This window comes from Medicago sativa, chromosome 7 (genome assembly GCF_051527215.1).
Source record: "Medicago sativa cultivar Bolivia chromosome 7, Bolivia_mono, whole genome shotgun sequence".
Lineage (NCBI taxonomy): Eukaryota > Viridiplantae > Streptophyta > Magnoliopsida > Fabales > Fabaceae > Medicago > Medicago sativa.
The window spans coordinates 25,771,538-25,843,626 of NC_140755.1; the positions used below are offsets into that span (position 1 = coordinate 25,771,538).

Consider the following 72,089-nt stretch of genomic DNA (forward strand, 5'->3'; position numbering starts at 1 on the left):
AACCATTTTAGATGATTATAGTAGACATGTTTGGGTTGTAATGATGAAAAACAAATCAGAGGCCTCAGAAAAGATCAGAAGTTTTGTCTATATGGTAGAAAATCAGTTTGAAAAGAAAGTAAAAACTGTCAGAAGTGATAATGGACCAGAGTTCCTTATGCAAGATTTTTATGCCAAAAAGGGTATACTTCATCAAAAGAGTTGTGTGTATACACCACAACAGAATGGGAGAGTAGAAAGAAGATATCAACACATATTGAACATTAGTAGAGCCTTAATGTTTCAGTCAAAGTTACCTAAAAAGTTCTGGTCATATGCAGTTTTACACTCTGTGTTCCTTTTGAATAGAATACCTACTAAACTTCTGAATAATAGATCTTCATATGAAGTCTTATATGGTCAAGTACCAGATTTAAGTCAACTTAAGGTATTTGGTTGCTTGAGCTATGCTTCCACATTACCTGTTAATAGACATAAGTTTGATCCTAGAGCAAGAAAGTGTGCCTTTCTAGGATACAAATCAGGAATGAAGGGTTATATTTTGGTTGATGTTCACAACTCTGAAGTCTTTGTGTCCAGAAATGTGAAGTCTTTTGATTTGGAGTTTCCATTTCACTCTCTTTCCTTGAATCCTGTTCCAAATACACATATATACATAGGAAGCAGACATGACTTGTCTGCTAAGTTACCTGATAGCACAGAAGTGAGTATTTCAGATACTACTTCTGAAGTTATTTCAGAAGAAGATACTCTTCCTGATGAAGATACTGATCATATTGATGGAGCTATAGAGTCTGCACCTCTTAGAAAATCACAGAGAGTTAGCAAGCCACCTACACACTTGCAAGATTATGTTTGTCAGTCTTCAGTTTATCCTATGACAAATTATGTCTCTTATTCTCAATTAACTCCTCAACATCAAGCCTATGCTCTCTCTATTTCACATGACATAGAACCCTCCAGCTTTCATCAGGCCAGTAAAGACTCCAGGTGGTTAACTGCCACGCAAACTGAACTGGAGGCTCTCAATGCCAATAACACATGGGAGTTTGTAGATTTGCCCTCAGGTGCTGTTGCAATTGGTAATAAATGGGTATACAAAATCAAGAGGCATGCAGATGGTAGCATTGAGAGATTTAAAGCTAGGCTTGTGGCTCAAGGTTAAACTCAACTTGAAGGCTTAGATTACTTTGAGACATTTTCTCCTGTTGCAAAGATGTCTACCATTAGAGTACTCTTGGCTCTAGCATCTATACATGGTTGGCATCTTCACCAATTTGATGTGAACAATGCTTTCCTTCATGGTGAATTGCATGAAACTGTATACATGAAGGTACCTCCAGGAGTCATTTCTCCCAAACCTGGACAAGTTTGCAAATTGCTCAAATCTCTTTATAGGCTTAAGCAAGCAAGTAGACAGTGGTTTGAGAAGCTCACCACATTTCTTTATGCACAGGGATTAACTCAAGCCACCTCTGATCACACATTGTTCATCAAATCCACTGCTTCATCATTTACTGCACTTCTTGTGTATGTAGATGATATCATCCTGGCTGGTACTTCTCTCACAATTTTTGATGAACTGAAATTGGCTTTAGATCAAACCTTTAGGATTAAGAATCTTGGCCAGCTTAAATTCTTCCTTGGGATTGAAGTGGCACGTTCTTCTAAAGGTATTTCATTGTGTCAGAGGAAATATTGCCTGGAACTTTTAGCAGATGCCAAGCTTACAAGCTGTAAACCTGCTAGTACACCCCTTGATCCCTCTTCACGTTTACACCTTGATGGAGGTTCAGCTTATCATGATGTTGCTGCCTACAGAAGGTTGGTGGGTAGATTGTTGTATCCCACAACCACCAGACCTGATATTGCTTATGCTACACAGCAGCTCAGCCAATTCATGGCTTCTCCCACACTCACTCACCATCAGGCTGCTTTGAGAGTGCTCAGATATCTCAAGAGGTCACCAGGTCGTGGTTTATTTTTTCCCCAATCATCTGACTTACAATTACTTGGCTTCAGTGATGCTGATTGGGGAGGGTGCATAGACACTAGAAAGTCCATTTCAGGGTATTGCTTCTTTATTGGAAAATCTTTGGTGTCATGGAAATCAAAGAAGCAAAACACCATTTCTTGTTCCTCTGCAGAAGCTGAATATAGGGCTTTAGCTTCAGCAACTCGTGAGCTACAATGGATGTGTTTCCTCTTGCATGACTTACAACAATCACCTTCACGCTTACCTGTTCTTTATTGTGATAATCAGAGTGCTTTGCACATTTCTGCAAATCCTGTGTTTCACGAGCGCACAAAGCACCTTGACATTGATTGTCATTTGGTACGTGAAAAACTGCAAGCAGGGGTCATGAGGTTGTTACCAGTTTCTTCACATAACCAGACAGCTGATTTTTTACTAAGGCTTCAAATCCACGCCAGTTTTATGACTGTGTTAGCAAGCTAGGGTTGATTGATATATACCAACCTCCAGCTTGTGGGGGAGTATTGGAGAAAGAGACTGAAGAGATACAAGATACAAGCTTACAACATGAGCCTGAAGAGATTACTTAGCGCGCAAGCTTCCTTTTAGCTTTGTAATTTCATTTCACATTTAGCTTGCATTTACATTTCATGTAGTTAGTTAGAAGTAATAGTGATGATGTGTCACTCTATGCTTCTATATAAACAATGATTGTAACTGTTTTCATTATCATGAAATAATAGAATCATTTTTTACTCACATTCTCTTTGCTTCTTCTTCAAGCTTCTTCAAGCTTCATCCATGGCGGATTCCATGGCTTCTTTGTTCTCAGAAATAATAGCCATCAGATTAAATGGAAGGGATGAAATTAAAACATAACTTAAGTTAGTGATGTGTCATTCTCATTTTGATTTAACTTTCTCTCTCTTTCCCACAATCAGTGCTCATTACACGTGCTTCTGCCTATCTCGGTAAATATAAAATGTATAAGTACTGATACACCTTAAAGTCTCACATTGTTTAGAAATAAGATCAAATGTAGTTTATATACAATAATCATACTCCTGAACCCAACGAGTACTTTTTACAAAGAACAAAACCATTAGGGTTCGTTCACCAATCCAAAACGAAAAATACATTGGAATACAGTGTGACGTGCTTGATGATGGATCGAAACAAAAATAATTTGAACCCCATAAATCAGGGTCCTGGCAACACTATTGTGCATGAGAAACCTCACAATTATGCTAATCATCTAGGAAGACACAACTCTCCAATTTCTTTTGTCTATGGATGCCTTAAATGATGTTTGTATCCTCTCTTCAAGTGACATCGAAATAATAATGTTCACATAATTATTTCCAATATACACAACTCTCCAATTTCTTTTGTCTATGGATGACTTAAATGATGTTTGTATCCTCTCTTCAAGTGCATCGAAATAATAATGTTCACATGATTATTTCCAATATGATAGATAATGGTGTAGTTAATGTTGATTGATGCCTTGCATTCCTTGAAGCGTTCGTGGGAATTATCTGAAGACTTTGTTTCAACATCAAATCGGTTTTGTGGGGTTGTGTTAGGTCTAACCACAATTGACACGAGATTTCTTGGAAACATTTTTCAAAAAAATAGACACACACATCGAATCCGAACTTAAGGGAATTCAAAAATATCTTAGCAAGAGTTGGCTCCCTTTCTCATGTTCAGCTTGAATATTGCCTTCAGACAGATTACAACTACATCCTCTGCCAAGCGGAGATTCATTGGTATAAAGAAATTACGTGAACAATATGGGTCAAATTTTGTGAAAAAAATAGTTTATTTTTTCATGCTCAAATCGTCATCCGGAGGAAGAGAAATCAAATTCACAAAATCAAATTGAAAATTAACAAGATCAAATGACGTTAAATGGCCAATGGACGTTAGATAGAAATATTAAAAGGATATCGGAAAAAAGGATACCCAAACACATCCAATAATATTAGATTTTGTACGATTTTTTAGTTTTTGAATCTGTTTGGAGTGTGTGGAGGTATTTAAAAGTAAAATAAATTTTCAATTGTATATTTTCAAAGCAATATTAAAATAGACGAGCTCTATTTTGGCATTGCTCCATTTAGTCCATAAATGGTCATGTATGCAAGATATGTGGCAACAAAAAAAAAATATACTCGTGACTCAATTATTAGGGACAATGCATTATGATATGCAGGTTTGGGTCGAGGTTTGAAGCCCGAACACCCCACTTATTAAACTTTGAGAGGTGAATTTCTAACCATGTATCCTCGTCCCTCACATTTTGTCTTCCTTTGCACACAACCACTCTTCTCTCTTCCTCTCATCCTTATCATCGTCAACCTCCACCCCATTTCCGCCCTCTTCTTCAATCACAGTGTCTCCCCTCTCCCTTTCATCGCCCTTTTCCCTCTTCCTTTCGTCGTTGTGTCCCTATCGTCGTAACAAACAAATACATTGTTGTTGAACTGTTCAACAATAGGGTGATGAGATGATAGCGTTGAATTACACTGATCACGAGAATGCTACACAAATTGGCAAAACAACGACCCAATTGTGCTGCAATGAGAGGAACAAAGATGAGTGGTTACGTCAAGCAAGGAAGAGGGAGTGTGATTTTTTTTTTTTTTTATAGAACAAATAGTTGTTTTTTTAAATTAAACTCCCAACCCTTGGACGTGTGTTTGCCAAATGTCTGACACCCACGACTCTAACTGGACTATATGAAGCATTCTAACTGGAGCATCCATGTGATAAATACAAAAACTGGACAAGCCAAATGAAAACAAACACGGATTTGTACCGTTGCTGGAACAAATGGACAATGGTACGGATGAAACAGTAGAAGTCAAAAGTTATAATAAAACTTTCATTATAACGAGGTGGGAGCGGGGAGTACTTCCTCGCTCCCTTCTTTTACAATGATTGTTATTCTTCAACCAAATGATTTTTTTTTTTTTTTCAACCTGCCAAAACTACTAAGATCAAGTTTACCTTATACAGCTTTCAATGCTAAAAACACAATGCCTCTTATTTGGTGCATGACTTATCAAACAAGATAATAACAACACAACTTACTCCCTCCGTTTCTTTTTATAAGCAAATTTTACTTTTTAGATTCATCCAATTAATGATGTATGTGGTCTATATTATGAACCACATGCATCATTAATTGAATTAGCCTAAAAGGTAAATTTTTCTTATAAAAAGAAACGGAGGGAGTATATAATAAGGAGACAAAAATAATGGGTTTAGAAACGGGGAATTAAAATAATAGGGTTTAAACCATTTCAAGGCAAACTGCAACAGAAAATAAAATAAAGTAAAATAAACAATTTCAAGTCTACTCACTTAAACAATAACAGGAATAAAAAAAAAAATAAAGTACCAAATATAGAATACTTTATCAAGTAGAATCTAATCACTTTCCTTTCTTGATCTTGTTCATGGAAGATTCAAAGATGCTCTCAAGCTCCTTCAAAAAGTCCACAAACACAAACATATCTTCCTGCTGGTTACCATCAATCAAACTTTTTCCCTTTATCATTGCAGAATTAATCTTTTCTTTGTCTACAGGGGTGAGCTTTGAAGTAACACTATTATCCTCCATTACTTTCCTCACTTTGTAAAGATAATCGTCCAAAGCATTTATTGCTTTGACTTTCTTCTTGAACTCCATGTCTTGAGCCTTAAAAATTTCAGCTTCTAAAATCATTTTCTCAATTTCTTCTCTTGAAAGTCTTCCATTTTCATTCGTTATTGTAATACCCTTCTTACTAGCATTTGTTTCTTCCTCTGCAGAGACATTTAATATACCATCAGAATCTATAGAAAAGCATTCTTTGATAGGAATGCTACTTCGAGGAGCAGGAGGAACAGAGAAATCAAACAAACCCAGCAAGTTGTTATCACTTGCTCTTGTTCTCTCACCCTCGTACACCTTAATCCTGACATAGGATTGGTTATCATATACTGTATAGTACGTATTTGTCTTTTTAACAGGAATGGACGTATTCCTAGGAATCACGATATTCATGAGATCTCCTTGTATTTCTACACCAAGTGACAATGGTGTAACATCTCGCAAAATCAAGTTTGGAACACTCTTAATGCCTTCACTAAGCAAAGCAGCCTGAATTGCTGCACCATAAGCAACAGCCTCATCAGGGTTGATGCTCTTGCATAATTCCTTCCCCTGGAAAAACTCCTGTAATAGCTGTTTCACTTTAGGAATCCTAGAAGAACCACCAACAAGGACAACATCATCTACCCTGCCCCTGTCCATCTTAGCATCGGCAAGACAACTATTAACAGTGTCCATACACTTTTCAAAGAGGTTCATATTCATTTGCTCAAACTTGGCCCGAGTTATTGACGAATAGAAGTCAATACCTTGATGTATAGAATCTAGGTCAATTGTGGCCTCAGTGTCATATGAAAGTGTCCTTTTCGCTCTCTCACAAGCAGTCCTCAACCTTCTAATGGCTTTTGGATTTCTACTAATATTCTCTTTATGTTTTCTCTTGAACTCTGACACAAAGTGATTCACCATTCTGTTATCAAAATCTTCACCTCCCAGGTGAGTGTCTCCAGCAGTGGCCTTGACTTCATAGTTGTTATTCTTAACTGTGAGAACAGACACATCAAAAGTTCCACCGCCAAGGTCAAAGATAAAAATATTTCTCTTATCAACACAATTAGCTTTCTTTTGAAGGCCATATGCAAGAGCTGCCGCAGTCGGCTCATTGATTATCCGCATTACATTGAGACCAGCAATTTCACCTGCATCTTTAGTGGCTCTTCGTTGTGAATCATTAAAATAAGCAGGTACAGTAATCACTGCATTCTTAACAGGTGACTCCAAAAATGCCTCTGCAATCTCCCGCATCTGTGTCAGAATAACAGATGATATTTCTTCAGCAACAAAGTGTTTTTCCTCACCCTTGTAGTTCACAACGATTGTCGGTTTGTCATTAGCACCGGCGGTGACCTTAAAGGGCCACAACCTGATATCCTTTTGAACAATGGTATCGCTATATTTCCTTCCAATTAACCTCTTTGCATCTAAAAAAATTAAAATGGTGATGTATCATTTGTTGTTCAGATATCAAAATAAAAATAACAATTATAATAATAAGTAAAAAAGCGAAATATGTTTTTGGTCTTTAAATATTTTGAATTTTGTTTTTGATATAGTAGGAGGATATGCTTCCCCATAATAGTAGCTGTACTCTTTTACTGAATTTTATCGAATTTCATTGAATATTGTTTTGTAGTTATGTACATGTACACTAATAACAGAGTATATAGATATTAAAAACCCTAACCAAAGCATTAATAAATTAATAGGTAATAAAAAATATTAAACAATGTTGGGAACAAAAAATAGAATAAATTACCATAGATAGTGTTGGTTGGGTTAGAAGCGGCTTGATTTTTGGCAGCATCACCAATCAATCTTTGAGAATTAGTGAAAGCAACACAAGAAGGTGTTGTTTTGTTTCCTTGATCGTTGTGTATAATCTCCACTCTATTGTTTTGTTCTTGCCACACACCAACACACGAGTAAGTCGTGCCAAGGTCAATTCCGATTGCAAATCCCTTATATTTTTCTTCCATTATTAGGCCAAGAGAATGAAACCGTGAATTCAACTTTGGAAGAGATACCAAACTTGTGAGACCTAGGTCAAACTTTATACTATTTTTATTATTTTTTCTATTTTTTAATACCGATATTTTATTTGTCCTAAATATCTTACTTTGATTTGATTCTTTTTTTGTTGTACAAAGCCGAAACAAAATAAGAAAAGGTAAAACAAAAAAAGAAACAAAAAGAGAGCTACTCTCTCAAATAAAAAGTTCTAGTAGAATCACTTTGGAGGAGATTCTTGAGGTTCGTCGAAGTAAACTCATGATGAAACTCAACATTAGCACGGATACCAAGTTTGCCTAAAATATTCGCACATTAATTCCCTTTTCTAAGGGTGTGATTAACCATAACGTTTCCCCTGCTTCAGTAACTCTTTTATGTCTTGGATTAAAACAGCATAAGCATGAAACCTCATGGAGGACTATTGAGGATGTGGATGAAATGTAAAGAATCAGTAAATACCATGTCTTTGGACATCAAGAGGTCGTGATAGATGGCATAGAGCTCAGCATATATATGATATCATAAGAGGCATAAATAATTTTTTTTCTATAGAACTTATACTAAGATCAAATAGATCTTATATATTTGAATTGTGGTTAAGAACTCCACAAACCTCTATGAACAATGAGCAAGTAAAATCACAATTTTGCAATCATTCAAGGATGATTTAATATTAAATTTTAGTTCTTCAGGAGCTATATTCCAAATCTTCATAAACAATTGTCAAGAAACTTCTTTATTTGAGCGATCCATCAGGGGGTCCTTAAAATAACAAATTAATTCTTCGAGAACCGCATTACATTCTCAACGTGCAACTCTTATATCCTTTTTTATAAATAATACAAAGATAAAATAGATCTTATTTTCAACCATAAATCAATCAACGCCAAGAAAAATCATGATTTTTGTCATCCTTCGAGGATGCTTGATGTTAAATATTTAGTTCTTCAAGAACTATATATATCTCAAACCTTCATAAACAATGATAAAAATTGATTGTTTGCAATCCTTCAGGGACAATTCTTTTGATCTTCATATATATTTAGTTCTTCAGAAATTATATTACACATGATCTTCATAATGATCAAGAATAGTTCTTTTGTGCAATCCTTCAGGGATACTTGATGTTAAATTATTCAAAAATTTATCAAAAATATCAAACATGCTAATGTGTTAACTGAATACAATTCAATAAAAAAATTATTAAAAATATAAATTCAGTAGATGTTAATAAAGATCTAGTTCTTCAAGAATTCACCACAAACCTCTATTGAGAATAACAAAGAAAAATCACAATATTTTTGTTTTGCAGTTTTTTACGGATGTTTGATATTAAATTATTAGTTCTTTTAGAACTATATCTCAAATCAATGAAAAAATATACATTCGTTCTCTGAGCAATCCTCCAGGGTTGCTTTAATTTTAAAAGGAAAATTAGTTCTTCAAGAACTATATCATAAAATATCTTCATTGTTTGAACTACCCTTGAGGATGATTCGTTGTTAAATTCTTCTGGAATTTACTCCCTCCATTCCTTTTCTTTTGATGTTTTAACTCTTGGCACAAATTTTAAGAAGTAATTAAAGTATATAAATATTTATGTGTTTTTGACTAAAATGTCCTTATTTATCATTAAATTCACATGTGATGTGATAAACCAAAGGTCACAACTACTTTAATAGTTTATGATGTTTTCCAACAAGGGTAAACTTGAGAAAACAATAATAAATTCACTAAAACATCAAAAGTTTTGAAATATAATTGAAACTCTAAAACATCAAAAGAAAAGGAATGGAGGGAGTAACAAAAAATAAAGGAAAATATATATGATAATTACTCCCTCCGTCCCTATATCTAACCACCCATTTGACTTTATTTTTGTCCCTAAATCTAAACCCCTTTTCAAATTACTAGATGCATTTATTATTATTTTCCTAAACATACCCCTAATTAATACTACTAACTTATCTTGAAATTTAAAAAGTCAAATCTAATACATATACAAACAAAGGACAATATGGTAATATTGACACACAAAACAGACATAATAATTACACTGACAGCTTTTCTTAAGAAATGTGAAAAAAGAAAAGGGAGGTTACATTAAGAGACGAAGGGAGTATAAGTTAAAGAAACATTTTGTACATACTTAATACAATTTGAAAAGACAAATTTTATCATTTTAAAATGCGAAAATAGTAATTAGCGCCTTGGCAATGTGTATAGGCGTGCAGTGCAGTTGTGTTGGAAGATGTAACTATTAGAGTATAGTGAGAAGATAATTTGGAGAGCAAGTTATCTAGATAGCTTGGAGAGCAAGCAAGTTAGTTAGGGAGTTAGTTACTCCAAACCACTATAAATAAGCTTCACCTATGTACTATTTCATATCTTTTATTCATTTGCATCTTTGTGATGACTCCTAGAGAGAACTATACAATCTATCTCTCCATTGCATTTGATCTAGAACCATGGAATCCTCTAATTCATAACATGGTATCAGAGCGCTATGGAGATAGCGATTTTGATCCAGTTTGTGATGAAGAAGAAGATTCCAATGGTGATGAAGAAGAAGATCTTGAAGCTTCCGCATCAGAAAATTCTTGTTCTTCCGCTTCGCAAGCTTCGATTGTTTTCGGCAGTTTCGGCGATTCAGTTTCTGCTCCTCCTCCTTCATCATGGATCGCACCAGTCCTTGATGGATTCACCGTCAAGATCGGTTCAGTTCCTTGTTTTCTCGTTGATTCAAGTTGCAGCGATCAGAACTCTGTTTTTGAAGCTTCGGAAGAAAACCAGAACACACCGATTCTTGATTCGAAGTTGCTCGTTTCTGCCAAATCAACTAATTCGAACAATCGCAAATCTGAGTTCATAGTTTCTGAAGCAGCGATCAAGAACTCGAAGCATCTCATCATCAATACGGTTTTCTCATGCTCTGGACCTGTTTACGACGCTTCTGTCTTCGTCGGAAAACAGGAACAAGTTGTAGTAGCAGTCAAGGATCAGTTTCAGTTCTTCAATCCACATGACGAATCCATTGTTGATTTTGATCCCGGTGGAAGCTCTTCGATTTCGCTGTTTTACGTTTACAAGGTCCTACGTTACACTTCTTTTCGGTTACGGTGGATGCCTTGGGATAGAGGAAGAAAACACCTTGCGTTCTTGACTTCACCAGCATCAACGAAACCGTCGCATAACAGTTTATCAGTGAACACTTGCAGGGTATCACTTTCAAAAGACGGTTTGGGAAAAGCTATTTTGGTTCAGTTACTTTTTCAGATTTAATTAAGATGCAAGTTTGGAAAGAAAGTGATGTTGAATTTGTGTTTGGATCGCCGCATCTGCACAAGCGTTTGGCAAGAATCAATTTCCAGAATCATTTTTTTTTAGCAGAAGCAACAGAAAAGCGCTTTTGGGATTTGTTGTTCATGGTTTAGCTGCTTGATTCAATGAGTTGTTTTCTGCATAATCACTTTTTGTGAAAGCTGGTTGCAAATTTTAGGAAGAAAGAAAAAGAAAGTGGCTTTGTGAAGAGAATCACGTTTTTTTGAAGAATCATAAAATCATCATGCTTGCTTTGGCAATCTCTTCTCTCAATTGACCAAGTGCTTCATCAGAACCTTATTGGGCCTCAATCTGGGCCTTCTCTGTTTTCATTTCATTTTTTTTTGTCATTTACTAGTTTTAACCCCCATTTTACTTAGTTTCTTCAGTTTGAATAATCATTGTACTTTCCTTGTATTTCATACTCAAAATTGGTGAATTTTCCCATTTTGAGTTTGAGGGGGACTATTAGAGTATAGTGAGAAGATAAATTGGAGAGCAAGTTATCTAGATAGCTTGGAGAGCAAGCAAGTTAGTTAGGGAGTTAGTTACTCCAAACCACTATAAATAAGCTTCACCTATGTACTATTTCATATCTTTTATTCATTTGCATCTTTGTGATGACTCCTAGAGAGAACTATACAATCTATCTCTCCATTGCATTTGATCTAGAACCATGGAATCCTCTAATTCATAACAGTAACGTTTAGCCGTTAACATAAAAATCCCGCTTATAAATGACACGCTGTGAACATAAAGAAGAAGAAAGGGTTTCATTCAAGCTTCAAAGTCAGGTTGAGTTTTAGTAATTAATATTTACTTTTTTGCTTGAACAATCATGGCGAGTAAATGCGATGGAAATGCTGTGGGAATAGACCTTGGAACAACCTATTCTTGTGTTGGTGTTTGGTTGGAGGAAAAGAACAGAGTTGAGATTATTCACAACGACGAAGGCAACAAAATCACACCTTCCTTTGTTGCTTTCACTGATGATCAAAGGTTGGTTGGTGGTGCTGCTAAGGATCAGGCTGCCATCAACCCACAAAACACTGTCTTTGGTATATTTCTAATCCTATTCTCCAATCTTTTGATATTTACTGTTGTTATAGCCAATGTTTTTAAATTGCTACCGGATTTAAGCCGTGTACCGACACGAAACCAAAATGATTACGTTTAATTGTTTGAGTTTTTTTTTTTTCTTTCAGATTACTACCGGATTCAACGAGTGTTTGAGGTTCATATTCGTTTATGTGCCAGGGCATCAAAGAATTGGACTGATGCAGTAGTAGTAAAAACAAAAAACCTTATGTCATAGCTTAGATCGGTGTCACATAGATTTATTTATTTATATTTATTATTATCGCTATGTTAGTAGGATAAATGAATGATGATAAATAACAGTTATTATTTTTTTCAGATGCCAAGAGGTTAATTGGTAGGAAGTTTAGCGATCCGGTTGTTCAAAATGATATAATGCTGTGGCCATTCAAGGTTATTTCTGGTGTTAATGACAAACCTATGATTACTGTTAAGTACAAGGGTCAGGAGAAGAACCTATGTGCTGAGGAAATATCATCTATCGTCCTCGCAAATATGAAGGAGATTGCAGAGGTTTATTTGAAATCACCTGTTGAAAATGCAGTTGTGACTGTGCCTGCTTATTTCAATGATTCTCAGCGAAAAGCTACCATAGATGCTGGTGCCATTGCTGGACTTAAATATGAGGATAATCAACGAACCCACTGCTGCAGCTATTGCATATGGTCTTGATAACAAAGGTAGGTGTGATGGTGAACGAAATATTTTTGTCTTTGATCTTGGTGGAGGGACTTTTGATGTCTCTCTCCTCACAATTAAAGGTGATGTCTTTGAAGTTAAAGCCACTGCTGGAAACACTCACCTTGGTGGAGAGGACTTTGATAACAGAATGTTGAACTACTTTGTTCAGGAATTTAAGAGGAAGAACAGTGTGGATATTACTAAGAATCCAAGAGCCTTGAGGCGGTTGAGAACCGCATGTGAAAAGGCAAAAAGGACACTTTCTTTCAAATTGGTCACTGCTATTGAGATTGATTATTTATGTGAGGGCATCGATTTCTCTTCATCAATCACTCGTGTCAAGTTTGAGGAAATCAATATGGACCTTTTTAACGAGTGTATGAAAACTGTTGATAGTTGTCTTACCGATTCAAAGATAGAGAAGAGTAGTGTAGATGATATTGTTCTTGTCGGTGGTTCATCTCGGATTCCCAAAGTGCAGGAATTACTGAGTGACTTCTTCAATGGGAAAGATTTATGCAAGAACATCAATCCTGATGAGGCTGTTGCTAGTGGGGCAGCAGTTCAGGCTGCTTTGTTGAGTAAAGACTTTAATAATGTTCCACACTTGGTTTCTTAAAGAAAGGAGATATTATGGCTGTAATAATTCCTAGGAATACTACTGTGCCTGTCAAAAGGGAACAGGGATGTTCTACCACTATAGATAACCAATCCTCAGTCCGAATTCAGGTTTATGAGGGTGAGAGAGCCAGAGCTAGTGAGCACAATCTGCTTGGCTTTTTTAATCTTTCGTGCGTTGCTGGTGCTCCTCGTGGCCATTCTTTGGAGGTTTGCTTCATCATCGACGAGAATGGTATCCTAACTGTTTCTGCGAAGGAAATATCCACGGGCAATACAAACGAAATAAAGATAACCAATGAAAGAGAAAGGTTATCGGCTGATGAAATTAAAAAACTGATTCAAGAAGCAGAGGAGTACCGTGTTGAAGATGAGAAATTCCTAAGGAAGGCTAAGGTATTGAATTCATTATATGATTGTGTTTACAAGTTAAGGAATGCTGTAAAGAATAAGGATATTAAACTAAAGTGCTCTTCAGAAAAAGTTAAAAAGATCAATCGTGCTATTACAATGGCTACAAATTTGCTTGATAAGAATAACCAGGAGAATGATGTAGATGTTCTTGTGGATCATCTGAAGGAGCTTGAGAGTTGAGAGTATGTTGGAAGACCTTGTGGTGAAAAGTGGCTAGTTTTCTTTATCAGAAGTTAGATTTTTATGTATTGTCTTGCTTTTTATGATGATTATCTATTATATCTATTAGTATTTTGAAGGTTGACTTGATAAAAATAGTATTTTGAAGGTTGGATAAAATTTGCAGTGGCTATGTTTGCTAACCTGTTAACATTACCATGACTTTTGAACATTCATGTGACCAATTCAGCTAATTTATTTTTATTCGATTTCTTTACAAGTTTCTTTCATTAGTTTGGAAAGCCAACTACTTGTGCTCTTGTTAACCTATTTGATTGAGAAAATCATCAGCATGTTAAAAGGTTTTATAAGGGTGAAAGTGTAGTAAAGCTAGACATTCCTCATGATTCGAGAATTGACATGCCTTGTAATGTTAATATGCTTAATTAGTGAAGAAAAAAGGTTAATTTTGTATTTTAATTATACAAAACTAATTCATAGAGTTGGTGTTTTGATTGTTTGCTACCCTTTGTTGCTGTGTTATAGCAAAAGGTTTGATTGATTACTTTATCAACATAAAATCAATATAAGAAAATATTTGTCGTTTGAGAGGTGATTGCAGCTTGAATTCAAAACATAACTCCAACACTATACAGCAGGCTGTCGGGGTTGTTGTGGGCTGTATTCTTGCATTCTTCTATTCTACAATCAAGGCAGGCTGACCACAGCAAGAAACATAGAAAGTTCTGCTTGTGGAGGCATGACTTTAATAGTCATCTGTTCATCGTTCTCCATGAAAAAATCGGAAAGTCCTGCATTGTAACTCTCTCCACCTTTTGAAACAAGTTTCTTCAAACATTGTCTGAAAGTGAAGTAACAAATCTTCATGTTATTTTATATATTTCTGAATTCAAATTCTCGCCAGAAGAATTATCTTCTTCATTTGATTCATATTTAAAAAAAGTTAGTTGCTTGGTGAGGGAAGATATTGTGGGAATTTTTAGTGATGGTTGCGCACAGAACATTTATTATATTATATTAAGATCAAATCGGGGTTGGGTATGACAATCTATGTCAGTGTTGTGAAATATCGGCCATGGCGTTTTTATGAGGCTTAAAATGGAGGAATTTGACTTTCACTGATAACATTGCTCTTTGTATCATTTTATATTTCCATAATATTCTGTCTGGTGTGTTCTTCCTGGGTCTTGCTGTAGGTACCATGTGACTGTCTCTTAAAAATTATAGCTGCTTCAAGCTGTCAAACCATAGTCTTTGTGATTTTTCTAAACCATAAAATAGCAATGGTATCAACTAATATATAGAGTAGAGAACTGAAATTACCAAAGACAGTGTTTTCAGGTTCTGTAGTAGTCTGATTTTCAGCAGCTTCACCAATCAACCTTTGATCATTAGTGAAAACAGCAAAACAAGGTGTGGTTTTGTTGCCTTGGTCGGTCATTGTGGATAAACTCCACTCTATCGTGTTCATTTAGCTAGACAACAACACACAAATATGTCCTTCGGATTTTCTTACCATGCAATCTTTCAAGGAAACAAAAGAAGCTGAGAAAAAAGTCACCTTAGAACTATAATTTAATGCGATGTGAATGAAATGATAAAATGATCTTGTATTGTATGCAGTCATAAGACTAAGTTTATGCACTAAGGTTGACTCAACCAATTCAAGAACCCATGCTAACTAATTCAACATATTACTGATACTAACGAATAACTAACTTGACTTATAGTGCACAAATCTTAATTATCTGATCCTATATACTCCAATATAATTTGTAGAATCTGATATTTTGACCTATATATGTGTTACAGATACTGAAACTCTAATATCACTTACCTAATATAAGTTTACATATGGACAAATACCTACGATTTAGTGAAGTTCACTAATTGAAACTATCACATACAGAAAATATTGAACTCATAAGCTGAAAAGTATCCTCAACTGTTGACAACCTTGAATAATGCTTTCAATGTTTGACAATGAAGCCAAGCTTCAATATTCCAATGCCATCAACCAACCGCTTTGAAGAAGAGCTCAAACTAAGAGAGGCAATCGTTGCTGGATCATGACGTAGTTGCAAGATAAAAGGTTTTGTTTCCAAAATATTTCTTCTGTGCTTTAGTTTTCTTGTGGTTTCTAGTTAAGTCACAGTCGATTTTGTTCTGTGCTCTACCTTTTGGCATTATTTGAGGCTGGATTCTTTGATCATGAATACAAATCTTCTTAAAGTTTTGTTCCTCTTTTCATTTATAGCAAATTAGCAATTGATTGTGTGAATCAGGAAATTCTCTTCAATTTTGCCTTAAACGATATAATACATACGTTAGATTAGCTTATAATAAAAAACTTTCGTTTTTAACTAAGGTAAGAAATTTGATCTGTATTTGCACAAGGGCTTCATTTATTTTATTTTTTATCCTAGAAACTTGTTAAGCACAAGTTTTATGTATAAATTGCTTAAAACCAATTGTATCCAAATAAGAATCGTATAGCTGGAATGCCATTGCTTCGGACCCCGGGCCTTGTATATATTATATGCATTGTCCTTACCAACTGATTTAGGCTCACGAGGACATAAAATTAAAATTTTGAAAGGTAAATACCATTAATACAAATTGTTAGTACTCTACAAATTCATTAACATTTCAGTGTATTTCATGCTTAATCTCAAATCTACAATTACCTTGCAACAAATAAGATTAAAAGAAGCAAGCCCATAATTTCAGATTTCATCAAAATACAAAACCAAAACAAAACAAACAGCTCCAACATTTATACATATGAGGAAGCTGAAATTCATAACCACAAATAGCTAAAAATTGTTCGGTAGGAATCATTCAGAATCACTTTTCTCATAGTAACCTATGTTGAACTTGTTCACAGCAGAATCAAATGTGTTCTTGAGCTCCCTCAAGAAGTCCACAAACACATATGTCTCCTTTGGCTGGTTGTCGTCAATCAATTTTTTCCCTTTTATCATTGCAGAATTGATTCTCACTTTGTCAACAGAAGTAAGCTTGGAAGTTACACTGTCATCCTTCATTACTTTCCTCATGTCGTAAAGATAATCATCTAAAGCATTCATTGCTCTGACTTTCTTCACATGCTTCATGTCTTCAGCCTTGAAGTACTCAGCTTCTTGCATCATTCTCTCAATTTCTTCACTTATCAGTCTTCCATTTTCATTGGTTATTGTAATATCTTTTTTATTACCGCTGCTTTCTTCCTCTGCAGACACGTTTAATATACCATCAGCATCTATAGAAAAGCATACCTGGATAGGAAGTCCACGAGGTGCACGGCGAACTTTGAGATCAAACAAACCAAGCAAGTTGTTCTCACTTGCAACCATTCTCTCACCCTCATAAACATCAATTTTGACAGCGGATTGGTCATCTTTAAGTGTGTGGAATGTTTTTTTCCTCTTCACTGGAAAAGAAGTGTTCTTAGGAATCACTACTTCCATGACATCATCAAGTATTGACGTGCCAAGAGACAATGGGGTAACATCTTGCAGCACCAAATTAGGAACATTCTTAATCCCATCACAAAGCAAAGCAGCTTGAACAGCTGCACCATAAGCAACAGCCTCATCTGGATTGATGCTACTGTAAAGATCCTTCCCCTTAAAAAAGTCCTGCAATAGCTGCTGCACTTTGGGAATCCTAGATGATCCACCAACAAGTACGACATCATCTACACTGCTCTTGTCCATCTTAGCATTAGCCAAACAATTCTTGACAATCTCCAAACACTTTTCAAAGAGATCCATGTTAAGTTGTTCAAACTTGGCCCGGGTGACTAACAAATGGAAGTCAACTCCCTCATATATAGCATCTATGTCGATTGTGGCCTCAGTATCATATGACAGTGTCCTTTTAGCCCTCTCACAAGCTGTTCTCAACCTCCTAAGAGCCCTTGCGTTCCCACTTACATCCACTTTATTCTTCCTCCTAAACTCCTTCACTAAATGGTGAACCATTCTGTTATCAAAGTCCTCTCCTCCTAGGTGGGTATCTCCGGAAGTGGCTTTTACATCAAAGCTATCACCTTTGAGTGTGAGAAGAGACACATCAAAAGTGCCACCACCAAGATCAAAGATGAACACATTTCGTTTTCCGATGTTACTTTCTCTCTTTTGAAGGCCATATGCAAGGCCAGCGGCAGTAGGTTCATTAATTATCCGCATTACATTGAGGCCAGCAATGGCACCAGCATCTTTGGTAGCTTTTCTCTGAGAATCATTAAAATAAGCTGGCACAGTAACAACTGCATTCTTAACAGGTGACTCCAAAAACTTTTCAGCAATCTCTCGCATCTTGGTGAGGACCATGGAAGAAATTTCCTCTGCACAAAGACGCTTTTCCTCACCCTTATACTTAACAATGATCTCAGGCTTGTCATCAGAACCGGCAACAACCTTAAATGGCCACAATTGCATGTCATTCTGAATTACAGAATCATTGAATTTCCTTCCAATCAACCTCTTTGCATCTGCAGCAGAAAAATTGTTACTGATCTAAACATTGTTTTGTTCTCATTAAACGGTAGACAAACTAAATATAATGACGACTACTACGAAATAGTAATAAATAAATCATGCAGGAAGTTAAAAAGATAAATTACCAAAGACAGTGTTGGTTGGGTTAGAAGCAGCCTGATTCTTAGCAGCATCACCAATCAATCTTTGGGAGTCAGTGAAAGCAACAAATGAAGGTGTGATTCTGTTGCCTTGATCATTGTGGATAACCTCTGCTCTGTTGTTTTGGCCCTGCCAAACTGCTACACATGAATACGTTGTGCCAAGGTCAATTCCAATCGAAGGACCCTTGAACTTTTTGGCCATTCTCTCTCAAGTGATTGAAGTCTTTTCTTGAAGAATTATAATAATAATCTGAGTTTATACTATGTAAATGAAAAAGATATAGAGGTGTTTTATATTTCGGGTTGGTTGGTTCTTATATATGTGGATTATGGACTTTGAAAATTAGTGAAGTAATAAAGCTGCATTGTACGTATACATAGATGCATGTATATTCCATAAAATGAATTTAGTTATACCTTAATCCCAAGACTTCTCAATATCCCTTGTAAAGTTACAAGAATATCTACAAGAGTATTAATTTGACAATTTCGAGACTCCTCATTACTCTAGGGACGTAGAAGGAAAAAAATCTCCGTTACATGCACTCAAAACGGTTTGGCTTCTTGGCAGGAGATTCGTTCAGTTCAATCCTCTTTATTTTTGAAGGAAAGTGCACTCCTATTTTGAAAATGGAAAGTCTACTCTGATTGTGAGCGTTCATTGTACATTATTTTATTTTTAAAAAAATAAAACGTTTTATAGAATTTGAAAATAAATTTTTAATGAGTGCTAGTAGTCATATATACAAAATAATAATAATAAACTATTCCCATAAAAAAAAAACTAATAAACTATTGGAAATAATGTTCTCTGATATTTGTTATCAACAAATACGGTGGTCCCCGTGAGTTTAACTCAGTTGATAAGGACAATGCATAATATATATGCAAGGTCCGTGGATCGAAACCCAAACACCACAAAAAAAAAAAAACAAATACAGTGGAAACTTGACATTGCGCTAATAACATAAGTAAAAAAAATTAAAAAAACTGAAATACTAAATTTAATTTGAGGAAACTCCAAGGGATTTGAGGAGAGGTAAAAAGACAAGTCTTAAATTTCAGAGGTCTCACATTCGAACCTTGTTAGTTCTTTTGAAGTGAGATAAATATAAATATATTTGTAATGTTCTTTGAGCTCAAAGATCTTCCCTACTTTAGATTGGGCACATTCTCTCACCCAAAATTTTATGTAGCCAAAAAAAATTAATCAATTTGACAGAAAATCAAAGATATGATGAATTGTATAATTTAAAAGGTCTATGAAACACTCTATGTCTCATAGTGCATGATTATATATTTTCTTCTAAGAAAATGTTTTAAAAATTAATTCTTTTAATTTTAAATAATTTTCAAAAAAATCTACTTTATCTGAAAAATTGTATATCATATGTATTTATGAATTGACACTCCCCCTTTAAAAAAAATACTCCCTCCGTTTCAAAATGAGTGTCGCTTTACCCAATTGCACATAGATTAAGGAATGGAATGAAATAATCATTAGACATAACACTTTTACTAAATTGCCCTTACTTTATAAGAAAAAGACTAACTTAAAGTTGTATTGAAAAGTGTGAGAGAAAAGTTGGAGAGGGTAAAGTTGGAAGAAAAAAATAAAGTTGCATTGGAAATGTAAAGTGACATTCATTTTGAAACAATTTTTTTTAGCTAAAGTGACACTCATTTTGAAACGGATGGAGCAATTCATACTTCGGTCCTGAAGTTAAAGAACATAGTATATTTTAGGTCAAATATTTTTTGTGATCCTTTAAGTTAGATGTTTATAAAAAGTTAGTTCTTTAAGTTTTCTGTTACACATTTTTTTAAGTTTTTTTTCTGTTACAAATTCGTCAATTAAATCATAAAATATTTACACTGCTGTCCATTTTTCAGCCAACTTCGTTAAAAAGTATGTATATACCATATAACATTTTACATGTCATGGTTTGCACTATGTTTTGTAACTTTTATCGTCACCAACCATTGCATTATAGTACGATGGGGGCCCATTTTTTGGGAGACATGCAAGATGGTTGGGGATCAATGAAGTAGGAAGCATGCAATTTTCAGTGTAAGCGTGGGTTAACTTATATTGGATAAATCGAATTTGAGTTAACTTACGTTCAGCACATTTTGATCAGTTTGTATGAGAGTGGGCAATTTTGTATGGGATAAGAGCAATTTTGTTCGGTTTAGGGATTTGCATCGATCAAATGGGATAAAGCCCAAACCAAATTACATTGATAAATAAGAAAGTTGTTGTTGACACTTGAAAGAAGGCTGGAAAACACCTGAAAAAGACGCAAATGCCCCCTCGATAGTTAACTGTCGTCAGTTAATACCATCGGTTGTTCATAGCCGATGCGTCCTACACATCATCAGACCTGCAGAACAAAAGCATCAGTTTCATGTTTTGTTCCCAAACTTCTCAAATTCCCTCCAATCCAATTTTTTACGAAAATCAAGTGAATCATCTCCATAAAACCACAAGTTAGTAATATTAATCATTTGTAATCATAATGTTAGTTTGTGTAGGTTTTTTTGGTTAATTTTGGTACTTTGCATGTGGTTAGGGTTGATGTAGGAATTGACATTTTGATGATTGTATGTGTAGTTTATGAATTTAAAATGAATGTAGTTGTTGTAATTGATGTTTAAATTAAGTTTCATATTTAGCACTAAATTTTTTTGTTAAAATACCTGAATGAGAATAGCATCGATTATTTAGTTAGTTTATGATGTTATAGATAATTGTAGTTGTTGGAAATGAAGTTTAGATTATGTTTAAGTTCAATGTGGTCTGAATGGTGTTTATATTATGTTGTGAATGTTGCTTAGATATGTCTGATCAGGATAAGGGGCAGCAGATTGACCCGTCTAAGTTGATATCTATTCGGGTTGCCATGACTTGTATCGTGAGGCGGGCAAGGGTAAACGCGCATATCCCAAAGAGGGGAAGATGTTGAGGGTCGAATCTAAATGATGGTGAAGGCAGTTCTCAAGCTACACAGCCTATATAGTCACAGGTATATGACATGAGCCACTACCTAAATTATCAGGATTGGGTACACGATGCCACAAATGGTGGTTATGACGACCAGCAGTTTTCGGATGGTGGCGATGTTCAGCAGGGCAAGGATGTTGTGTCTATATTAGAAGAGGATGACCTTTTAGCTCAGGAAACCCCACAACAATTACCTGATCAGCCTCCCTTTCCTTGAGGACCTCTCGATATATCTATGTCGTCGTCTTATGCTTCGCATGTTGCAATGCCGTTGTGGTATAATGCAAATAATGTTATATGCGATACTTCAAACCTCTCAATATATCTCTGTCGCCATCTTATGCTTCGCATGTTGCATTGCCGCTGTGGTATAATGCAAATAATGTTATATGCGATACTTAAAAAATATTATATCAACATATTGTATGTTATTTTTTTTCAATTATTGTTCGGTTAAATTTAAATTATGTGCGCCAATTTAAATTTAAATTGGCACACGTAATATAAATTTAAGTTGGCGCATAATATAAATTTAAATTGTCATGCGAGGAACACATGGAGATCCAGAAGTTTGAGGAGATCTTTTGGTATTTAGGCTGGATCATAGCGGTATTGAGAAGGTGTACCGTCACTTGCCTGAGTGAGTTAAACGGCAGTACAGATACGTGCACTACATCCTTAGTCCTCCGAAAGATGTTCTTTCTATGTGGGCTTCTCATATTCCTCATGCTTTCATCGACTTTCGTCCTCGCAACATTAAGGATGATAGTTGGGGTCAGCCGACTGGAGATATGTCATGGTGTTTTATCTTGGTTTTCGGGTGTCAAGCATTGATTAAGCTTGGACCTTTTTAACCTTTGATATCTCCATTTTTTCTTGGGAAGGGCAAAATGAGGAAAAAACCCTTGAGAAACGAGGTTCGGGAGTTGTTTTCGTTATAGGAAGGTGTTAGGCACCCATAGCAAGTTGTTCTTTGGATCGAACTCGTCACTTGACCGGAAACACAGACACATAGGCAGATACAAGCTGTTCTTTGGATCGAACTTGCTACTTGATCGAAAACACAAACAGATAGGTAGGTACAAGCTGTTCTTTGGATCGAACTTGCTACTTGATCAAAAACACAAACAGATAGGTAAGTACAAGTTGTTCTTTGGATCGAACTTGCTGCTTGACCGGAAACATAGGCATATAGCAAGATACGTTGGGAGTTTGATTTAACAAGATGCAAATTGAGAGTAGATTGACATTGACTTGATTTGAAGATAGCCATGACCATTATCGTTGGCCCAAAAAGACTTTCATAGAGATTTTAACATAAACCTCAATCTTGCAGGTAGAAATCTGGCCAAGTAACGTTGGCTCATAGAAATTTTTCAGGGGTTTTTACATAGACATTGAATTGATTTGGCAATTGAGATTGGAAATGCAACATGTATGTATGGTATAACAATTTTACAAATGCATGAGCACATAGAATGCATGATTGTGCATGTATGGATGCTTGGAGATGCATGATTGTTTGCAATTTGGCAGGATAGTTCCACAGAGACAGACAAAACATTGGAAGATTGGGCACGTAGTGGCTCGTGCTATAACATATACACTTGGAAATCCTCTTTGGAGAGATCGACGTTTGAGAAACGTATCGAAACCATGGCTGAGGGCAACATATCGCATCATATATGCAAATCTTACAGAAAAGGGAACCTTGGGAGATTCTTTGATACAGGTCGCCATTGCTAGGCGCGTCAGTGCTGGGTAAACATTGGATGTTCGCATCTGTGGTCAATGCTTTTCATATCATCTTCCATTTTTCATTTTTCATTCTTTCATCCTGTTTTTCATTTTTTCACTTCTCAATCCCATTTTTGCCTGAACCGCCCTTTCGGGTTTTTGATTCACCGGGAACACATTCTCTTGATTGCCCCATTTTTGCCTGAATTACTTTCACAGGTTGTCAATCCAGCGGGGTGCTCATTTTTGCCTAAGCCGCCCTTTCGGGTTTTCGACTTAGCGAGCTTTTTATTTTCATTTTTCGTTCTCATTCTGTTTTTTCATTCTTGCCATTGACCACAGATCATCCTGGGGAACAACCTGCTGGTAACATGCATTGAAATGGACATTGACACCCATTTGTTCATGCATGTTTCACTTGAATGTACCCTGTTGCTCAGGTTTGTTTTCAAAATAAACAGGAAAAAGATTTTTCAATTTTCAAAAATGTTCGTTTCAGACATTGACATTATCAAATAGAAAGAAAATATGTTGTACATAGCATTGGAAATAGAAGGAAAGTAGAATTTCAAACAAAAGCACAGGTTCAAATTGATGTGGAAGAGTGAAAGTCAGCCAACGGCATAACTCCACGGATTTACAAAGCTTGGAAAATGGTAACTTTATTGGTTGGTGGTACATTGAACACGATGACCCCTACATTTCATGGAAATTTTGAATTCACCGGTACAGAAGCCTCTGATGAAGACAATCGTTGACAGTTGCAAATGCCCCAGGGGGTGATGGTGACTTGCCAGATATAGTTACTTGTCTCTTCATTTTCAATCTCATTTTTGCATGAACAGCCCTTTCGGGTTTTTGGTTCATCGAGACGCCCATTTTTGCCTGAGTTGCGTACAATCTCAGTGAGCTTATTTCATTTTCATTGTTTTTTGGTCCCTAACTTTTGCCTGGATCGCCCTTTCGGGTTTTCGATCCAATGGGAAGCGCATTTTTGCCTAGGCCGCCCTTTCGGGTTTTCGACCTACCACGCTGTTCTTTTCATTTTTTAGACAAAGTATTTCTTGACTATATCGGCATTTACAGGATTCAGAAGTTCAACACCATCCATGTGTGTAAGGATCAAAGCACCACCAGAGAAAGCCTTCTTGACAACATAAGGACCTTCATAGTTAGGTGTCCACTTGCCCCTTGGGTCGGGTTGCTGGCTTATCCTTCTTTTCAATACAAGTTCGCCTTCCTTGAACTCACGAGGTCGGACTTTCTTGTCAAAGGCACTCTTCATTCGTACTTGATACAACTGTCCATGAGCCATAGCATCCATGCGTTTTTCTTCAATCAAATTCAACTGATCATACCGACTTTGACACCATTCAGCCTCAGTTAATTTTGCTTCCATGATCACACGAAGAGATGGAATCTCCACTTCCAGAGGGAGAACTGCTTCCATACCATATACCAGAGAGAAAGGAGTTGCCCCAGTTGAACTACGCACCGTGGTACGGTAACCATGTAGGGCAAACGACAGCATCTCATGCCAGCCTTTGTAGGTAGTGACCATTTTCTGAACAATCTTCTTGATGTTATTATTAGCGGCCTCAACTGCGCCATTCATCTGAGGTCTATAAGGAGAAGAGTTGTGATGTTCAATCTTGAATTCTTCACATAAATCTTGCATCATGTTATTGTTCAGATTGGAACCATTGCAGTGATGATCTTGCTGGGAACACCGTATCGGCAGATGATGTTATTCTTGATAAACTTGACTACCACTTGCTTGGTCACATTTGCATAGGAAGCAGCTTCAACCCACTTGGTGAAGTAGTCAATTGCCACCAGAATAAAACGATGTCCATTAGAAGCTTTTGGCTCGATTCTTCCGATCATGTCAATGCCCCACATAGAGAAAGGCCATGGAGAAGAAATAACATTGAGAGCATGTGGATGCACATGAATTTTGTCAGCATAGATTTGACATTTGTGGCATCTCTTGGCATGTTTGTAGCAGTCGTGCTCCATAGTCATCTAGTAATAGCCGGCTCTTAACAGTTTTCTTGACATAGTGTGGCCTGTAGCATGGGTTCCGAAGGTACCGTCATGTACGTCGTGCATCAATTTCTCAGCTTCTTGTTTATCAACGCATCTCAACAGGACCATGTCATAGTTCCTCTTATATAGGATTTCTCCGTCCAGAAGGAATCTACTAGCCAATCTTCTCAGGGTCCTTTTATCTTTGTTGGAAGCCCCAGGTGGATATTCGTGATTCTGCAAGAACCGTTTGATGTCGTAGTACCAAGGCTTTCTATCATTCACATCTTCATCAGCCTGACTAGGCACTTCTTTAATAGTAAACACATGAGCAGGTCTATCAAGACGTTGCACCTTGATTGTGGGCACATCATTCCAGTGATTCACACGAAACATGGAAGATACCGTAGCAAGGGCATCAGCCATCTGGTTCTCATCCCGAGGGATATGGTGTAGCTACCCCTTTGTAAAGTATGTCAACAGACGTCTTGCATAGTCACGGTAAGGAATCAGCTTCTCATGATGGGATCTGGCCCTTCACCAATCAGTGGTTCCTCACAGTCCTTTGCTTTCAGATACATAATTTCTTCATCAGGGAATTCAAACTTGATCGGCTGGTACTCATCCAAAGGTTGACAAGCAAGGTGTTCAGCGAGGATGCTTCCTTTGATCGCCTTTTGAGCTTTATACACAATATCATATTCAGACAACAACATCTGCCAACGCGCAATCTTTCCAGTAACAGCAGGCTTTTCGAAGATGTACTTAACTGGATCCATTCGGGATATCAACCAAGTTGTTGATTCAACATATAATGACGTAGGAGTTTGGCAGCCCAAACTAGGGCGCAGCACGTCTTTTCAAGCATTGTATATCGAGTCTCACAGTCGGTAAATTTCTTGCTCAGATAGTAGATAGCATGTTCTTTCTTTCCAGTCTCGTCTTGTTGACCGAGAACGCATCCCATGGATTCATCCAATACTGACAAGTACATAATCAAGAGCTTTCCTTCCGCTGGCGGGAGGAGGATAGGAGGTTCTAACAGGTATTCTTTAATGCTATCAAAAGCTTCCTGGCATTCATCATTCCATACAACAGGCTGATTCTTTCTGAGCAATTTGAAAATTGGTCCACAGGTAGCAGTCATGTGAGATATGAATCTAGATATGTAATTCAGGCGTCCGAGGAAGCCTCTGACCTGCTTTTCAGTTTGAGGGGCCGGCATCTCTCTGATGGCTCGGACTTTGTTAGGATCAACTTCGATGCCTCTTTGGCTGACAATGAAGCCTAACAGCTTTCCAGATCTTACACCGAATGTACATTTGTTGGGATTCAACCGCACCTTATACTTTCTCAACCTTTCAAACATCTTTTTCAAATATACAACATGCTGCTCTTCGTCACTTGATTTCACAATCATATCATCTACATATACTTCAATCTCTTTGTGAATCATGTCATGAAACAAAGTGGTCATACCCCTTTGATAGGTAGCACCGGCATTTATCAAGCCGAACGACATTACTTTATAACAGAATGTTCCCCATGAAGTGATGAAGGACGTCTTTTCTCTATCTTCAGGCGACATCCGTATCTGGTTATAGCCGGAGAAACCATCCATAAAGGAGAACACTTTGGATTAAGCAGTACTGTCAACGAGCACATCAATATGAGGCAACGAGAAGTTATCTTTCAGACTGGCTTTATTCAAATCTCCGTAGTCAACACACATCCGAACTTTCCCGTCTTTCTTTGGCACCGGTACGATATTGGCAATCTACTCAGGATATTCAGCTGTCATGAGGAAACCCGCATCAATTTGCTTTGCACCTCAGCCTTGATCTTAAGGGCCATGTCTGGACGAGACCTTCTCAATTTCTTCTTGACAGGAAAGCATTCGGGTCTTATCGGTATCCGATGCTCCACAATCTTGGGATCTAGACCCGACATGTCTTCATAGGACCATGCGAAGACATCTGGATAATCACGGAGAAGCTGAGTAATCTTCTTTTTTACTTCTGGCTCAAGTGCAGCACCGATTTTGATCTCTCGCTTACTCTCTTCAGTGCCCAGATTGACGAGCTCAATTTCTTCCTGGTGAGGTTGAATGGTTCTTCTTTCTTGCTCAAGCAGTCGAGTGATCTCATATGGTATCTCTTCATCACCTTCCTCATCTTCAGCTTCATATACAGGGAATTCAAAATTTGGAAGAAGCGTAGAACCACTGTGCTCAACGGGTTTATTATGGTTCAATCTGCATAATATGATTGGGATGATTTTAGAAAAAGGTTTTTCATGCAGATTTTTGAAATTAATAAGAAAATAAAAGATGTTTTGGTTCTTTCTGGCATTACCATTATTTCCAAGAAAAAGGCACTAAAAAGTAAAAAAATCAAAGATTCGCGGAAGAAACGACAATTTTTATTGCTAACGGCAATGCCGAAACAAGCATGCCCTTACAAAGACATCACTTTCGCCTTGGGCAGAGCGAAAGGATTGTTATTTTGAAAACAAAGAAAAGCATGAGCAACAAGACACATTACATGGAGGCATGCATGACTAAAGGAATGTCAATGGCCTCCCAATTTCTCACAGTGCCTCCTGGTACAACAAACGCAGGCACATAACTACTCTCAGCAGCGTCTTTGGCAATAACGTTGATGAATCCAGCACTATAGAAGGTTCCTGTTGAAACGCCTGAGGTTGGGGAGAAGCCAAGGCCCTCTTTGCGCTTGTTCTCCAGAATCTGTATCACTTTGCCCCAGCCAGCAGCTTGCCCTTCTTGAACAGCTTTCTGGGCATCTTTCAATGAGGCCATAGTAGCACTAGCTCTCCGAGGCTCCGTGCCTTCAATAGTCAAGCCCTGAAATGACGTCCCTTCAGCTGACCCTGCTTCAACACAAGAGAAAGATGACACTTGGCTAAACAGATACGCTTCTTCACCATGTACAGCGACAAGCCTACCATTCCTCACAAACTTGAGCTTTTGATGCAGAGTGGAAGTCACTGCCCCAGCATCGTGAATCCACGGTCTTCCGAGGAGGCAACTGTAAGATGCGTTGATGTCCATGATTTGGAAAGTGACCTGGAACGTCTCCGGACCAGTGGTAATTGGCAAATCTACCTCTCCAAGAACATTCTTACGAGATCCGTCAAAAGCCTTAACCAAATAACTGCTTTCCCTCAAAGAAATCCAGTGATGGCTCAACTGTCTCAGTGTAGATTTGGGCATTACGTTTAAGGATGATCCAGTGTCCACCAACACATTGGATATCATGTCAGACTTACAAGGCACTGAGATATGCAACGCCAAGTTGTGGTATTTCCCTGCTTCGGGGAGTTTATCGTCACCAAACCACAAGTTATTACAAGCCGTAATGTTACCCACTATTCCATCGAACTGATCCACGGAGACCTCATGATCAACATAGGCCTGTTCCAGCACTTTCATCAACACTTTCCTGTGGGCTTCTGAGCTCAGGAGCAAAGACAAGATGGATATTTTTGACGGAGTTTGCAGCAGCTGGTCTACGATCTTATAATCGCTCATTTTAATAAGCCTCAAAATCTCATCCAGATTGGATTCTTCAATAGACTGGCCCGATGGGCTGTCACCTTTGTCTACAGGAGGAGCAACTGGTGGAAATACTGCGGCAGCAGGTGTAACACCCTTCTTTTGGAACAAGGGCGGACGGACCCTTCCACTCCTCAGAGTTGTAGTTTCTTCAGCAATGTTACTAACGGCAGCTGGGGATACCAGAGGCACTTCTATTCCATTCTCAATCATAGTTGCATCATATTTGTAAGAGATGGCTTTGGTAGAGGCATAAGGGACCAGACCAGATAGTCTGATCACCAAGGGTTCGACATTCCTTGTCTGAGGTACACTCTTGGCAGGGAAATCATGAAACACTGGCACAATCATGCAAACGTCGCTGGCAACCAAGTGCTTGTTGTCCATTAGGCTCTGTATGTCACCTTGCACTGTACAACAACCCATAGGATTCTGGAGACACTCTGGACAGGAAGCATGATCATGATTAAACAAGGAAGCTTGGCAGAGCTTGACATGTAGCGGCACCAAAGGAGTAGCAACATTACAGACATCTAAAGCGGGAGCTTCTCGAGGAACCCGAGATGTTTCAATTTTATCAAAAGCACAGACTCCTTCGAAAGCCTCAATCATGTTAACAGCTGCATGGTTTGGAAGTGGATTGTCAAGAACGTGCGTAACACTATTTTCAAAAGTCAACTGTCCTCTGTCTATTAGATCCTTTACAACATACTTCAAAGCATAGCACCCTTCAACATCGTGGCCTTGAGCGCCCTGATGGAATTCACATTGGAGATCCTGTCGGAACCTGGGAGGCAATGGCGTGGGTGGAGGCTTGCCTGGTCTGGTGGCGCAATGTCCTTTAGCAAGTAGGGTTGGGAGCAGATCGGCATACCGCATTGGTATCGGTTGGGCCGAGGGCCCTATTGTTGCGGCTGTTGCTGTTGAGCAGGAGGCTGTTGTTGTACTTGCTGAGCAATGGCATTGACGGGCGCTGGTGGTCGACCCGGTGGCAGAGGATATTGCTGGTAGAATGGTGGGAAGAAAGGATGTTGAGAGTACTGCATGTATTGGTAGGGTAGAGATAACTGAGTAGCATTAATAGGAGCGACAGCAGCTGTAGACTGGTTACCGGACACCATCCCTACCTCGGATTCCTTCTTCTTATGGTGGCCGTTACCATACTTCTTTGGCACACTAGCTGAGGATTCACCTTTTTCGAGAATAACGATGCCTTCTCTGACAGCATCCTCTAGACGAGTCCCCATGGTAACCATATCGGAGAAGTTATTTGGTGCAGAGACTATCATCCTTTCAACATATTCCTTCTTCAAAGTTTTCAGGAATGTCTGTGTCAGTTCTTCCTCATCGAGCGAAGGAGAAATACGGGCAGCTGCTCCTCTCCATCTCTGAGCATATTCACAGAAAGTTTCGTCTGTCTTCTGAGACAAAGACTTAAGAGAATCCCTATTCGGCTTTAAGCGGGTTTAAAACCCATAATGATTTTCAAAAGCAGCAGCGAGTTCCTCAAAAGTATGGATATTATCTTTGCTCCAGCTAGTGTACCAGTCTGCCGCATCTTCCGTCAGACTGTCTTGGAAGCAGTTGATCATCAGTGCATCATTATCTGCATAGTTGGCCATCTTCCGGACGTACCGAATGACGTGGCTATGTGGACAAGAAAACCCATTGTATTTGTCGAAATCTGGTACTTTGAACTTCGTAGGAACCTCAAACTGGGATACCAGGCATAGATCACGGGCCTTAGAAGAAACACTGTTCCCACGGTTAGCTTTGACCTCACGGAGCTCTCCAGCTAGCTCTCGTAACTGTTCTCTCATAGCCTCCACTACAGGGTTCTGTCCACGCGGAGTGTCAACATCGATCACCTGACGCACAGTGTGCACAACAGGATCGGTAACAACAGTAGTCACTTGAGGCACAGAGGTATCCGCAGAAGCAAAAGTTGTTGCATGAATCTATCCTTGATTGGCAATACCAGAAATACCGGCTGCAGTGTTGGGAGCATAGAAAGCTGAGAGTCCATAAGGGCGCCCATTGGGCATAACAAAACGAGCATCAGAAGCTGCCATGGACAATGGGATGGATGGAATCATTTCAGTAGTAGCCGGAACGGACGTGGCTGGTTGTTCTTGTGCAGCCAGCAAGGTAGACATAGTGTCATGAGCCTTGGCCAAGTCTTCTTTCATAGCAGCCAATTCGGCACGGAGCTGAGCATTCTCTTCTTCGAAATTAGCCATGTGTCTCCTTCTATATAATCTGGTTTGATGAACTATGGTCGGTTGGTAAACCTTACAAGCACGAGCCACCTTTCAGACTGTGGCCGAAGAACCAGGAGGTAATGAGCACGAGGGAAGCTTTGTGTTTTTTTTTTCTTTTTGGTGACCAATGTATGATGCATATGATGCATGATATGTACAGATGCATATGCAAAAAAAGACTCTTTTTGTGCTATCGAAGGGTTTTTTAGACAAATTAGGACTTTTGTAAACATTACTACACAACAATTAACATAAACGGGTAAAACAACAACCAACATATAGTTTTACAGGATGATTCCCTTTGAAATGCCAAGCCAAGGGATAGACTTTGAAATGTAAACAACATAAACAACAACTGGAAACATCGACAAGAAAACAGGAATCCTCAAGCATAGGAAGTAGAAGGATCATCCTCAGGCTCAGATTCGGACTCGTAGCTGCAATATCGGGTATAGAAGTCACGGGCACCCCTAGCCCTCTTGGAATCCCTCATAAGCAACTAATCCTTTTCTTCAATTTCTTTTCTAGCCTTGGCCAACTCCCTCTTCAACATCGAAACCTCATGAGTCTTTTGCTCATCTTTTCCATCCAAAGTCATGATCAAATTCTCAGCATCATAGTATCTGGCCTTCCACTGATGCTTCTCTCGGCTCTCCATATCTAGATGTTCCTGATACATCTCTTGAGTAGGCAGAGGTAGAGGCAAAGGCATGGATGGAATAGATGTGGACACATATCTCATGGCGGGATAAGGCATGCCAATCTTCTCAGCCTGGTTTATTACCCATTGGGTATAGGCCTCATGAGCAATACCGGATCTCACACCCATATGCTTCACATCTTTCTTCCGCATCTTGGACCAAGCCTCTATGAAATCTCCTCTTATTCTTGTAGGAGCATTGGAGTAATGGAAGAAATAAGGAGATGTAGATAGATGGGCTTCTCTTTCATTGGGAAACCAAATTGTCGCAAGGCGAGCTCCGGGTTATAGTTGATTCCACCCCGGGTACCAAGAAGATGTACATTAAGAAACTTTCCACCACCGATGATAATTTCTTTGACCTTAGCGGCGGGAGTGAGCCAAACCACTTCGCTAGGAGTGAGAGCCATAATCCGCTGTGAAATAGTCCAATTCTCTGGATTAGCATGGAAAGACTTCGGAAGGTGCGAAATAAACCACCTGTATAGAAGAGGCACACATCAAAGAATGTAACCGCGACCCTTGACAGATCGGTCGTGAATAGCGTGGTATGTGTCAGCCAGCAAAGTAGGAACCAGATTCTTAGAGCGGAAGATCATAATAGCATTCATATCCACGAAATTGTCAAGATTTGGAAAAAGGATAAGCCCATAGATGAGTAGTGCAAGAAGAGCCTCAAGAGTGTCCTGACAAGTAGTTTTGAGATTGGCTTTCTCAAGTAGATATTTTGAAGTGAACCCTCGGATGTGAGCCTTAGTGACAAGATTCTTGGAAACATCGGAAGTCTTAAGATAGAGATCACGGGCGATAACCAAAGGAATAGGAGGATGCTCAAGTCCCGTGAAAGGTGTCCCTTCGGCTATAGATAAACCTGTCAAGGAAGAATAAGCCTCGAGAGTAGGTACCAACTGAAAGTCAGGAAAAGTGAAGCACCGATAATCCCGATCATAGAATTGCACTAGAGTATGCACAAGCTTCACCTCCACATTAGTCCGGAGAAGAGTAAGTAAGTCCCCATAACGGCGTCGGAAACTGGTCGGATCCTCGATCTTGAGTGCCAAATCTCTCAAGCTAGCCAAATCAACCTTCATGAACTTGTAGGACTTAGTCTTCCCCATTCCTACAATGTTTACAAATTCAATTTGTCTAAGCCCTTCGATAAATTCGTGGACAAAAGTTTATGCATGTATGCATGTATGCATGATCACATTGAAGTACGGAGAGAACATGGTGGGTTGAGATTTAAAATCAAGGAGTCATGGGTGGACACGGTGTCCGGTGATACTAGGGTTTTGGGTAATAGTAACTGGGTTCTACAAAAGGTTCCCAAGTTGCAACCTCTCCCACGTATATCATGGTGCCACGAGACAAACACTCGCTCCATGATTATTCGCAAGAAGGTCTAACTTGAGTGTAGTATCGCGTGACGACTAAAATTTGAGGCGACGCTCGGTTTAGCCACCGCACTACATCTTAGAAAAGGTCATGGATGGGTTCGGTTATCTATGGTCCATAGCGTCATAGAACAATTGGAAGCAAAGTGCCTAAACGCGACAAACACGCGCCGACAACATCACTCCCAAAATGCCTCAGCTATGTGGGATTGATCGCATAACCCAATACACGAGGCAACCCTCGGATTGAATTGTCGATTATATCCCTCCTAATCCTAAGTTCACTCAGCCCGGGTGTAGGACTTTAATATTCTCACCCCCACACATTTGCAAAAAAAAATTAAACAAGTAAGCAAGTATAGCAAAAATAAGTAAAGAGCAAGCGTAAGAAATAAAGACTAGGCGTAACTTTCAAATCTCCCCAGTGAAGTCGCCAGCTGTTTTATCTTGGTTTTCGGGTGTCAAGCATTGATTAAGCTTGGACCTTTTTAACCTTTGATATCTCCATTTTTTCTTGGGAAGGGCAAAATGAGGAAAAAAACCCTTGAGAAACGAGGTTCGGGAGTTGTTTTCGTTATAGGAAGGTGTTAGGCACCCATAACGACTATAGTATCCTATAGGAACCGTCTTTTCTTTCTACACCTAACACTTTACTTTTATATGCGATTCATTGAAAACGTTATTTACACTTAAAGGTTTGCTAGGTTAAGAATTGGAGGGAGAAGAATGTGTTTGGATTTTTGTTTTATTTGATTTGGAGGAGTATTGGCTCCTTGCCTACGTACCCTTTTAAGGGATCAAAACCAATCGTAGTTCATTTCCAAAAAAGGGTTTTTGTTTTCATTGGTTGAATTTTAATTTTGAAAATGGATTTTTGAAGAAAGGGGAGGAGAGGCCTCGAGGGCATAAGGCTTTGGAAAATGTGAGGTATAATTAGTTATTTTGCGAAAAAAGGTCTAAGTATGATTAAAATTCATTGAAGTTTTCGTTTAAGAAAATAAAGAGAAAAGGGAGGAGTTTGGACTCCTTTTTTTTTGAGAAAAGATTTTCAAGTGAGATTGTTCATATTTTTTTGAAAGTGAATTTTCGCCTAAGTTTCCAATTCCTAAGCATACATCTAAAACATACATCCCCTAAGCATACATCTAAAGCATACACGTGATGTGTGTGCATGTGTCGGTGAGTGTCGGTGCATATAGGTATTGTCCATTGTCCTTTTACATCATTGGCCTAGATACACACTACTATCCTTACAAGGACTTAATCTTGCACCAAAAAAATGAACCGTAAAGAAATAAGGTGCGAGAAATTAAGGTATAGAAAAGGGTGGGGTATGAGATGTTTATGTGACACATGAAACATGGAAAAAGGGTAAGTAGCACATGATATAATAACAAGAGATAAAGCAAGTAAGATCACTATAACAAAAGTAAGAAAATCATCATAAAACCAAGCAAGAACAAAGTGAAAGATATACCTAAAGATCATACCACAAAATGCCAAGTTCACATGACTTATAATCCTCATAATCCAATACATTTTCAAAGGCATACATTCAGGTTTTTCAAAGAGGATAGAAGAAATGTGTCATAATAAGCATTTTTAGGAAGACATTGGACACATCTTTCATTTATTATTCACAAACAAAACTTGTAAAACAAGTAATTAATCACAACATATTCACATACAGTAAGACACACCAAAACAGTAGTAATCTCATCACAAATTCACACGTTACAAGTCACAAACATATATCAAGGATTGGACTCAAGATTATGCAAATTTTCACAAAATTTTAACATGAAACTTCACAAATAGGCAAGGAAAATATCACATCATTTTTTATCAATTTTTCTAGTACAAAATTACCACAAAAAGGTCACAAAATTAACAAGAAACACTCATGAATTTTTGTAGAATTTTTAAAAGATTTTTAAGCATGGCAGGGGGTGTAAACAGCAGGAAACAGGGTGCAAATAGCAAAAAAACAGAGACAACAACGAAATCCAGTACAAGATCAAGCCCATGCCCAAATATAATGGATCCGGATCACAGGGAACGCTCTCAGCCATTGGATTGATCCGGATCCTCTTTGACCTAGATCTGATGGTTTAGGATGGAGAAGAGATGAACCAGAGGTGAACCGGACCGGTTCAGGCGTCTATATAAGCATATAGACGCCGGTCCAATTCATTTCCTCTTCTTTCTTCTCTCTCTACACTAAACCTAGTGAGAGAAGCTCTCACTTCTCTCTAAAATTGACCGTCGGAGATGGATCGGAGAAGATGACCAGAGAAAGTTCCGGTAAGGCGGTTCGCCGGTGGCGCCACCGTACCGGAATCTTTCCGAACTCTTTTTCAAAATCTTTTTACATGATTCTTCTCGTTTCTTTCTCCTCTTTGCGGTTTTGAAGTTACTTTTGTGAAATTGTGACTAAAATGGAGTAGATCGGTGTTTGAAACTTACGGTTTTCAAGAAATTTTTTAGGTTTTGAATCTTTCCGAAAACGTTTTCCATAAATCACCGATCTATTTCGATCTAACTTCGTTGATGCTTTAAAAAGGAAACTGAGAAGGTTTACGCGTTTACCTGTGATCTGTTTCGGAGATTCGAAGGAGAAGACGAAAGAAAACCTCTTGAATCTTCTTTGATCTTCTGGTGAACACCTTGTTGTTGTTGCAAACCGAAAATAAATTGGTGAACGCGTTCCTCTTCTTCTCCAGTTCGATTCAAATTCAATCCCTCTTCTTCTCTGTCGTACCAAATCCTTCGTGATCGCGTTGGATTCGTCACAGTTTGTGATGGATTTACGCTGGAATTGCAAAGGTACCGATTCAATGATGAAGATTCTTCATAGAATCTTTGAGAATTTTTATAAATCTGAACCGGTTTGATGAAATAGTTATTGAATTGAGTTTGTTTGTGATGGAATTGATGCGAATTTGTGATGAATTGGCGTTGAATTGAGTTCTGGAAAGTTAGGGTTTATGGTTTGGGGATGAAGTTCTTCATGAACTTCATCATGTTCTTGATGAATTCTAGAGATTTGTTGAATTTTGATCCTTGAGATCAGAGAGAGAAAGTTGGGAAGTATTTGTTGTGATGTGGCGTGGAATGGATTCTCTCTCTCGCATTGTGCATTAACTGTTCCCCTTTTATAGGCTGACACTTGGCTCTGCGAGCCAATCAGGACTTGACACCTGGCTTCGGCCTGAGCTTGGACTTAAGAAGGACTTTCCTGCAAAAATATGAACTACAAGGACCATCTTGCAAATAACGAAAATTTTAAAGGACTGGAGTGTAATTAAGCAGCAAAGGACCAAAAACAAATTTTAAAACTTAAGGACTGAATATATAAAAATAAAGATGAAACTAAACTGAATTAAAATTGGTAACATGAAAAAAAGTAAAGTGAAACAAAATTTTTAAAATCAATTAAAAGGACTAAAAAATGAACCAATTACAAAAAATGAGGTACTTTAAAGTAACCTCTCTGCCAAAATTTTGGGTGAAATGACCAAAATGCCCCTAGGGACTAAATTGACTCAAAATGACTCAAGTGCAATTTTTAAAAAGGTTTTTTAACATGGAATTAAAGCAAGAATTCATAAAAACAAATTGAAAAGACTCAGAGACAATTTACAGGGACTAAAATGAGTTTGAATGCAGGAAATGACTAAAATACCCTTTTTCAAATTTTTTTGCGAATAATATTGAAAAAGAAGTGCAGTTAATCAGAGACAATTGGGAATGCAAGAAAACCTTTTGGATGGTCTGAAATGCAGGAAAACACAGACAAAATCATATTTGAAAATATTTTCAAACACAGACAGTAGAGACATGCAAATACAGCAGAGTAGAATATCAGAGTAAACAGTAGCAGATTGGCAATCTTTCAAAGGTCAGAGACACATATCAGGGATAAAAGACATTTTGAACACGTATTTTTAGGTCCAAAATTAGGGTATGACACATGGCGGTTCGAGGATGGATATATGCTATGGTACGGACAGGTGTCTCACCCTCAGATTTTACCACCTATTCCGGGATTTCCTCCGAGGCCAGCAAATGAAGAGTAGATCATTGCACACCAGCAGCAGTAGCACTTGGAGAGAGACTCGCCTGATACCTATGATATGGTTAGTGGCGTTGTTTGCCAGGCTGATGAGTACTTGGGTTAGGAGGGATGAGCAATGACCAGTTGTATACGGCCTTACGCCGTGTTAGGGAGCAGTTGGCACCTGTATTGACCAGGAGGCTTCAGACTTCAGAGGCCGAGGAGGCAGCAACAGCAGCAGGAGCAGGATTTTAGGACTAACTTTTAGGAGTTTTTAGTACTGATGTTGTTTTTAGTTTTCGTGACATTTCTTGGTTTATTGTTAATTTCATTACATTGTTTACTTTCGTTGGGATATGTTATTTTCTTTGAATGGTTAAAATGTTGGTTAAATTAAGTTTGTGAATTTGCGCCAATTTGATTTGTGATTTGAAACATTGTGTGTTTAGACGTAATTATGTGTAGAAAAACATTTAAGAGGAATACTAGCAACACTCACTTTTGAACACTCTCTTTAGCACTTACTCTTTTATTGGATGGAATCCATGTATGTCCCACCACTTTGTGTAGACTCTATTTCCAAAGTGTAGACTTACAATGATTTAAACCAATAAGAGAGTGAGTATTAGAGAGCGTGTTCAAAAAAGAGTGTTGCTAACACTACTCAACATTTAAACGTGTTGTGTTATGTGTTTTAAACACATAACAGGTTCAGAAAATAAAGCTTCTGTCAATGCAGAGGCATCAGGGCGCATTGGCAGTTAACTGTCGAGGAATTATAAGATTCGGCGACAACTAAGTGCCGAGGGAAAAGAAGCCGAGGGCAGTTAATTGCCGAAGGGTATTTTGGTCTTTTATTAGTGTTTTTTTTAGCCTTCTTTAAGGTGTGAACAACAATTTTCGATTTACAAATGGTTGGCCTGGGCCCGTTTGATTGAGTACACTGAAGAGGTAAGAAACAAAAAAAAGCAAATGTATAAAGATATTTGAGAACTTTGTCAAATATAAAAATTCTAAAATTAAGACACTGTAATTGTTGAAGTTTCACATCAAATTAAAAAAGTCCATGTGCAAACTAACATTATATAATAGGAAGAATGCCATGCATGTTATATATTCCCACAACTTAACTAACCGCACTGCATTGTACCATACAATCAAAATTTTAAATTTAATTGTATTGATTAAAGATGATGCTTATGTTGAGCATTTCAATCCACAAATATAAATCAACACGAAGATTTATTACTTCATTTCCTCTCATTGTATAAAGGCAAAGGATAAATTTACTACTTGTTGGTACTTATTTCAAAAGGTGAAGAGAAGTTATTACAATGCTTCTTTTGTTGCTGTAGTCAACCTGCATTGACTATACAGATCACAGGCCACAACACCAACAGCCAGTTGTATAGATTTGGATCTGTGTTTTGGAACCAAACTGCCAACAATGGCAACAATAACAAACAATTTTCTGATAGTGATTTTCTGTTTACATAGGGCCAAATCAATGAGATAAAGTCCTTGCATTGTTAATGTAAAGACTAAAATACACAGTTAAAAGTAACTTACGGGTGGCAATGGATTAGTTCGGCAAAGAGTTGCAAGTGCAACCAAACCGGAAATCCTTTCCATCCTTTTAAAAGGATGTGTCCATGTTCCAGTAGAGAACGCTCTTTGGAGACCATTTGTACAATTTAATGAAATTGATGGTGCAGCGATAAATGAATAGTTTGTCTCGTTGGATGTTAATATAAAACTGTGAATAGTTTATCTCATTAGATGTTAGTATAAAATTGCTTTAAACTGCTCAACCAATGCACCTAAAATGTTAACTACAGCACAAGAGTCCGGAATGGAAGTTAAAACTTAGTTGCTTTGTAAAAATAATTAAGGACACTTGTACAATAATCAAATAGAAACTAAATTAACTGAGACGGTAAAAATAGTGCAAATTTTAGAGAACATGGTCCCTACAAATTCTATCAATCCTTCAAAATAGAAACAGATATAATATATAATCATCAAAAAATGTTTGTTTCCATTCATAACCTATAAAAGAAAGGAAAAACTTAAAAAACTAACTTCGGAAAAAGGAAACTAGCCAGTCTTCAATACAAGGTCTTCCAACATAATTTTGAGCTCCTTCAGATGATCTTCGAGAACATCTACTTCACTCTGCTGGTTATTCCTATCAAGCAAATTTGTAGCCACAGTAATTGCATCGTTGATCTTTTTAACTTTTTCAGATGATAGCTTTAACACAAAATCCTTATTCTTTAGAGCATTCCTCAACTTGTAAATGCAGCGATCTAATTCATTCATTACCTTAGACTTCCTTAGAAATTTTTCATCTTCAGCATGGTACTCTCTAGCTTCTTGAATCATTTTTTTAATTTCTTCTCTGGATAACCTTTCTTTGTCGTTGGTAATCATGATCTCATTCATGTTTCCAGTGGATCTTTCCATAGCAGAAACATTAAGTATACCATTTTCGTCGATAGCAAAACATACATCCAAAGGATGGCCACGAAGAGTACCTGGAAGGCAAGAAAGAATAAAAGAACCTAGCAGATTGTTGTCCGCGACTCTTGCTCTCTCACCCTCGTAGACATTAATAGAGACACTGCAATGGTTATCTCTAGCAGTAACATATGCTTTTGTCTTCTTCACAGGTACAGAAGTATTCCTAGGAATTACAACATTCATGGTGTCTCCATTCACTGAAATACCAAGTGACAAAGGGGTTACATCACGCAGAACCAAGTTCGGAACATTCTTAATGCCTTCACTCAACACAGCCGCCTGGACAGCTGCCCCATAAGCAACAGCCTCATCAGGATTGATGCTCTTGCACAAATCCTTCCCATTGAAAAAATTACGCAATAGTTCCTGCACTTTGGGAATCCTAGAAGAGCCACCGACAAGAACAATATCATCTACACTACTCTTGTCCATCTTTGAGTCAGTAAGACAACTCTCAACAGTCTGTATGCACTCGTTAAAAAGGTCCATATTGATTTCCTCAAACTTAACACGAGTAATGGATGAAGAAAAGTCAATGCCCTGAAATAAATTATCTATGTCCACACATGTGAGAAACTTGAAGGAAAGTGTCCTTTTAGCCTTTTCACACGCAGTTCTCAACTGTCTCAAGGCCCTTGGATTCCCAGTAATATCCACATTGTTTTTCCTCTTAATTTCGTCTGCAAAATAGTGTAGCAGTCTATTATCAAAGTCCTCTCCTCCGACGTGAGTGTTTCCAGCAGTGGCTATAACTTCAAAGACATCACCTTTAATTGTGAGGAGAGACACATCAAAAGTCCCACCACCAAGATCAAAGACTAAAATGTTCCTGTTGGTATAATTAGCTCTCTTGTCAATCCCATAGGCAATAGCAGCAGCGGTGGGTTCATTGATTATTCTCATAACATTAAGACCAGCAATGGCACCAGCATCCATGGTGGCTTTTCGTTGTGCATCATTGAAATAAGCAGGCACAGTGACAACTGCATTTTTAACCGGTGATTCCAAATATGCCTCTGCAATCGCCCTCATATTTGTGAGGACAATAGATGAAACTTCCTCGGCACAAAGGAGTTTCTCCTGACCCTTAAACTTAACGCTGATCATGGGTTTGTCATTAACACCCGAAATAACCTTGAATGGCCACGACAGTATATCTTTTTGAACAATGGGGTCACTAAATTTCCTACCAATAAGCCTTTTGGCATCTGGGAAAAAATATAATATATTAGAAGTAAAAAATTCCAATGATTCATCTGTCCTGCTACCATAATCGTAAGCATTAAAATAAATAAATGTCTGCAGCCGTGAAGCCGTAGTCTAACTTACGGCATTCTGGTTTTAAATGCCACTAGTTAATTAGTTAAGGCCGCCATGGTTTTAAATCGCGGTTGCGGTCATTGTGGCTGCTGCGACACACATTGCTGTTGTTGTGGCCCGAAATAATTTTAAATTTTCACAAACTATACAAACTAACACCTCCATAGTAATACACTATTTATCCACGATAGTAGAGTCCCATTCACTCTCTAAATACTGATTGGGAGGTGCTAAAATTACACACTTGAGAGACTGTTAAAGGAATGTTTTTTCATTATAACTATAGCAATTTGAAATTTAGGTTCCGAAATTTTAATTTTTGGTGAGAAAATTTGAACAAACATGGCCGATATCGTCTAACACAGTTACCCTGCGGTCTTATAAGTGATTGACGATCACAACACAATTGCGGTCCGATGCAGTTATTGCTAATTGAAAACCACGGCAACAACCGCATTTGACTGCGATTTTCAAGGATATAAAGAATCACAATGCAACCAGCAAATAAAACCATTGTTGTCGAAATCCCGACTTAAATTCTAACATCCAGGATTTTACAACTTTATTCGCCTTCAACGACTCAAAATCCATTGCAGAATCCCAAAACAGGCAAATCTTATTAAAATCGCACAAAATCGTGAAATCCATACAAAATCGGGATTTTGTCCATTTTTTTAATCATTTACATATAAGTATTTTGTGGACTTTAAACTGATTCATTATTTTGTGGACTTTAAACTGATTCATTTATGACTATAGACAATATATATTATGTATTTATTGCGATTCTACGATTTTCGATTTTGCTCTTCCCTTTGGACCTGAAGCAAAATCCCGATTTTGACAACCTTGACTAGAACCACTAGCTTAGTCATAATTTAAAATCATGGAGAATAAAAATAGAAATTTACCAAAAATGGTGTTTTGTGGGTTGATGGAAGCTTGATCCTTAGCAGCACCACCGACCAACCTTTGACCATCAGTAAAAGCAACAAAAGAAGGTGTGGTTCTGTTGCCTTCATCGTTATGGATGATCTCAACTCGATTTTGTTGCTCTGACCAAACAGCGACACATGAGTAGGTTGTTCCAAGGTCTATTCCAATAGCATGTCCATCGTATTTTCTCGCCATGTTCGTTCAAGTAAACAAATAAAACTTGAAAGAAAAACAAAAGTTGTCGTTCTCTCTCAAATATGTTTAGGTAAAGCCTTTTAGGGTTTCTTATAGTTTTCTACTCGCACACTCCGGAGGAAACCCTTTCAACAATAGGAAAAAAAAAAAAAACACAAGTATTTTTATTTTTATTGTACTTGAACCCGTTATCTTAATGTTTAATACAAGTAGTTTTATGTTAATAGTAAATAATGTTAAAATTGACTCAAAATTTGATGGACGAAGAAGATTGTTGTTAAAAATATAAAAGATATGTTTCAAATATATTTTGCGCTTCCAGAAGATTGTTGCTAAAAATATACTAGTATATTTACCCGGCGTCATGAAATAAAATTATACAATTGTCATATTAGTAAAATAAAAATCTTCTCGTCATGAAATAAAATATAAATGTATTGTCTAATTAATGATTTTTGTTTGATTAGTAATTTCTTGTCAAAGTGAAAATGTGTGGTATAATATTTTTATCTTAAAAAAATAGAAGGAATAAGTCTAAGATGTGTCAATTCAGTGGTAAAAGTTTGACTTTGTAAATTCAAGAGATGTTGTCCAAATCTCACATGAAACGGTTGTAAAATCACACTTATTAATAAAAAAAATTAGGAATAAATTCTACATAATTTCAATTATTTTTTAATAATGCATTTTTTTGTATAAAGAAATTGTTTTACACATTTATATTTTCAAATATTTGCAAATATCTTTATATCCACTGATACTCATTTAGCAGGTATTCATGTAAATGTGAAAATAACATAAACATCATTTTAATCAAATAAAGAGAGATAATGTAACGCCCAATTTGAAAGTGTCTAGAATATTCAAATGTGCACTAAAACTGATATTGGATACATTAATTATACAATACAGAAACGACATCAAGTCGAGAGTTTAGATACAACGACATTCAAAGTCTTATGTTGCATTACTACACACATAGTTTGCCGAACGAAGTCTAACTACAAGGTTCATAATACACATCTCATAATATAACATATGCATCAACTAGTCCAACACCGAGTTGGTTCCACGCAAACACGATCAATCCAAAGCTTTTTCTTTACATTTTCCATGAGAGACTTGAGAACCTGAACAAATAAGGAGAGGGATGAGACATAATGTCTCAGTGAATTCTACCTATCCCTAGGCTAGTGACAACCTTGGGGAAAATCTATGGTTATCACGTGTCTACTTTACAACCTGACGGTTGATTATACGTGTGTGGTCATGCTTCCTTGAACGGTCGTGCATATTAGGTCCGTCATAGGTTTTTTCCATATCTTGTTACAGGTCTTTCTATCACTACACGTGTCATGGAGGTTAAGGGGAAACTAAAACCGCTATGCCAAGATACGCTCTACGCATTCGAGGCCTAATCACAGCATAATCATGACACGATTTTAAACCGGACGAATAGGGGAAACCTAATATCGTCATCGGCATAACTACCTTTATTTATTCTACTACATAAACTAGAACGTATCTAACGTCGTCTCATAACCAATTATAATTAAGTTAGGTGTTACCGTTGAACAATAACAATATCTGAGTTAATTTTACGGAGAGCCCCGGGGTGGAGTAAACCCGAGCACAATCCCTTCTAACCGTTGGAAAACCTATCTAAGGTATAACCATCGGAACTGCTGCAGTGACGTGCGGGCCCTTTACAGCTAATCCCGTTTCACCTAATGGAAACCCCTTGAGACCAACCTAGTGTTGATCACGAGGGACACAACATCCACATCTTGTTTAAACTTTCTAGTGAATATGATATCTAATCCTTCACAACTTAGCATAAATAAATTCATGCTTAACTATCTATTTCTTGACAAGCTTAAGTTATGTCGAGGCTCTATGTTCATTCCCTTACTTGATGTATACACTACTAGAAAAATCATGAACACCGACGGATTTTAGAGATGGATTTTGTTCTGTCTCTATTAGAGACGGAATTAGAGATGGAATATAATTGGCTGAGACGGAAGTTGAGATTTTACCTTTAGAGACAGAATTTAGAGACGGTTCTTTCCGTCAGTAACATTTTCCGTCTCTAAATCCGTCTCTGACAAATATAATTTATTATTTTATAATTTAAACTCAGGTAAAAATGCCCAGAGACTGAATTAATCCGTCTCTAAAAAAATTATAATTTAAAATAAATTAGTCTCGTAGGCTCCCAAAATGAAGCGTTCACTACACCAAATTAAACAATCGTTCAGGCATAAACATTTGACAATCTCTCTAGAAAAATAGCCTCTGCCTTCTCTTTAGAAAAAATCGTTTTCCTCTCCCTCCGTCCAAACAAGCCGTACGAGGCTAGCAAGATGTAGACGTTTTTGGGTGGTGCACGCGCCTGTTGCGGCTGCACCACCTTCATCCACCTCCTAAGAGGGTCACGCCGCCGCGTCGATTCCGGTGCTGTGGTGGTTTCTTCTTCTACTCTTGGTTCTTTTCCTTGATTGTTTCAATGTTTCCGATCCGGTCCCGTTTTAATTTGTCCCGATCTGTTCCAGATCTGACTGTTACGCCGTACACGGCTGTCTGCTACGCCGTTCACAGCGGTCTGCTATGCCGGAGACCTCTCTCTGTTTCTGTTCACGTTTTTTGGTGGTGGTGGGGTGGTTGTGGTGGTGGTGTTACTGTTCACGGGTTATGATGGGGTGGTGGTGCGGTTCACGGTTGTGGTGTTGTTTATGGATTTTGAGGTGGTCACTGAGTTTGGGTGTTGATGGGGTGGTGGTTCAGTTGGAGTTTTGTGTGGTGGTGGTGATGAAATGGTGGATTGCAGGTGGTGAGAGAGGGTACCGTCAGCGGGAACAACGAAGATGGTGGTTGCAAGGTGGTTGACGAAGAAACAGGAACTTGAATCATCAAAGAAGAAGAGATCTGAAATAAGGGAACTCAGTTGAGCCAAAAGAGTATGCTAAAGAATACGATGGGGTTATTAAAAATTTAATAAGTTATTTTAATTTAATTAAACCATTTATTTGTTTACTTATTTACTCATTTTACTTAATCTGTGTTAAACAAAAGGAGTTGATTAAGTCTGTGTTAAACAAAAGGAGTTGATTAGGTTGAAGTGTGAAGCTAAACTTAGGGTGGATTTTATGTTGACCCTGAAGCTATAACTTGCTACCCGATCGTAAATCTAGTACTTCTCTCATATGTCATGCTTTACTATATAAGTTAAATACTTGCTTCACTTTCAAGAAAACATTTAAAAGCCTATGCCTTGGAGTCTTGTTATGAGGGGTTTATTTTTGTAAAAAGGCTGTATATGAAAAACGGCTCGAAGGATGACAAAAACGGCTCGAAGGATGACAAAAAGGGCCTGATGGCGAATTTTTTTAAAGGGAGGTAGGATGTAATATCCCGCCCGTCAGCATCGATATATTACCCGTGATCGTGCCAGAGGAAATAATTCATGGAAAGTAGGTTAATGGTTAATATTTTATGAGATGTCAGCTTTTTATGAGTTAAGTATCAGAGTCGGATTTAACGCGCTTGAAGCAAGGGCAATTTGGTAACTTCACGGAAAAGGATATTTATGTGGTTTAGGCACCAAAATATCTTATTTTCCCTTATCCTTTCTCTCTCTTATGTTGGAAGACTTTCTCCTCCTTCCCTCTTCTCTCTATCGATCTCTCCCTCTCCTTCCTCCTCACCAACTCATCAAACCTTCTTCCTCAAAGATTATGCTCAAGAGTTTGGGAACTTGGTTTAAGCTTGTTTTTTTTTCAATTCTTCTCCTCTCTAGAATGGATTCAAAGTTAGGGTTTGATGGGTGTTGAATGAAGGTCATGTTGGGAAGCTTGAGCTTGTACAAGTTATGGTCTCAACAAGATTAAGGAAGCTTTATGAAGTTGGATTGATAAGCTAAGGCTGAAGTTGGATTGGAGGCTTAGAGAGATTCTAGAATTTAAAGGTGAGTGTTTCATTAATTTTGAATTTGATGCTGATTATGGAATTAATTGTGAGTGATAAGCTATTTATGCTGAATTTTATGGAATTTGGATGAAAAATTCGTATGGACTATTTTTGGTATATTTGTGATGGTTCTGGCTGTGTAACCAGGAACTGAGTAACTACTGGATTTTAAGATTCAACATTAAATTTCCTTCAATTCGGACACAAACTTTGTATGATTCGGATTTGAAACGAGTTCGAAAAACATGTTTAAAGATTGATATTTTTTGCTGGATTCTGGCTACGGATTTTTGGAACAGGGCTTCACTAAAGTGGTAAGAACTTTCTCCCTGTAACTCTGAATTGAGTGGTTGTTATTGCTATGGATAGCTAACGAAATTCCCTACAGTTTAGACACAAGAATTATTAAATTCTATTAATTATAGTAGGATAAAAGCTACCTGTAAGTTTGAGGAAAGTTTCAGTCTTGTTTCTGTACCAATGCCCACTCTTTTGTTAAACTGTACTAATTGGATGGTTAAACCTCAAAACAAAAATTATATTTGGAATCAAGACACCCTAATCTTTCCAACGAGTGGTGGTTTTCTCAAAACCGATATCGTTTGGTATTTTAATTAAATTGTTTAAGTTAAGGCATTGATGCTGGATATTGCAGGGTGGACCCTACGGGTTTAGCATAAGTGAGCCATATTGAATGGACAAGGACTGAAGCGGAGGTTTGAATATAAGGCTTCTAAGAGTAAGAGAAGAGGGTTGAAGGGAAAGCAATGGTAGGAGCTTTGAGTTGTGGCAAAAGATATTGAAAGAATCCAGAATTCTTATGGTGAGTTCCATAGATAGAATACCCACCTATGGGATCATGTGATTTAACTTGTAATGTAAGAATGAATTCTAGGGTTTTATCTAGTGTTATGTTGCCCTTTCCATTGTTATGGTTTCTATACTTGTGTATGCGTGCTACAAGACTGTTTTTCAGGTTTTCTATGATAACTAGAGATGCCATATGCCTTGGGACACTTAGTGATGATGATTTTTGGCTTAAAACATCAATTATGCAGGTGCTGTTCTGCACCAACTCGCCACGGCGAGTATGGAGCTCGCCAAAGCGAGCAAGAAGGCAGGAAGGGGTGTTTGCTCACCCCCAAGCTCGCCACTGCGAGTGCAAGGCGAGTGAATGAGGGCTGCTGCCCTGTTCGCTCGTCTCGCCTTTTGTCGTGCTCTTGTTCGGCTTTCACTTACGTAAACTTTTATAAATGTAAACCCTTCATAACTAATCCCCAAGGCATAGGTTTTTCAAGTAAAACTCTTGTAAGGTGAAGCAAGCATTTAACAAGGTAGTAAAGCATAACATACGAGAGAATCATGTCATGAATCGGGTAGCAAGTTATTCATTAAGCAAGGGAAAACTAGAGCCTCGACATAGTTGTTGAGAACTAGCATGTTAGCAAGAATCCCTAGAATGATAAGACGCATAACATGTTGTCTTCGCGCATGATTAAGAATGAACAAGTAAGACTTTACCATTAATCGGATCGATCAAGGTTCCGAGGTAAACATATAAGCATGAATACGTTAATCCTATACGAACGGCAAGACTATGATTAATATATTGTAGGTGGCATGTCTCTTGCTATCCACGCCAGGGGGATACAAGGGGTTCTCATTGTGAGAACGATTCAAGCCGTAAGGGACCCGCATGTCACCGAGTAAGCAAGACGTAGGTGCACTACTACAAAAATGAGCTTATATAGCGCTTTTTTTTTGCTTTAGATAGCGCTTTTGAAGCGCTACTGTAAATGGCGCTGGTAAAAGTTATATAGCGCTTTTTTTATGTATAAAGCGCTAGCTAAAGCATGGTTTATATAGCGCTTTATGTCAAAAAGCGCTAGCAAAGGGTCTCCTTAGATAGCGCTTTCAAAAAAAACGCCATCTAAGACAGGTTTAAAGACATCGTTTTTGTTTTAAAAGCGCTATGTAACATTATGTTTAGATAACGCTTTATAAAGGAAAAAAAGCGCTAAGAGAAGCATTTATTTATTTATTTTTGTCAATTTTTTTTTCCTTTACAGATAGTGTTTTTTTTTATCAATTTAAAGTAAAATATATATAAAGTCAGAAATTTAAAGGGAAATATATATAATTTTGGCACATTATAATTGGGACTATTATTTATCAAATAAAACTTAACCATATCATAAAAAATGTATGTATATAAAGCATAAAAGTCAGAAATGTATAGCCTATAATATGGTAACATAGATATCTCTAGGAGTTACAACTAATTAGTTAAAATAAACATCAAAATCTTCTATGGTATCATGAAGTCTTCATCTATCTTCTTGATCTTCTCAACATTTTTATCAAAAACAAGCAGACAAATCATGATTCATTTCCAAATTTCGTTCACTCTCCTACACTTGAATCCTCCACCTGAATATATACCAGAAAACACCATTAAGCAATAATACTATATTATATTAAAGATAAATTCAAAGTACTACTGATCATGCGTACAAATTAAAGCACATATTTAAATCACACATCTTCAAATAGCACATCTTTATATAACACATCTTTAAATCACACATCTTCAAATAGCACATCTTTATATAACACATCTTTAAATAATACATCTTCAATTATTTTATTATTTACACATTGTCAAATAATTTATCTTTGCTCATCATTTAATATCTCATAATTTCAATTTATCATTAAAAATATATTGACACACTCACCATCACTCGACACTAAACTCATCTCAAACGCATTTAAAAATGGTAGAAATAATTTCAAATATAGCTATTTTATACATAAATCACTTTGAAAACTGAATATATTATTATAAACTAACATTATAATAATTTTCCATTGATCGTTATATATACACACAACTATTTCAAAAGAACACAATCATAAATATACACTATGCCTAAACTTTGACACAAGATAGCTACATGTTGCATATAATTATCAAAAGGAACAATCATGAAATTGCAAGGAAAGTGGTGAAACTGTAGCAACTCACGAAACTAATAAAACAAGAGCTAATGAATTAGAAACAAAGGCACTGAACCAATAATTATACAAGGCTAACAAGTAGAAAATTAGTTCCTATCCAAAGTAAGGTGTACGCAGAACATGATCCATTAATGTAAAGGCATCGTTAAATTCGAGAAAACTAGAAAGCATCGATAAACAATTATCAATTAAATCAAAAATATAATTCCAATTAGCATTGATAAATAATTACAATTAGCATCGATAAACAATTATCAATTAGCAATTTAGCATCGGTAATTAATAATGGTCATCGCGGATCTATATATCATGCCACAAAATAGAATTCCAATTCCAAACAAAGCAAAAGAAAGAAAATAAGGAGATGCCCATGAATTCAGAGTTAATAATATACTAAAACCACAACAATAAACTACAGTACTAATTTAACATGAATTATCATAAAAAAAAATGGAAAACATAAACCCTTCACTACCCACACCTTATGGTGAATAGAGACTCCCCCCATACCTCTAGTTTGCAAAAGTGATGAATTCCTACGGTGAAATCTCTCTCTAGATTCTTCGCGCTATTCCTCGTTGTCTCTTCTCTCCATAACCCTAGTTTTTCTTTTGCCGCTTTGTTTCTCTTCCTCGGTAACTCTTCTTCTCAAATTCTCTTCTCTATTTATAAACTTTAATTGAGTTTGTTATCAATCTTTTTAAATTACTATATGTCCTCTAAGTTTGTTACTAATCTTTTCAAATTACTATCTGCACCTCTCGAAATAGTTACTATTATTTCTGAAATTACACCGTCTTGCTATTCACACTCCCCTCTACTTAACTCATTAAAGCACTACTCATCTCATTAACTACATCTCTTTTCTACCCAAATTTACTAATCCCCCGTTAGAACTCTAATTTCTTATTCTCTCTAAAAAACTCTATTTTCTTTCTAAATATTGACTACTACACTTCTATTCAATTATTAAGAGTGTATGAGGTATTTTAATTTTTTTTTCGAGGATATGCTTTATTTATGGAAAAGTAGGATTTAGTGGGATCTGGAAATTTTGATTTGTTTTTTTAGATTTGTTTTTTTAGTTTGGATTTTTTTTTGGAAAAAGTTTGGATTTATTTTTTTGGAAAAGTTTGGATTTAGTTTGTTATATATTTGATTTGTTTTTTTAGTTTGGATTTGTTTTTTGGAAAAAGTTTGAATTTGTTTTTTTTGAAAAAGTTTGGATTTAGTTTGTTATATATATAATATATATATGATAAAAATATTAAAAAAAAGGTGTGCTTTTTTTTTATTAAAAAAAAGATGTGCTTTGTTACGGCAATCCATTTTTCATTAAAATTCAAAAAAAAAATTGAAATATGCTATGCAGGGGATCGAACAGGGGACCTGTTAGTTAATGTACATTAAATCACTTTATAAAATGGCGCTTTTTTTAACCTATAAGCGCTATCTTTCTCAAGCATACAGTAGCGCTTTTTTTAACTTATAAGCGCTATTTAAGGTTGATTTATATATAGCGCTTTTCATAAAAAGCGCCATATACGATTAATCATGTTTTTTATTTAAATATCTATTATTTTTATTTAACCTATACTGACGCTTTCAATACAAAGCGCTATATATACTTAAAAGGATAGATAGTGCTTTTTCAAAAAAGCACTAGCTAAGACCTTCGTGTTTTAATTTATAGTGCTTTAGTGTTAAAAGCGCTATTTATGAGGCGCTATATTTTCCCAATTTTGTAGTAGTGGTGTTCGTGTCTCTTGTTATCCACGTCAGGGGGATACGGGAGGTTCTCGACTCAAGGGGAACAGTTCAAGCCGTAAGGGACCCACACGACATCGAGGGAGTCCGATGTACGTACATCGGTCATGTATGGGATTGATCTCGGGGTTACTCCACCCGGGGCTCTCCGTAAAATGAATCAAGATAATGACTGTTTGTTCAACGCTAACCTAATGAATGAACTTATGCACGATCATGTATGTTATGTTTATGAATATGTTCATGATTATGTAAGAGTGATTACATGTAAGACTAAGTTAAGAGAAAAAGCAATAGATGCTATAAGACAAGTACAAGTCATGAATAGAACAAGTAATGAACATGATACCGAAGACGATCTTAGGTTTCCCCTAATCGTCCGGTATAGGTTCGTGTCATGATTATGTTATGCTTAGGCCTCGATACGTAGAGCGTATTCTTGGCAATGCGGTTTTAGTTTCCCCTCGACCGCCATGACACGTATAGGAAGTGAAGCCTATAACAAGTAAGATGAACCTATGACGGGTCTAGCATGCACTATCGTCTAGGAAGCATGACCACACACGTATAATCAACCGTTAGGTTGTATTGTAGACACGTGGTGACCGTAGGTTTCCCCTGAGGTTACCTATAGCCTAGGATTTAGGGGAACTCACTGAGACATTATGTCTCATCCCAATCCTTATTTGTTTCAGATAAACAGGTTGGACGTCAAGCTAGTAGCGGAATGGATATTTCAGCCAGTGCTCGTTCGTACCCGCTACGGAATGATTATGGATTTCAAGGATGCATTTGTTATATTTTAGACAAGATATGTTGTTTTGTTTTTGTACGAACGCGTATTGTTGTATAATGTATTCATTTGAAATTTTTAGGTTGTAAATTTTAATGTATCCAATACTAAAGATAACGCACGTGCTAAACTTTCTAGATACGTTTAGTATGAGTGTTACATATTGTGACTCTAATGATCATATAAAACTTGTAAAACAGTCACAGGACAAGTATTTGCAAATATAGCAAGCATGACATGAAAAGGGGTATTAAATCTCTATGTAAAAACCCTAAGAAATTATGTTTCTCTTACAAGCATAAACCCATAATTCCCATGGTTGGATTCTAACTAGGAACTCACCTTAAGTTGTTGAAATTAAGCTCAAGCTCTCAAGATCTTTACACCAAAACTTAAGTAAACAAAACCCTAGCCAAGGAAACAAGTTAGAGGATGTTGCTTCAAGTTCTCTATGTTTCTTCCATCCAAAGCTATTCAATCTTTCAAAGATGATTGCTAGAAGATGATTACACTAAAAGAAGATGGATTGGAGTGAGTATGGGAACCGATTTCTAGTGAGAGAAGAGAGCAAAAGTCTTTGCCAAAACCTAGAGAGAGAAAGGTTGAAGAATAATGGATATTTTTGGACTTAAAGTCCTTAAATACCCTCTATGCGTGCAATTCCAAAAATGCCCCTACTCTTAGTCGTGCGCATTTTATCGTTATTAGGTATTACATCACTACATATTAAGCGCGATATTACAGATAACTACTACGTATACCCGTGGACATCCATTATCATCTCCAGTAACAGTATAGTAACAACAACAGTAAAATAATCATATTAATAATTATATTAAAAAATAATAATAAACTAACATTTCAATTAAAAATAATAATCTCAAAGTATAAATACTATAAGTTAAGAAAAATCCCAAATAAATAGAATGACGAAGAGTGTTGGGGAAAAAGAAAGCAAGATAAAATAATAGTATTTTGTTTGTGGATAAAATAATAACATATATTACATCATGAATAAAACAGATAAAAAAGTGTGAGAATAATTTAATTGGTTAGTTTCCATGGAAAAAATATAAGTGGTTAGATATTTATAGAGAAAATATAGGTGGTTGTTCCATAGAAATATAAAAATTTAACGAAATAAATGATGTTAAAATAAATTTAGAAAATAATAAAAAAACAAATAAAATATTTGGACGATAAAATCAAAGTAGATGTGGATTATTTGTTGAGAACTTGAGATGTCTATGCTAGATAGAGAAATGAGTTTAGTAAAAAAAAATATATATAAAAGTTAATATGAAAGTAAACGTGCACAAGAACAATTGTCAAAAACTCATAGGAAGGTACTTCTATTGCATCAAATAGACCCAGAGTGAGATAATAGTATATGAACATCGTAAACTTATTTTTAGAAAATGTAAATGAAATATATGACTCGTTTGTTATAGATTAAAAAAAGGATTTTTACTTTCAATAATGTAGAGATTATTTTTTAGTAACTTTATGAAAAAACATAATCAATTTTGTGTTATTTATCCTAATAACAATCACTTTCTTTAAAAACAATTTAATTTGTTTGGATACAACCAAATAAAATTGATTTTTTTAAAAAGTTATACAAATGGCTCCTTAGAGTTTGTTTGTTACTGATTAGAGTAAAAAATAATTTTAATATTCAATAATTTATAGATTTTTTTGACATTTTATAAAAAATTCAGAATCTATTTTGTGTTTGTTTATAGTAGTAGAATTGTTTTTTATAAGAAAAATTAGTTTGCTTAATACAATTATATAAAAGTAGTTTTTTTGTTACAAAAACACTTCAGTTTTTTGAAAGTTATCTTCTCTCGCATCTAAATAGGATTTTTTGTTACAATACACACAAAATGATAAAAATATGTCTCAAATGGTTAGGATGAGACAAAATTATGTTTATTTGCTGGTCATTAACTTTCATAAACATAAATAGAGAATAAAAGATAGAGAATAAAAAAAATTGAGCATAAAAGAAAAAAAAAATAGAGAAAAAAGATAGACTATTGATTGATATTATTGATGGTTAGACAATTTTAAAATATAGTGAGTAGTTTGTTGAGATATTTATGCGACATATAAATATAAATTAAAAACTTAAATAAAATATTTAGTTGATAAGATCAAGGTAATATATGAAGTTTGTTGAGATATTTATGCCAGAGAAAATATTAGTTTTAAAAAATAGAAAAATAAAAATAATATTGATAATAAACGTGGATAAAAAACCTTATTTTATATATACTATTGATTGATAATTATTTAAAAATGCAAACGACTGTGATTGGTTTGTTATTTAGACGACTGTGATTGGTTTGTTATTTAGAAACGACTATGTGTTCCGATAAACAATTGGGTTCACGGTGTCCGCTATAATGGCATGCACCAATTATGAATGGATGCCAATACCTATTGCTATAATGGCACGCACCAATTATGAATGTCCGCTATATTGGGTTCACGCACAAAACAACATAAAAGATCAACATAAGCAAAAATACCTATTGCTAAACTACGGAACTGGTGAAATAATAATAATAATAATAATAATAATAATAATAATAATAATAATAATAATAAAAATAATAATAAAACAAAATAGGAATGGATGCCACAAACACAATTATGAATTATGAATAAGAATGGAGAGAAGAGCGGTCCTGATGAATCGAAAGAAAAAAATAATAGTATATGTGTTTGTTCAAGGACCTGAAACAGAATCAATAGTATAGGCGTTAGTTCAAGGACCTGAAACTCATAAGTGTTTGTAATGGATGCCAAAAACAATAGTTCAAGGACCTGAAGAAAAAAAAACAATTAGTAAACTCACTTGTAGGTGTTAGTTTCATATTACATTATATATATAAAAATAAAAATCTAAGCATAAGTAGAAGAAAAAATAGTATAGGTGTTTGTCAAACCTGAAGAAAGAAAAAGTTTAGATGAAAAGAAGTTGGAGTTTCGGTTTCTGCTCAAAATATGTGATTATGGTGATTAACAAAATCTCATTTATTTATAGTTAAAAAAAAAAAAACCGAAGCCTTTTTTCCTCAATGAAAAAACTATTTGAATAATATGGTGCTAAAATATTAGATAGTAACTAATTGAAACTTCTTTTCCAGCAAAAAAAAAAAGAAAAAAAAAGGAAGATTTAATGGATAGTATTGAAAGTATTATATATAGTTTGTTTATACATTTTGGTTACATAAATTATTAGAAATTAAATAAAATATTTAGTGGATAAGATCAAAAATTTGTTGAGATATTTATGTCAAATAAAATATAGAAAAAATAATAAAAATATTGAGAATAAACGTGGAAGTGACACGTGGTATAAAAAACTTTACTTTATATATATACTATTGATTAATTGATGTGAATATATGATTAACCAAAATTCATTTATTTATAGTTAACATTTGCATTAGAAAATGGTGCTAAAAGATAACATTATATGGAAACTAATTGAATGATACAGTGCTAATAGATTACGTAGTAACTAATTAAAGTTTCTTTTCCTAAAAAAAAAAAAAACCAATTGGAGCCTTTTAATCATAAAATAAGATCATATATGGAAACTTTGTTGAAAGTATTATATGTAGTTTGTTAAGATATTTCTACTACATAAAATATTTGAAATTCAATAAAAATTTAAATAAAATATAGAGTGGATAAGATCAAAAATTTGTTGAGATATTTATCCAAATAAAATATTAGTTATAAAAAATAGAAAAAATAATAAAAATATTAAGAATGAAGGTGGAAGTGACACGTGTCATAAAAAACCTTACTTTATATATATATATATATATATATATATATATTGATTGATACTATTGATATTGATTTATGGATAATAAATATATTTTTGTACCGTATGAAGGAAGATTTGATGCAAATATATTTTTAAAAGGAATATTTGATGTAAATATGTTTTGCGCTGAAGGAGAAAAAAAAGAGGAAACGTACTTTAGCGTGATATTCGTTCCAAATTTACGAATTATATTTCTCTATAAATACGGGTCCTGTATTGTATGAAATATGGAGAGAGTAGAAAAAACAAGGATTAGAACCCAACATTAAAACTAGGGTATGAAGAGAATTCTCTTAAAAACAAACACCAAGGTTGAGATTGAATCACCATTGATTTACGTTGGAGAAACACTATTAGGATCGAGTCTCTTCAGGGTTAGAGATTCAATACTTTTGGTAGAATTAGGTTTGAAGACTAATCCTTGTAACCGTTTTGGAATCTTTTGTAAAGTTACTCATCATTACTGTGCAACGGAGAGCTGCTCTCTCCCCGAGAGTAGGTCTGTATTGGACAGAACTAAGTATACAAATTCTTGTGTTCTTTTTCTATCCTCTCTCTCTGTTTTAACTTTTGTTTGTGTCCTCCCCCCCCCCCCCCCCCCCCTCTCTCTCTCTCTCTCTCTCTCTCTCTCTCTCTCTGTTTTAACTTTTGTTTGTGTTTATAACTGTACTCATTCACATTGATATTGGTCGCTTGATTAATTTGCTCCACACATCAAGTTTTTTATTGGTGTGATTTTTAATAAATTCACAGCAAATGTAATACACTCAATATTATGGAGATGGAGACAACTAAATTTCAACATCTTTTGTTCTTTCATAAAGTTCAAATTGAAGCTCATCTTCTATCTTGCTTTCATCATCCCATAGCTCATCATATTGCACTTCCATCTCATAACTACTATCATATGCCATGCAATCTTGTAGTGCGCAAATCATATGCACTATCCACTTAACAAAAACACACAACCAACCAAATTACTCATAAAGAAAGAATGATAAAAAGTGAAATAAAAACTCTCAAATCAACAAAATTAGAATTAACCTATGTAATATGAAATGAAATGATCGAAAAGAATAAAGTAATGGCAAAGGGATGCTTAGCAATAAGGATTCGAGACATTTAGCTAATTATGATCTTAGCTTAAAGTTATGATAGCCTTTGTGGTTCCAAAAAGTTGTTCTTTTTGCATATAGATAGCTCTAGATTATTTACTGAAATTTGTACATTGTTTGAAAAAAATGCCAAGAATTAGTATATTTGTCAAGAAAAAATAAAGTGATTCATTCTTGAAACATTTGTTCTTAATAGAAAAGTAGTGACTAAAGGTTGTTGGTGCTAACATGAATCAATTGTAAAAGTAAATACTATAGCTATGAGTCTGTAAGAGGACGAACTTCAAAATTCCAATCCCCAATATCTCTTTTCTACTGGAAACTCATCTAAGGAAATATTTAATATACAACAATAAATAGTTAATTCCTTTCAAAAAAACTAATGAAGAAATGATCCCTCTAAAAGAGTAAAATCAATGTCGCTAGTCCTAGAATCATTTAGTTGTATTGAAAATAAAAGCATTCAAAATTCTCAAAATGAAACTTCATGAAAGCAAGAATAAGACTTACTCAACACCTTCTCCAATCTTTACAGGATTACAATCCTTAAAATCAACCAGTTGAGAGAATAAGTAGAGCATATTCTAGCTCGTCAAATGCATCGCATACTAAAGTATTTCCACAGGGTCCAACCTTATCTTCTTTTGACAACTCTCTAAATATCCACGATGCATTTAGAAAGTGAAACAGAGAAAGTGAAACAAATTAAAAAGTTTTCCGTGTAATTTGTCATGTTTTTCCGTTACTGGAAGTTATGGAAATAAAACATCGAATCTATCTAGCCTTAACCTCCAAGACATTTACTCTTTTTTTGACAAAAACCAAGCCCAGTCCCTGTCCATGTAATTCCATTTAAAAGATCAAGTTAGTAATTGCAAAAGAGATAAGGTTCTTAGCCAGAATATAACAGAATGTAAGAGGGAGTTGGTAAATCTGCACCAAAACATGCATATCAGGTCAAACTACCACCCCCGCCATAATTACTGCAAGAAAAAGAAGAAACATTGTGAAAGTGTTGCAAGACAGATAAGACAAACCTCGCTAGGATATCCGAAATCGTAAACCAGCTTTTTAATTGTGCCTTTAGGCTTGTGTTGGACCAGAGTATAGTCCATGTCAAATACCGCAGCAACAATGTTCTTCATATTCAATGACCAGTTACAAAATATATGTTTCTGAAAGATATAGTCAAAGGGATGGAGACGGACCTCATCATGAGCTCATGCCAATATCGTAAGTAACAGCCCATAAGCCTCCAACACATTTTGCAAAAAGGCTTATAAGCCTGAGCCTATAAATTTCAATAGTAAAAATAATCTTATTGGCAAATAAATAGAAAGCTTAATTGAATATTATAAAAGCATTCAAAGAAGCATGAATAGATGATTCAACCAAGAATCTAAGTGGAAGAAGTTAGAAGGGAAACTTATCAGTTTTAGAAGAAAAAAAGTGTAAATGAAAAATAATAGCAAGAAATTAATCACAAAACAACGACGAATCAACGACAATGATGAAAAAGAACACCAATTTCTTTCTCCGTTGCAGCTCTGTCACTTTTTCTCTTATTTCCTTCCCATCGATAGATAGGGTGGTGTCATAAATTTAATTTCTTAAAGGATTGTAGTAATCACATAATTTTAATATATAAGGCTAGCAAATCTAAAGAGTGAATTTTTTTCGCGGCTTGGTAAGAGTATTATTATTGATTGATATATACTGCAAAAATAATACACATTCCCACTAAAATGAAGTTCAGTTAATAACTAAATATTCATAAAGTTCTCAATTTCTTTTAGAACACTCTTCAAAATTCTCATAGTACACATCGTAAAATACACCTGGATAGCTTGAATAACTGATTGGAGCATGTAATACGTCCAACCAAAGTCAATTGCTTAGCTTTTCAGCAAGCTAAATGATTCTGAACATTCTCTAACGAATAGCTAAAATCATGAAGCATAGGAGCTCTTCCCAAAGAAGATAATTCCCTAGGTTCATGGTTTCACTTAAAACAGATATATTACTGATGACGAATCTCCACATCCACGTTTCGAGAAAAATAAAATAGAGGATTTGTCATTTGTCATGATTGACTCGTTGCCCAGATAGATAGAAAACCTTGTTGAAGGAATTTATCACCGCTATAAGATTCTCCATAGTTGTTTGTACAAAGAGAAGGACATCATTTGTTTAGCAATATTATTCTAGAGTGTCAAGGGCTTCGCATACAGCGATGCCTTAAAAAGTTTCATGTAGGTCTGGAAAATATTGCTGAACAAAATAGCTACAAAGGATAATCTTCATAGAAGACGAATTCTTGGTTAAAATTCGGTGGGGTGTGTGTAAGTGTGGCGGGGGAATCGAGTTGGAATATCGACGGCATTTCATATACACACATTAGTGTGCACTTCGATCAATATGAAAATCTGACTTTGAAAAGCACGTGAGCGTGATTTGGTTCCCTGTGTTTGGATAATTTGGAAGACAGGTGTCGCGTCATTTTTCGGAGATCAAGGCTATTTGATTAGCTTTTGACTCACTTCTTTATTTCACGACTTTGAAAAAATTTATTTAAATTGGGGGGTCCGGGGGTTGGTTATATTTAGGGAAGGTACTAGCACCCTAAATATTCGTAGTACTCTACGAGAACCTTTTGGTTTAATTTAACGTTTTGTGCTTTAAACTTGCTTTGAAAGAAAAATAATGAGATGTACATAAATGGTAAGTGAAATAAAGGAAAGAAAAAAAAAGAGTTGATTTTAATTTGATTTGAAAGGACGAGTCCTCTGCCTATGTACCCGTGAAGGATCAAAATCACGTAGTTCGGGGTAGAAATTGTTTTTTGTTGGTTTCGTGTTTTTTATTAGTTTTTGAAAAAGGTTTTAAAAGGAAAAGCCAAATGGCAAGTAAGCTGGTTTGTGTTTTTTAATTGAGAAAATGGACTTGAAATATGATTAAGTTGATTTAGAATTTGATTAAGAAAAAAAAAAAAGATCACTTAGGTTTATTGTGAAAAACTTTTTGATGCTTGATTGATTAATTAAAGCATGAAAGTAAACTAACGGAGCATGAAAAAAATAAATGCGCGTGGACTTATGGTGACGTTGGATCACCACAAAGTCCCTAATAATAATATATAAAGCAATAACACACACACACACACACGCACACTATTTTTCTCATTTATGTATGTTACATTTGACCTATTTACATGCTAAATCTATGCAATAAAAATAAATGACGGAAAAGAAATATGCATGAATAAATAATACAAATGCAGAATAATAAATCTAAACTAATAATAATGCATGAGAAAAGAAAAATAAAATTAGAGAAAATAAAAATGCATGAAGAAGAAATTAAAAAAAGAAATACAAAGGGCCACCGGTTCTCTTCATGATTGAATCTCTTTTAACTTTGGAGAGCAGCCACAGTGACATTTTTTGAACAATTAAAATTGAAGGAGATAGCAGATGCAATCTGAGAACATTTGCTGTTAACGATGGATCCTGGAAAAAATAAAGGGAATAACTGCAACAACAGGAGCAAAACGAATGATTGGGGTTTGGAACCACACTTGTTAATTGCAGCAATATGGACTATAAATGCAAAAAGAAAAGTCACGCAGCAGTGTATATATATATGTGGTACGGCTGTGTTGAATTCTTAGCAATTGAAATTCAATAAAAAAACGTAAAAGAAGGAATTCATAATGGATAATGTATGAGTAGTAATGATATGTGAAAACTAATGCAATTCAATATGAATATTACATCAAACAATGAAAGTAAAACAAGGGTAATAATAAATCATTCAAAGTAAGTAGTTACTAATTAATTGAAAATTGCAAGTATGGAAATAGATGAATACGGCAATGTAAAATAGTAGGATTGGAATCAAAATAATTGTAACAGTAGCGATGAAACATGGAAAACTACGGCTGTAAGGTTTAACGTGCAGCATGAATTAAAAAAACAATTGAAATTAGAAACGTTAATGAACAAAGACCTAAAGCAAAACTGAAATTGAAAAGTCCCTCGAAAACAAAGGCTGCTAAAATATATATAATGCGACAGTTAAAGGTTTCGAAAGAAAAAGGCAAAAATAAAATAAAAAGAAATTGAAAAAAACTAGGGTTCTAAAAAATTGCGGCTGCTAGGTTTTGGTTTCAAGTTTGTTGGAATATTTGTGTGGTGTGAAAAAAATTGTGTTGTTGGGTAAAATTGTGTGTCTTTGTGTGTTGGTTATGATGTGTATTTATAGGATTAGGTTTGACGTAGAAATGGAAATCTATATCTATATAATATAAATTTACGACCTGTTTCATGGCCCTTTATGGAAATATTTTTCTTCAATTCTATTCTTGACATGTGTCACCATATTTCATTGTTTTCAATTTCATTCTACTAATGACATGTGGCACTCTAATGTTGTTCTATTCTCAAGCATTTGCATTATTGTCACTTTGTGTATTAATTTTTCTAATTAATATATGGAACCATGTGTATGAATTATGTTGTATTTTTTTTTTGGAAGACCAATTTTATTTTATTTTTTGACATTTTGGAAGACCAATTATATTGTATTATTATATTATTTGTATATACACTACCAAAAAAATATTATTTGTATAATCATGTAATGTAATGTTTTATTATCATATATTTTATAGTTTTTTTGGATATTAAGGAATGAAATTTTAACGAGATTGTTTCATATAATATGATATTTTCAATTATCATATATTTTATAGTTGATATTAAGGAATGAAATTTTAACGAGGTTGTTTTATATAATATGATATTTTCAATTATAACATAAAAATATATGCAGAATAAATTGCATATATTTTTAACCTATTAAAAAGATTATCAGATTTGTAATTTATCACAAAATATAAAATGTAAGCCATATTTTTATCACAAAAAAAAATGTAAGTCACATTTTTATTAAATGTAAATCACCCATAATAACCGTTGTTAAATCATAATAATCCCCGTGCCAAGTATACCCTGATCCACCATTTTTTTTAATGAATTCCCTTGAATTATTCAATATTTATTGTAGGAAGGAAAAAAAAAACGGATACTTTATTTTAGGACATAAAAAAAATTGGAATTGGAGGTATTTAATTGGCATAATTCCATGAACGTATTTAAATTGGAATTGGAGGTATTTGGTAAAAACGGATCCTTGCATAATTTTAGGGAAATAAAAGTCCTATAATAAATTATAGGCATAATTCCATGAACGTATTTTTATTTTTTTTACCAAGAACGTATTGTTAATCCTTGCATAATTTTAGGGAAATAAAAGTCCTATAATAAATTATAGTATTAGGAAACAAAAACGGATGCCCAACAAAAACGCAAAAATGAATCGTAACTAAAAGAAAGAAAAGAAAAAAAAAAGCAAATCACAGGACCGCGTGTAATTAATTTGATGCCAAAATTAATTTGGTTATTTAACCAAATTACCCTGTGAAAAATACTATAAGTTAGACTTTGACTTCACAATTTTTTCACATCACAATCTCGATTCTCTTTCTATCTGTTTTGTTTTTTTTTCCTATTGTTTTTCTTCTTCGCTCTTAACAATCCACATGTCACCGGAAATTGATTTCACCGATATTTTCCTTTCGAAAGAAAATTAAAACATCAGGGTTTGAGTCATTTGGATATGGTTTGTGAGTGACATGAACAATAATAAACTACCTTACTCATTGAAAATGGTTTTAATGGATAATAAGGTTGTTTGACGCTATTTGCTTTTTTTTATGTGTCTAGATCTATTTTTCTATAGTAAATAGTTTATTTTATTATTTTATTTTTTTACATCAATCAAATATGACACCCGAGTTTGTTCCCAATATCTCCCATTTGCATAAAGAATTTTGGAGTATATTGATCGAATGTGGTTGATTTGTTTAGTGATATTTTTTTATATATATGTATATATGTGATCAAGGTTGTATATTTTGCTTATTTGTATAGTTTGCATTATTTAATACACATTAGTATAATTCAGTTATAGGTAAAAAAAAATATAACAGAATTCCCATTCGAAGGAAATATTTCAGTTTTTATTTATTTAAAAAAAAAGATAAACTTTGTGTATCAATTTAGTTGTTGGTAAAAAAAACTGTGTAAAAAAATCTGCAAAAGGTTCATGGACAAAGCCGCATAAATTCTTTTTTTTTTTTTGACGTAACAAAGCCGCATTAATTCAGTTATTTATTAAAAATTAGTTTGTATTGCATACTAGTTTGGACACCCGTGCCAAGCACGGGCTAGAATTTTCTTAATCTGAGGGAGATAATATTATGATGTATCACGTGTTAGTTAAAGACAAATATTGGATAAAATAGCGGAGGATGAACAACAAATAAGTGAAAAAAAAAGATATACATATACTTAAGTCTTAAAATTTTGGATAAATATGTAGTATTATTCTCACTTGTATGGTTGTTTTTTTTTTCCAATTTGTCGATCCACACCAATGTTAACTCCCTTAGAAGGTCCAACGATGATATAATATATTGGTTCAACATTGTGGGGAGCAATTTTTGGTGGTGGATTGCGCATACGGAAGTTGTGACATTTAATGGAGTGATGTTAATTCGTCAAGTGTGTGCGAAAATTTCATATTGTATGCAAGAGATGTTGAACAACATATAAGTTAGGATATCCGTATAGCTAATGTCTTACAACTTTATGTGAAGAAGCGATATCAATTTCACTTGTATTATTGGTCTTAGCCTAATGTGATAATACAACTCATTGTAGGCTTCACAGAAGGCCAAATATTATGATGATTTGTTTTGTTAGTTTTTTTTGTGTAATTTGCTGAATTTTCTACTTTAAATTTTAGTTTTTGAATGTTATTCGCTTTCATGCAATTTTTTTAAATTCAACTTGTTACTATAAATTCCTTCAATTTTTTAGATGTGTTATACTGAATTGACAAACTACATGCTTATTTGATAGTTTAAATTGATGTGGTATTTTTTTTACCATGTTTTGCCTTCATTTGACCTTATTTGACTATGTAAAAAATTACAGATGTAGGGACTCGCACATTTGAGGGAGAGATGTTAATATATCAAATATGAGTTAAAATTCTACAATAGATGGAAGATAAGATTTTGAATAACATATAAGTGAGGTGACCATATACATATGTCTAAAAAAATTGTATGAAAATATGGTTTCAATCTCATTTGTGTCGTTTATCTTAGCCTAATGTGACGATACAACCCAATGCAGGCTACACCGAAAGTTCAACATCATGATGATTTGTTTTCTCAGTTTTTAGGTTTCGTTTGTTTAATATTTTTAATATTAAATTTTAGATGTTGTTTTCATAGTTTTTCTTAATTTTTTTAGGTGTCTTTTTTTTAATATCTATTATTTCAAATTCTTTTTATTTTTGGGTTTTTAGTGGAATATGACAAAGAAATTTTTGGGTTTTTATTGGAATATGACAAAGAAAAATTGTAGATGTGTTATGCTGAGTTGACAAAATACATGTTTATTAGACATTTTAAATTGATGTGGTTTTTTTTAATGATTATGATATTTTGGTAGCATAATTACTGAATTATCTCCATTTTCTTCAATAAACACAATATTACCAACAACAATATTTTCCCTTACCGTTTCTCTCATGTTCAAATTCCTTTTTCATATGATTTCTTTTTCTAATATATTTTCTCTCTTCTCACAAAACAAATGAGTAAAAACGTCCCTCTACGAAACTACTGTCAGCTGACAGTTTTTTAACCATATTATGCCTCTGGGCGTATTTAGTTATTTCACCATATCATAGATACAAAGAGTCTCACGCTTAAGGGAGAGATGTTGATAAGAGTAGATATTGAGCAACATATAAGTGAGATAACAAATATACTTAAATGTCTTAAGCATTTTGATGAAGATGTTGCGTCAATCTCATTTGTGGGGTTTCTCTTAGCGAAATATGATAATGATCCAACCCATTGCAGGCTTCCTCAGAACTCCGAACATTATGATGAAATGTTTTGTTGGTTTTTGAATATCATTTAGTCAATTTTTTTATATTAAATAAAAAAAATTGTTTCATTTTTTATGTTATTTCAATTCCTTCATTTTGGTCTTTAAAGGAATCTAACAATGAAAAAACGCTAATATATTATGCTGAGTAGACAAAATGTATGCTTATTAAACATCTTAATGATTGATAAATAAGATAAATAATTTGATGAGCTACATGTGTATGGGAAAAAAAAAAGCACAAATTTTTGTCTATGATAGATAAAATATATGGTAATGCAAATAAACAAAATAATGTTCCTTCAAAACAAAATGTATATAATTGCATTGAAATCATTTGATTGCCATTATTATTGCTTTAAATACAATAATGAGTGGTTAATTGGTAGTATATATTTCTTTAAAACAATTGATAATGATAATTGATTAGAAATATGATATTTTAAAATTTATATTTAAATATCAACATATATTATTGAAGGAGTACACAATTGAATTTTGAGTAAAGACAAATTTTAATTTCGTATAAAAATTGAGACCCAATTTAGTTTCTAAGGGAAAAAAACACATTTTAGTTCGGAAAAATAAGTATGAAAATTTAGTCTCTATCTTGTGCTATGCTTAAAAATATTTTGTTGGAAAATAAATTATTTCCTTTTAATTATTGTCAGAGATATAATTGTCCCCTCTTTTACTTATTATTTTCCATGACATAATTATCTTTTTTTAAGGAATATTTTTTTTATTATCGTCAAGACATAATTATCTTTTTGTGGATGACCTAATAGCACGAATGTGAGCCGGGGGATGTTGGAATAATTAGTAATCCTATTCTTTGATTGTTTCTCTTGATTTCTTTTTATCTTATTTTTCTCTACTTTTCCACCTTTTTGTTGAATTTCTTTTCAATATATGACTTCATTTCTCTTTAAAACAAAAAATATTATCAACCAAAAAGCAAAACATAAAGTATAAATTGATTCATTTGTTAACGAAAAAAATTCCTACACTTAAATTTTGTTGTAACTTGATAATTTTCAAGATTTACAACTTTTTATTGATCGTGCATCTATTCATAAAATTTCATCTCATTATTAGTATCAAACATTCATCCTCATGTTTTTTTTTTTTTGCTACATTCTCATCTTTCATTTAATGTAAAGTCGTCATATGTTCCAGAATTATTGAACTTGATTTTTGTAACTTTATAATCTCATTCTGAATATTTCACTCTCCTCGAGCTAGACATAAAATAATTAGTAACACTTAAATTATGTAAAATGGTAGGAGAGGGACTAACCAAAATTGCAAACAAATTTTAGTATAATTTTCAGGAAAAACTGCACTTTTTTCTATCATTTTGGTTTAATTTTTTATTTTAAGTTTCCTCTTATAACCTTTCCCCATCACTAACAGAGGAGAAAATGAACTCACATTTGTTCTTATAGAATAGTGAACTTATATTTAATCATATGAGAATTATTTAGTCATATGAGAAAGAAACCTTTTCAACATCTTATTTGTTGTCTTTTGAAGTAAATTTCAAAAAGACTTATATTTGAAAACCCTTTATTTAATAAAAAATAATCTCGAAGAAGTCGAATATACATGAAAACTATAGTTGATGTGCCTATTTGCAAAGTCATTCTCTAAATCTTTGGTATATAGATATACAACTTCTTTTAGACCCAGCTACATTAGATAAAAAGGAAATGCCAAAAAATAAACCGGTCGATTCAAAACCAAATCCAAAAGGATACTAATTTTAACTAAAATATATACCATTAAAAAAATAAAAAGAAATTATTTAGAAATAATCAAACACATTGAAATTAATAGTAGACTGATAAAAACAAATTCAACCAATCCTGAAATGAAGAAGAACGATACCTTTTTTTTTTTTTTTTGACAAAAGAACAACCATACACAAAAACATTAACAATTATTGGTTTTCTCCTTCTTATAAAAACAAAAAGAGACATGATTTTTATTTAAAATGATTATGTGTACAAAAAAATATTGATAATGAAGAATAACCGAAAGAGGTAAGACAATATGAGAAAGAATTATTTTCACAAAAAAAGATAGAATAAAGCAACATAAAAAAAAAGTATATATGATAATTAAATATATTTTGTCAAAAAAATATAGAAAATAAATATGGAATGTTTTTGAATTTGGACTTGAATACATATTAATGCTTTTTAATAACATCAATTATAGGTTTGTTTAAAAAAAACATCAATTATAGGCTATAATGCTTTGAAGAAAAAAAGATAGCCTTAGGTGGATATTTAAAATTCAAATTCATTCCATATATGTGAAAGTATGAGCCTTTTTACATGGATCCGTATATTATAAAAAGATAACATGTTAAGATGAAATAATTTATCAATGAAATGAATAATGAATTTAAATGAATTTTTTTAATAAAAACAATGTAAAGAGAAACATGATAAACATTCAAATCTGGATTACATTGTTGAAAAACGGTGATGATTTCATCATCACTCACATCAAACTTTTTTAGTCTTTATTCGTATGAAACAGTCGAACATCATAAAAAACCAATATAAATAACTTTTTCAGTCTTTATTCGTATTAACAATATAAATATAAATTGCATATTAATAAAAAATGGGAATACAATCTTGGTTTAATTTCAAAGTAACTTTTTAAAAATTAGCAACAAATTTGCTTAATTTTTTTTTTGTAGCAATTCTCATGGTCCAAGACAAAAAATTGTAAATTATAATTAGTGATTATGGTGCTATGAATAAGAAACTTCTATAATAAGCTGAAAATTTTTAATGTATATAGTATAATATTTAAGGCTTTAGTAAAAAAAATTAAGGCATTTTTTTTACAAAAGTTTAAGGCATTGCTGTATACTTAGAAATATTTTATCACAAATAAATTTTAGCATATGTGGTCATATCAATGAACAAAGTTCATTTGATTAAATGTCATAATATTTTCAAATGATATTCAAGATGATAAAAACAACAATTGGGACAAAGACTATCACTGAAATGAATAGAAAAGACCGTGTTGGCTCTATTTTTGGATTCAATTTATGTCCCTAATTTTTTATCGGGTTAGATTTACATCCCCTACTTTTTTTTTCTCCATAAATTTTATTTTTATCTTAAAAAAACTTGTTAGTGTAGATCCTTAAAATGTCAATTATTTTCTATTTATAATTTGCAAAATGTCTTTTTTTTTAGGGAATTAGCAAAATGTCTTGAATAATATTTAAAATGAAAGACATAAGATTTTATTGATTATCATAGTTTAAAAGTTATATATTTAATTAAGAAAAAATATATCATATAAAACAAATGCTTTTTTAATGTCAAATGTTAGTAATTAGTGTTAGATTTTTTTTCTTTCCCGAAACAAAATTAATTGTTTTCTTCTTCATCCAATTTTGTACCAAAAACCTATAACATCATGGAAAAACACATTTAAACGAAACCAATAAATACATTGAATTAGACAATTGATATAACATTAAATGCTTGCATGATTTTGCATCTTTTGTAGAAAAATAAAAGAAAAAAATGTCATGTCCACATGCTATGTTATGGTTGAATGTTGAGTGGAAAAACAAATATTTTGCATGTTATACGAATTATATTTGTTGGAAAAAAAATTATATTTAGCTTATTGTTAAAAAATATGTGTATGATTGAAACCTTTCATGAAAAAATATGTGTATGATTGAAACCTTTCATGATTTTGTTAAATCTAATTGGTCAAAAATTAAGACAAAGGATGCATGAATCCATTTGATTGGTTGAAAAATCAAACAATGATAATAATTTGATGGTTGTCATTGAAATGTGTTTTTTTTTGAGGAGGCAAAGTGCCATTGAAAGATATTAATAAGAAATTAAAAATTCATTTAGTTTTGTTATTATAAGACTTTTGCAACTTTCCACTTATAAATAAGGTAATTAATAAAAATATTAATGCAGTTTTAAAGCATATGTGATTATTAATTTTAATAATAGAATGAATGATGGATAGAAAAATATGACGTTTTTTTTGGTTACAATGCTAATGAAAAAGAAAAGCAAACAGAGAAGAAAAAGAAAAGAACAAAGAAGCCTAAGCTCTAGGGAAGAAGGTTCCCATAGCGTCGGTCCTAATTAAGGGAAGAAGATCATTTGGGGGAGTAACATGGTTGACAAAGTCTTCATTAGAGGTTGCACCAAGCTTCGCGAAGAAATCCGCACATTGGTTTCCCTCTCTAAGGCAATGATTGAGAGTAAAATTTCGAGCTTGAAGAATATCTTTGATGTCCTGGATTATCACTGCATATGCGTGATAGGGAGAAGCATGCCCTGTGAGAAGCTGTATTGAGAGCAAGGAGTCTGAGTAACACACCATGTCGTCAATGCCAGCATCCACTGCCAGCCGCAGGCCACAATGAATTGCAGTAAGTTCTGCGAATAATATATCAGACGTTGCAGCAAGGTAACCAGAAAAATATGACGTTGAATAAAACATAATATTTTTTCATTTAAAAAACATAATAATTTAATAATCTTTAATTAGGATATTAATTTTAAAAATAGTATAAACTCATTTAAATATTTAATTAGGATGAAGGAAATAAAATATTAATGATTGTAAGGTTTACTATTTTTTTTGAAAATGCACTTAAAATTTTAGGGTAGCACCTTGCTCCCTTTTAGTTAAAGAAAAAGGAACTTTTTGACTCAAAAAACAAAAATCAAAGGTGCCATAAAATCGATTTTCTATTATGTATTTCTTATCTTTTTCACTCCAAAGTTATCGATTCAATCAATTTTTTGCAAATAGGATGTATTTCTTCTTGTCTATTGACTTGTTTCCATCTCAAGCATAAAGTAGCAACAAAAAAAAAAAAAAAAACCAAAATAACATATAAAAGAGCAAGATATTAAAAGTAAAATAACAACATAAGAAACATAAGAAAAATTAAACAAAAAAGAATAGATAGATAGAAAAAGTTGTGAGTATTGAGGGATTAAAATAAAACAAAAGGGGGATGAAAGTGATTATATTTGAACGTGGTAATAAAAATCCTTCGTATATATTCTAATTTATATGTGATGCATTTCTTCTTTTCTCTTGATTGGCTTCCATGTCCAAAATAAAGATCCGAACAAAAACAAAGAACATATAAACACCAAAAGAAAATTGAAAAGAGAATATGAATAAGAAACATCAACCAAAGAAATCACATAAAAAGGAACATAAAAATAAGAAATGTTAAATAAACAATAAAACAATAAAAAGTAAAAAAATAAAACAAAAAGATAATGAGGTTGAAAGCAGTGATTTTTTATGGGAGGACGAGGTAGATGAAAATAATAAAAAATCAAATTGTCTATATATAGGGGAAAAATCATATTATGATCAATTTTGATTGGTTGGTGAAAAATAAGTGAGTCATGATTCAATTTTGATTGGCTAATAGAAAATGAATGAGTCAAGATCCATTTTGATTGGTTGATGGAAAAACATTAAATGAAATGGGGTGTATGAAGATGCCACATGTACTTTTGCTAAAAGATGTAAGCTTTTGTATTATATAAAGATTAACACATTTTAAAAAATTAGATCATTGAATTTATTTAAAAAATCTGATCAATAAATGAATTGATATGATGAAAATAAATCAACCAATCAAAATGAAGAATGACTCATTTATCTTAATAATCAACCAATCAAAACGAAGCTTGACGCATTTGTCTTCATTATCTACCAATCAAAATGAAGAACAAAATTTATACACAAATTTCTTAAGGCTACAACATTAGGGAGAGAATTGTAAAATACAAATGATATTTTCCCTATAAATAGATTATCCTTTTTTCATTATTTTCATTGGTCTCTTCATACCATACTCTTAATCATCCCAATATCTATATCTCTCATCCTTTATTTTAATCGGACTTTCATTTTTTTAGTTTCTAGCACTTTTCCTTTTGCCATTTTTGAGTTTTGTATATTTTTCTAAGTCACATGTCTCTGTTTTATTTTCTTATATTTTTCAGCAATGATTATTTTATCTATTTTATATATATTTTTGTTTAGTTACATAAGAATATGCAGTTCAAGCATAAGATTAGGTTCAAACTCGAGAAATTGGTTAATCTAGAAGAAAAAGTGGCAAACTGTCCTCACATTCTTTCGTTTGGCTTATACTCCCTCCGTTTTTAAATATAAGCAAATTTTACTTTTTAGGTTCATTCAATTAATGATGTATGTGGTTTATAATATGAACTACATACATCATTAATTGAATGAACCTAAAAATTAAAATTTGCTTATATTTAGAAACGGATGGAGTAGATCTATATTTTCACTTCCTAATGGTGCATTGTTAGTACGGAAAAAGTGAATGAATGAGAAAATAGATCATTTACTCATCTTTAACTTTTGTTGTACTTTTGACCATTTGATGTGTTGTGTGACATTCATGGTCTTAGACTCTAAAACGAGACATGATTCCGATTGAAAACTAAATGTAAAATCAGAATTTACAAATTTGTATTTTTGTTGTTGTCTATTTCATATTTCATCTGATTCATTTGTTTGTTTCCTATGTTATTGTTTGGATCTATATTTTGTTCTTTTAAACATGTTTGTTAGATTTGTTTATATATCATGTAAGAGTAATATGTGTCCTCCTTATAAAAATAAAATATTATTTTATATAATGCTATATATACATATTCTTATTACCTCCTCCTCCTCCTCCTCCTCCTCCTTCTTCATAACTACATATTTTTACTTTCAAAACAAAACAACACATTTAATATATAAAAACAAAAAAAAACTGCACATTTATATTCTTACATCGCTTTGTACATATAAAAAGAACTAAAAACAAAATTATTATTAAAGACATACTCTTGGAGTCAATTGATCAATTCTATCTTATTATATTATTATTCGCTCCATAGTTTACGGTATTAAATTCACAATGCAATTGTCTTATACCATATTTATCATTTTTTAGGGGATTATCGTTTCATTAAACCATTCTTGCGTATTCATCAAATATGTTTTCAATTTGGGTTCTCTTCCTTATGATTTTGATAGCCTATTAAATCATTCTAAGAGAAGTAGTAATGTTGAAATATGTCTTTTGTTTGACGAATGATGACAGCTTATTTCTCAAATATAATAAATGTTTGCTTTCACAAT

At 34.6% G+C, this 72,089-nt stretch overlaps 4 protein-coding genes and 2 pseudogenes across 4 annotated transcripts; 1 reads left to right on the plus strand and 5 right to left on the minus strand.

Moving 5' to 3' along the window:
- Nucleotides 1-5,312: 5,312 nt before the first annotated feature.
- LOC146905166 (heat shock 70 kDa protein 4-like) lies at nucleotides 5,313-7,638 on the minus strand. The gene is made up of 2 exons (XM_085725568.1): nucleotides 7,396-7,638; nucleotides 5,313-7,060 (listed from the first exon to the last, which is right to left on the minus strand). Exons 1-2 carry the CDS (start codon nucleotides 7,613-7,615, stop codon nucleotides 5,418-5,420), a joined length of 1,863 nt encoding a protein of 620 aa, XP_085581694.1. The 5' UTR covers nucleotides 7,616-7,638; the 3' UTR covers nucleotides 5,313-5,417.
- A 4,170-nt stretch (nucleotides 7,639-11,808) lies between these two features.
- LOC146905167 (heat shock cognate 70 kDa protein-like) lies at nucleotides 11,809-13,998 on the plus strand (annotated as a pseudogene).
- A 2,621-nt stretch (nucleotides 13,999-16,619) lies between these two features.
- On the minus strand, nucleotides 16,620-18,811 carry LOC146905168 (heat shock cognate 70 kDa protein-like). The gene is made up of 2 exons (XM_085725893.1): nucleotides 18,592-18,811; nucleotides 16,620-18,459 (listed from the first exon to the last, which is right to left on the minus strand). Exons 1-2 carry the CDS (start codon nucleotides 18,809-18,811, stop codon nucleotides 16,799-16,801), a joined length of 1,881 nt encoding a protein of 626 aa, XP_085582019.1. The 3' UTR covers nucleotides 16,620-16,798.
- A 10,541-nt stretch (nucleotides 18,812-29,352) lies between these two features.
- On the minus strand, nucleotides 29,353-31,192 carry LOC146905169 (uncharacterized; annotated as a pseudogene).
- Nucleotides 31,193-39,434: 8,242 nt separating this feature from the next.
- Nucleotides 39,435-42,339, minus strand: LOC146905170 (heat shock 70 kDa protein 4-like). Its single transcript, XM_085726418.1, has 2 exons — nucleotides 42,119-42,339; nucleotides 39,435-41,095 (listed from the first exon to the last, which is right to left on the minus strand). Exons 1-2 carry the CDS (start codon nucleotides 42,336-42,338, stop codon nucleotides 39,462-39,464), a joined length of 1,854 nt encoding a protein of 617 aa, XP_085582544.1. The 5' UTR covers nucleotide 42,339; the 3' UTR covers nucleotides 39,435-39,461.
- A 26,657-nt stretch (nucleotides 42,340-68,996) lies between these two features.
- On the minus strand, nucleotides 68,997-69,398 carry LOC146905171 (uncharacterized). Its single transcript, XM_085728474.1, has one exon. It carries the CDS (start codon nucleotides 69,396-69,398, stop codon nucleotides 68,997-68,999), a length of 402 nt encoding a protein of 133 aa, XP_085584600.1.
- Nucleotides 69,399-72,089: the final 2,691 nt, after the last annotated feature.

Coding starts and splice junctions, on each gene's coding strand:
- LOC146905166 (XM_085725568.1), bottom strand. CDS start 7,615: ATGGAAGAAAAATATAAGGGATTTGCAATCGGAATTGACCTTGGCACG. Junction 7,061..7,395: donor CCCAACCAACACTATCTATG/GTAATTTATTCT, acceptor TAATTTTTTTAG/ATGCAAAGAGGTTAATTGGA.
- LOC146905168 (XM_085725893.1), bottom strand. CDS start 18,811: ATGGCCAAAAAGTTCAAGGGTCCTTCGATTGGAATTGACCTTGGCACA. Junction 18,460..18,591: donor CCCAACCAACACTGTCTTTG/GTAATTTATCTT, acceptor TTTCTGCTGCAG/ATGCAAAGAGGTTGATTGGA.
- LOC146905170 (XM_085726418.1), bottom strand. CDS start 42,338: ATGGCGAGAAAATACGATGGACATGCTATTGGAATAGACCTTGGAACA. Junction 41,096..42,118: donor CCCACAAAACACCATTTTTG/GTAAATTTCTAT, acceptor ATTTTTTCCCAG/ATGCCAAAAGGCTTATTGGT.
- LOC146905171 (XM_085728474.1), bottom strand. CDS start 69,398: ATGTTTTATTCAACGTCATATTTTTCTGGTTACCTTGCTGCAACGTCT.